Below are 60948 nucleotides of genomic sequence, written 5' to 3'. Positions count from 1 at the left end.
CATTCTTATGTAAACTTGGCTTCAGATGCTAGGTTTGTGGAAGAGACTGTGAGGACAAGTTCAGCTATGGGCAAAAATGCCTCTGTCACCCAGGACTGGCCAATTGCTTCCCAGTGAACTACAATAATGAGTTCACTCATTCTTTGTGAGTACTGTACCTTAGAAAAAATTTCTCAGACTCAGTTAGCTTGTAGGTCAGGTTGATAATCAGTGATGTACGTATTAGTCTCATGCCACTGCCCCTATTATATTCCTTTAACATAAGGAATATTATTGTTGCTGGACTAAAACTTGGATTGGTAAAATGGGGAAACATTGTTGATATGTTATACTACGAGCCACACTGTTTGTGGAGACTTTATCTTCGTTCTACTGGACATTTTTCCACTGCACATGGTAGCACTTAGAAATATCCTGTCATCTGGAGCTCTCTGCCTCATTGACTCACCTTCTCATTTCAAATCTCATCTCAAAATGTTTCTGTCCCTCTTGCCTGTCCTGCTGCTGTTGTTTTTCATTTTAATTCTCTGGTCTTATTTGGAAGTGCAAAATCTTGAAAGATGCTGAGTGCTTGAAGCTTCCACTGAATTAAATGCCCAGACCTCTCATGGTTTAGCCCTATCTCTGTAAAGCATTTTTGGACACAGTTGGCCTGAGTGATGCTGTACTAAAGAAAGTGGCATTATACTGTATTGTATGCAAAATATGTGCACTTTTAAAACAAGCTAGTTTATTTCTTACCAAATAGAAAATGAAGCCATTGTCTGACCAACAGCATTTCAAGGTTTACCGGAACATAAACCTGGTTGGGAATGTTAAGCTGGTTACACATAACTTATATGAATAAAGGTGGTCACTCACTATGGCTTAAAGATTTAGAACAATTGTTGCTCCTGTTACAAGGCAAACGCACAAAGAGCCATTGTGATAAGAGTACAAAATCTCTGTTTATTACCATGGGGCTGACATGCTGAAAGACCCGCTCTGCATGCCAGCACAAAAGCTTTGTTGCTTCAGATTGTTTGTTTATGTAAATTAAAATGGTGCATTTAATTATGCAACTGGAAGACTCTAAGCAACAAGCAAGGTGCTGATTGGATAGTTTTGTAGAAGGGGACTGCTGGCAAATCCTAGACAAATCCTGACATTGTTACTCTGTTTTCTGCTTTGCTATAACGCCTTCAGAAGAAGAGAAACTTGTTGACTATTCAAGCGGGGGAGGGAGAACAGTGAGAAAGGTAATAAGGTGTATAGCTTATTTTTTCTACAGTGGTTGTAGGATACTGGTACTTCAGTGGAAGTGTATGACCCAAAGGAATTAATTGGACACTACAGTAATCATGACAGAAGAAGTCCCAATTACATCTAGCATACTTGAGTACAATGGGAATGTACCACCTGAAAAAACTCAGCTGCAGGTCATTGATATTATTGATGAAATAGCAAAATCTGTTGGGACAGTTCCATGTGAAAATGCAGAAACCAGTCCTGAAGCTCCACTTAAAAAGGAAAATCAAGAGGATAACAAGAATTCAGTAGAGGACAACACAATATGTGGTGCTCTCGATGGGGAGAAGCAATGCGAAGGTAAAGTACAATACTGCTTCTTTTCAATTTGTTTGGGAAGAAAACCCAATCCTTTATTTTACATACAGCATAATGAATAATGGAATGTAATTTACATGTTATCAGAAACTCCACACACATGAATAGACATAAACCATGATAAGAGGTGATTCACAATCAGATATAAATTTGAACTAACAAGGAATGGAAACAACGAGAAAGAGAAATTATTAGCTGTCTACAGTATTGCTACAAGCATGGCAGGATGAAGTAAGAGCTCAAGAGATAAGCAGTTTTTAGTTCCCACTTATCATATACAGGTGACAGTATGTAACTATGAAAACTAGTCATCATCATTATTACTTACTCCCGTCATTAGTCACTTTCTCACTGTTTTGTGTCTTCTAAAGAAAAACAAGACGAAAACAATGCAACTCTAGAGGAAGGATCAGCTGACATCCCTTCCGAGAACACTAGACCTGATGAAGAGAAATCAAGAGAAGGTAATGAGAAATGCTGTCTGATGTGTGGTATTTTGCTGATCATATGAACATAGGGATGGCTTTTGAAGAGAACAATTGCATGGGTATTTATTTTTCCAAATAACAAGCTAGGAAACTTATCTGAATCCTAATTCTGCAATGGGAAGTAAGTCACTCATGATTTATAGCACTGCTGAACCTTAGAAAACATCACTGGTACTGCAAGGTACAACGTGCCTGGATTAGCGTATCTGATTATAATGTTTAGAGAAGGGATTGCTATAGTTACCTTTCTTTTTCATTTATAAGCCCATCTAACTGTAATATCATTCATGTAGTATCTCCAGCTCTTTCCATACCAGCTTGCATGTGAATAGTAACCACCTCCTCAAATGCAGTATAGATCTATTTAGAAAAATATAGAAATATAACTCTGAAATATTTTTCACAGTTTTATCAATGTTAAAGTCAAGTGAGAGAATTACTATATGGAACTTTCAGGGATAGGTGCAGAAAAGCTGTATAAATATATACTACCAAATATGGTAGCCTCAGAATCTGAGGATAATTACACTGGCTTTGATTAAGGAAAGGAACAATATATAAACATTTATCAGTGTCTACATTATATTTCATAGAAGCTCCATAGGTTTTGAGAAAGGAAATCATGATGGAAGCTTTTCCTTCTTAAGGTGACATCTATATTCCAACTGTATTGCCTTACAAGTGTACAATAAAACCTAGTAAGTAATCTTTCACAGACTCCCCTCTCCCCAACGCCTACCCACAAGCACTTTATCTCTAAATTGCAGGCAGCTTTTTAGTACCTAACCAATTTAGCCTAATTAATACTTAGGACCCCACAGGCAAAATGTTGAATAGATCATTTGTTGCAACATCAGAGCATCATTTAAAATAGAGATGTGCCAAATAGGACAAATAGGAGATACCCATCTAAATGTAGTCTGCCACCTTTGAATGGGAGAAGCAAGTATAGAATATGTCTTAAGGGAATATACAAACTACCTGTGATTAATCCAGCTGGCGACTGGATGTCACTGTTGCACTGTAAAAATACAGCGTAGGAAGAGGGTGAGATAGTTGGAAAACTGGTCTAATGGGCCTGTTTTGCCTCCCTCACTATATAGTTTATTCCCAAGGCTTATTAGAATCCTGGTTCCTGATAAGGGCCTGATCCTTCTCCCATTGACCTCATTGGCAAAACACCAGTAGATTTTAATAAGAACAGGATTGGGCCCCATATGAGCCACTTGTAGAATACCTACCCCAGTTGCATTGGCTCTTTTAACAGCTCTTTCTCAAGGCAAGGATACTTTCACCATACTGTTAAATTCCTCTTCTTCCCCCATCCACCCATAACAATCCTCTTACTTCATTTCAGTTTCCAGTGTCCTTCTTAGTCATTCCCCCAAGATCCCTAGCTATTTTCCTGTCAGTCATGGAGACCTCCTTTAGGTCTTTCTTCATTCTTCTGGTGGGTCAGTATTCTCTACTTCCATGATCTCTGCAAAGCAGAAAATCCAACTCTGATTATTTTTATTATGGAAAGTTTATTTTCCTGTTTGTTTTATTACTTTAGAAATATCAGATCTTGACTTCCTCCTTTTTTGGCTAGAGGGACAATTTTGAGTAAGATCTCTGGAGGACCTGGGTGGTGGTGGTATTAATTATTTTTTGTATTACAGTAGTACCTAAAGGTCCCATCTGTGATAAGGCTTCCCTTAAGCTAGATACTGTATAAATGCATGGTGAGTGACAGCCTGCCCTGAAGAGTCTGCAGTCTAGGTAGACAAGACAGACAAAGGGTGGGAAGAGAAAAAGAGGTACAGAAATATGAAGTGACTTGCACAAATTCACACATCAGGTCAGCAATGGAGCTGGAAATCAAAAATAGAATCGAAAGTAGATCTCCTAACTTCCAGTCCAGTTACACTGCCTCCAATGAGGGTTACCTTCCATGAGGCTGAAACTGAGTTGCAGTTCTCTCATCTCAAGTGAGGGGGCAGGGACATTGAGGTGGAAGTGAACGTGCAAGCTTCAACAAGCCATTCCTAATTAGCTGTGAGACCATCTGCTGAGGTGTTAGCTTCCTTTGATATCACCAATCTAGGTCCTCCAAAAATCTTGCCAAAGTCTCTGGCAAAACAAGGGAAGTGGGGGAGGAGGGGCTTTAATAGTATGAGATCATGAGGTGAGGCCATCTTTCAACACTAAATGGCACAAACACAATGATGATATTCACTTTGCAGTTCCCCTTTATTTCAGATTCTCAGTGGGTACATCTACTACCATCCCACTGAAAGACCTAATGGCAAAGACAGTGCATGAATGATACATTTTCCAGTAGCTCCCAACTCTTTGTCAACACAATTCATCTTTAAAGGGCAATGACGATGGGCAAATCATCAGTCCCCATAACTCCTTTCTGAGCTGATTGTCCCCCTTCACCATGCTGGGGGGGGGAGGGGTATTCAACACAGAAATAACTTTAAACTAGCCTCTGTTTTATTCTACCTTCCCTCCTCTGAAATTCTTTCAGAAATTCCTGGTTCACTGATGATATCTCAGAATGTATCATTCTGTGACCTCACTATACTACGGCTTGCACAAATTTTAATGAGATTCCTGGTATTTATGATGCCAGATACTGTTACATCCTTTCCGAACCATAAAGAGGAAGAACAGTGGATACTATTCAAATATCAGCATTTGGTAATAGACACCACACAGTTACCACGTAGCTTCTTATTCTAATTATAAAGGGAAAGTGTGATACTGTGTCTCAGATACCACCCTATGGTAATTGGTAGCAAGTGCCCACTTTTTAACTGTGGCCATTGGAGCAAGAAGATTTCACAGAGGGGGGGAAAAAGGCAATGTTAATTAAAACTTATTTCTTTGCTGAATGCTCCTCAAAGCCAGGTTATTGAGGCTTTCAGCACACAGAAACCAGTGCTTAATTGAGATTTCGTTTTAGCTTTATGTCTCACATTTAATGAATGAATGAAGGGTAGGCTGAATCTTAAGTGAACAGCCCACTGAAACTTGGGACTCATTTTCCTTTCTCTTGAAAATCTTTTATTTCTCCCTTATAGGTGTAAGGATCACAGATTTTAGTAATATCTGTTTTGCATGGGAAAAATAACAAAAACATAAAAATACCATATATTTGGAGCTAAATAAGATGACTTTAAATATCAGGCAAATGTCCCAAAGATGAAATCTATTAGACTGAGGAATATTTTTCTACAGACAGTTCCATTATCTTAGTTCTAGGGACTACTCCTTCTCTGGCAGAATTATATGGTCTAGATGACCTAATATGTCTCCACCTTCTGATTTCTGCTGATTCTTTGAGAGAAAATGCCTCATATTTCAGGGCATACACTGATTTAGAGTGGGGATCAACGTGGGGGTTCCCCAAATGGCAAAGTATAAAAATAGTGTTTCTTGAAGATTTTATTCCCTTGAAACAAGTGTAGGCAATGTTACAATTGCTGTTAGAAACCAGAGTAGATGAACCAATTGTCTGCACTAAACCAGTGAACATATGACAACTCATCATTTTCTAAGGAGAAATTAGCAAATTGTATATTCACTTATATTAATCCAATTCATTTAAAATTCATATTAATTCCAAAAGCTATTCCCGGAACTCCCACTTTTCTTGTCTTTTTAGTCTTTTTTTTCTCTTCTGTTTTTTAAATTTCTTTTTTTAAGCAAATTACATTTGGAAAAAATGCCTGTCTTCTCTCATTGATACCATGAAGAAAACATTATCTAAGTTGTTTTTAGAACATTATCCTGGAAGGGTCTTACTCTTATGAATGGATGAAGGCTAAAGTGCTGATAACCAGTAGTAGAGTATGTGTTAATGGGGCCAGAGCTACCAAAATTTCCTAGAACCCTAGGATGGACTCCTGCTTGATTCCATACTTCTGGGGTCTCACTGTGCTTTCCTATAGCCTCTCATAGGGTAAGAGAAAGCCTACTTGCTGCAAAATGCTGCTAAGTCTTTGTGCTGATTAGTGTGCAGCTTGCTGTGCTTGCCCTTAGATGAGGGAATGAAATAAAAACCAGTCGATGCAGCCCAGGGATCTGCAGTGTGAGCCGACGCCTGAAGATGTAGGATGTTGTCTCCTCCAGATGGCAAAGCCCCCTTTCAAATTGGGGACCCACATCCAGCCTTAAATCACCACAGCTGGCCACAAGGGAAACGGTGTTCACTCCTTTTAAGCTGCATTGTCTGACAGAATCAAGGATTAGAATGCAATGCTGTCTCGTCTGTCAGTAACACGTCCATAACTGAAGAGATAACATATCGTGCATCTACTGAACAATGGTTTGTTATGACTCATGGAATAAAATCTTTGCTGTGCCTCCTTGAGAATGGTGAGAATGATCAAGAACATTACTTTCTGATTCTTTATTGGCTGAAGGTCCCATACCAAAGATTTAAAAGGTATAAACCCTGAGGTGACTCTAACTCATGACTGTGTCATTGTAGACCAACCCACAGGATTAGGGTCATAACTCTTTTCCTAAAACTTTCTCCTCCCCCACTTCCCTAAACTGAGCAGAACAGGAATGCAGAGGAGAATCTGGCCCTTAGGGCTGGATTGTTCTCTCTTACTCACATTGCCTAAAATCTTTCTCTTCAGTGAGTCTCATTTTTGGGGATACTCGCCATATAGTGTACTCAACACAAGTAAGGATATCACAATATGGCCTGTATTGAGGGAGAAATGGTTTTAAAACAAAATCCTATAGGTTTGAATATACAGGACTGAGCATGTGCAGCAGAAAAGTCTGGCGAGCTGTTAGCTGTGCACTTATAAAAACATTGTGGTTTTAAAAAAACACTCACAGCAAAGTTGTTTGGTTACAAGCTCATTTGTTGAAGCAGGAAGAGATTGCAAATGCAATAGGCTTAATAATGTTTGAGCACGATGTTGTTGAGCTTGTAAGTACCGCCAGCCACTTTGTTGTGGGTGAGGGAATTTGTAGCACATTTGTAACTCTTGATCCAGGAGTGGAGTGACACACTTTGCAGGAGAAGCTGGTAGAACCTTCTCTCAGTGGAGGCAAACAACTGTGCAAGGAAGTGATGTCACACTGGTTCCATGTTCAACTATCTTGGAAACCCTGTCCGGATTGCTGCATATAATGTCCAGTGGAACAGACTAAGGGGGTTGTTATCTGAACAATGGAGGATGGGAACACAGCAAGCAGGCGTTAGCTGTGTAGTGAAGCTGTTCCTCTTTGGCTAAATAATTTGGAGTGAGGGGACTAGATACTAAGTTTCCCACCTCCTAGGTGAGTGCTCTACACACCAGGCCATCAAGTCATTCTCACCTGCGTTCTTTGGCCACCTACTCATAAAGTATTTAGTGAAAGTGAGCTAGCCTCAACTGGGGAGACTGAGGCTGCCCCCATCAGAATATCCCATAGCCCAGTGACTGAGGAACTCATGTGAGAGGTGACAAATTCCTGTTCAAATCCTGTTCTCCTCATCAGGCAGAGGGGGGACTTGAATCAGAGTTCTCCCACAAGCCAGGTGAGTAACCTTACCTCTGGGCTAAAAGTTATGAGAGAGGTGGTCCTACTTCAGCCATTTTGTGTGGAGTTAGGCAGCGTCTGAGCATGCCTACTGGATCGGGACCTACAGATGAGCTAGGCGGTAGAGCACGTATCTTCCCTCAGTTTGTGAATCACACTGGAGCTTAGGCGTTCAGATGTCTAGACCTAGACAGCAGTGCACATGCCCAGAGACAGAAATTTAGGCACGTAGGGAATTTGTACAGTTGAAATGTAGGTGCTGAGTGAGTATAGGTGCTTACAGGGTTAGGTAGCAGCTGAGCTGGGTTTTTGTGAATATCAGTAGCCCCGAAATCTGGGATTTAGGAGTCTGAACTGACAGTTAGGCACCCAAGTCTTTTTGTGAATCTAGCCCCAAGAGTTTTGGTTAACTATGCTCAAGATAATTGAGGTTGACTTTGGTGCTAGCTTAGCTGATGAAGCCTGTAGAGCTTGGCAGCTCAAGCCACAAACCAAATAGCTCTGGAATTATCTTTTCTGTAACAATAAACATGCAAAAAAGCAAAACAACTCCCCATCCCATACCTCCAGTCTAAACAAATCCAGCAATCTTCCCTCTGCCCCATACATGTTATGTTAATGCAATATTAATGGCACAAGATTGCCTCATAAGAGCATGGGCTGCATTAGTTCCTTGCACTGTTGGAAGAATATGGCAGGCCAGCATGCCCATCCTAGAGAGAGGGTAGAAAGGCTCCCTGTGCCCTTTCTCACCCAGCACTCCCATGCAGGAGCCTACCCACCATTTGACCCTAACATTGTGACCGTGTTGACATTAAAAGAGAAACTATGGCCCATGACACCCTTTTCAATTTTCTAACTTTTTGACATTTCCTGACTTTTGAGAGCTTGATTTCAGGACCTTTATATTGCATTAAGACTGATTATTTACATTAGCCATAACAAACCTTGGCAAATCATTCACTATATTTAGATATGCTGTCACATCATGTCACAAGCCATTACTTTCCAACATCATGAAGGCGCACAAATTGATATTATTTATCACATCTATAACGCTATAGATGTGCATAGCCCTTTGCAAAACAAGTAAGTTCGTGATCTGTGCCCTAAAGAATTTAGAATTGAAGGGCCCAATTCTGGCTGTGGTCCCATTCATGTCAATTAGTGATGCCTGCGAGCACTAATACCTAGTAATAAGAATTTGCAGAATCTCGCTCTAAACTGAGACTAGAAGGAGACAATAGGACAGGGAGGGGCTGGGGTTTGAAGTGATTGAAGACAATATGAACACAAGGTTACTTGGGAGAGTACTGCATGCAGTTGGGGGGTTTGAACCATGTGGTTCATTTATTTTAACTAGATAGTCGTATGCAGGTGTGTACATACAAACACCACTCCTTGAAGAAGGAAGTTGTTATGATTTGCATCACAGTACAATACAAGAAGGATGTGGAAAAATTGGAAAGAGTCCAGCGGAGGGCAACAAAAATGATTAGGGGACTGGAACACATGACTTATGAGGAGAAGCTGAGGGAACTGGGGATGTTTAGTCTATGGAAGAGAAGAATGAGGGGGGATTTGATAGCTGCTTTCAACTACCTGAAAGGGGGTTCCAAAGAGGATGGATCTAGACTGTTCTCAGTAGTAGCAGATGACAGAACAAGGAGTAATGGTCTCAAGTTGCAGTGGGGGAGATTTAGGTTGGATATTAGGAAAAACTTTTTCACTAGGAGGGTGGTGAAACACTGGAATGCGTTACCTAGGGAGGTGGTAGAATCTCCTTCCTTAGAAGTTTTTAAGATCAGGCTTGACAAAGCCCTGGCTGGGATGATTTAATTGGGGATCGGTCCTGCTTTGAGCAGGGGGTTGGACTAGATGACCTCCTGAGGTCCCTTCCAACCCTGGTATTCTATGATTCTATGGTATAGAGGAGGACACTGGTAAAAACCACAAATTGGTACAAATAGTTATTCTAGGTACAAAACCCACCAATGGGCAGGTTGTTATAAACAAAGAAGGTGTGGTGGCATATCTGAGTGTTCATGGTGATAGAAAATCCAGCCTCAAGATGTAGTTAGCTCCTGACGCATAGTCCTGTTCTGGAAAATGGTTGCTCAGTTTATCCTGCACTTTCATGGTGGTGGGGATCTGCATATGTAAGCTATGGAAATCCAGACTAAAATTCAAATGCAACTTTAACATATTGCAGGATAAGAAATCCCTGTCCCATACTTTATCCGAAACTAATTGGTTTTTGCTACAGGGCCCTGTGAGGAGATTATTCCTGTAAGCACCAAAGAATGTGAAATAACTAGACAGGAAGAAAGGAACACAGAGCAACCTCAGGAAGAAACAGCTACTCATGCTAATGAGGCCGAGGAGTTCCAGACAGCAGGAGCCCAGGAAGAAGCGAGGATGCTTGAATCCAAGGAGCAAAATAAAGCTGATACACAATTAGAAGAAAGAGAGAATGTGGAAGAGGAGGAGGAGGAGGAAGTGCAGTTGATAGAAAGCAAGAAAGAAAATGGTGGGGAGTCTCCTTTAAAGAATCAAGAAAGTAACAGGGAGGAATGCCCTCCTACCAGCCCCAGTTTTAACTTCCAGCCTGAGAAACCTGAGGAGCAGCCAGGCTCAGGGAAAAAAAATGATATCTCCAGACATAGTTATTCTAGATACAATACAATCTCCTACCGCAAGATCAGAAAAGGAAACACTAAACAAAGAATTGATGAATTTGAGTCCATGATGCATTTATAAACTGAGGTGGGGAATTTGCCTCAGAGAGTTCATTTTGTTTTCCAAGACGTATCGCTTCATGTCATATCAAGTCATCATTTTTCCTTTTTGTATGTAATTTCATAATACACGGTGCAAATTTAACCTCCGTATTTCATTTTGAAATCATACAGAAGCATCCATAGGAGAGAAATAAAATCAACCGTTTGCTAAATATAATACAACCTGATTTAAAGTTTATCCATCCCCATCTCCCCTATCCTTTTTTTGTAACAAGATTCAGGCACTAGAAATTTTTGAGCTAATTGGAAATTCTGTAGCTGCATGCAGCAGAAAATGATCCACGCCATTTGCCATTCTGGTAATTAGTTGGCAGCAGAACACTTCCAGTAAAACTAGAGAGTGCAGTAACGATAATAAAAGAGAGAACTGTTTGCAACAGCAATGCTCTCTGTTTTGAAATCTGTTTATGTTGGTGTCTTATGGTGCACTAAAGCCGCCTTGCGCTATCACCAGTCTGTTTCCACTTTGTGCTGATGGAATAGAGGGCTAATTGCATAAGCATGTAAATATAGATTAACAGAAGATAAGCACATAATGTTTCATTTAACAAAGCAATAAATCCACAAAGTTTCCTCTTCTGACCCACACCCTTGTAGTGCTCCTTAATATAGATCTTTAATCTGGAATGCACTGGTGTAATTACAAACAGTTACATTCAGCATCTAATACCATTAGTATCATCTGAGGGCACCTCTTAATTTTTGGGTCTGAATGGCTGGCACCATATATAATTCATTTTGTAAATGTTGGCATTTGCTATTAAAATGTTCATGTTTCAATTAAACTCATTCTTGGGTTGATATATTCTGAATCTTTAGGAAATAGAGAATACTATATTACTTCAGATCTGCACTAAATGGTTTCATTACCGTAATAGATATTTTTGTTTCAGTCCATATATTTTAGTTAATATGATTAAGTTAAATGTAAAATGAATACAAAAAAAGTTAACATAATGTTAAGCTATATGAGAATATCTCTAGTAACTAAAAGCAGCCCCTTTTTGGTAAGTATCTTTTCCCCTTTCCCAAAGCATCACTTTGTAATAAAATTCCTTCCTCAGTAGCCTGTGTCAGCTGTAGTCAGAGTGTCACCAGCTACTGTGGGAGGAGATTTAATTGTTTTCAATTCAGAGTTTACATGAATATTATCTCTCTCTCTCTCTTTCAAAAAAAAAAAAAAAGAGAAAAAAGAAAGCATGCTGGCTAAACATGATGTGAATGGTTAATTTATCCAATAGCAGCTGTGCCAACTAATATCCATACAGCCCATATGTATCTTTTGTGAATCTTCCATCAGTTACTGGTAAATTAGGTAATTGCATAGATACTGTACCATACAAATTGGAGGTCAGCATTTTATACACACACACACACACACATATATATATATATATGGCATATATCACGTGTTTGTGTCTCTCTGTCTACCTGATAAAAACCCACAACACTGAAAATCAGTACTCTTCAAATGCTGCCATTTTGATCCAAGTTTTTCTCACAACATTTCTTATCCGCTTTAAAAATACTCAATATTCTTAAAACGCAGCTTAAATCTCAGATCGTAGTGAGATTTTCAAAACCAGGCACATTTGAAGCATCAGCTGTTTTAAGTTTCCTGAGCACATTTCACTATATGTGTAAACTCTTGAATAACTACAGTATGCATGAGCTGACATTGTTCTAATGTTTTAAAGAAAAATTCACCTTGGGCTGAGAGAAGCTTGGCAAATTTCATCTTAGAAGGAATTTGTTTGGGAAAGTGGTCAGCAACGGAACAAGAGTGAGGGAGGAGGTTAGAAAGGAAGCTGGAACTCAGTGTTAAAGACAGGGGAATCTACCATACCTCCTAGAATAATAGGCTCTTTTAATAACTAGTTTTACATTTTCAGCAGCACCAAATATTGTTTTGAATTTTTCTCCTACATAAAAGACAATTATGTATTGGCTATATGTAACAACAACAACAAAAAAAGACAATTCTTCATTGTACAAACAAAACATAGTCCTCATTGTACTATTCAGCCTTGTTTATTTGCTCTTTGTTTTGTGAAAACCCAGTGGTTAGCTCTTATTAAGTTGTATTGCTGTTTTATTAAAAAAATAAAATGAACCAGACTACATTCCTGGACATTCAAGTGAGAATTACTTATTTTTTTTTAAAGTATTTCATTGCTGGGCCTGACTTTCAGTGGTGCTGAGCACCTGTAACTTTAATTGACTTCTGAAGTTGTGGTTGAAAAGCATTTCTGAAGAATCAGATCCCATCAAGTTCACCATCTGCAATTAACTGGCTTATGAAAGATGCTAGATAAGCACCCCTGGAGAATGAAGCTGATTATCCACTGAACAGGTACAGCATGGACATAAGCAACGTGAGTTTCCCCACATTGCCCCACCAATGTGTCTCAGTCCTGTCCTGGAGGGACTGTCTCTACTGCTAGGAAGGTAATGCCATCTTCAGGTCCATTCAAACTAGAAATTGCTGTTGAAACAATCGTAAAGGTGACAATTAGAGCCAATTGTGCTGGTGATTTTATGACCTAGATACTTCTGGACCAGAAGCTGGAACAAGATCACCAATTCATTTAATGTGACCACCAAACAACCATCAAAATAGTCATTTTGGGATGAGGATGAGCGTGGAGGGTGGAAAACACTGGCTGCATTGTGATTTTGATGATCAGTACTCTAATTGCTTGAGCCTTATTTGAAACCAATCACTTAAGGGCCAGCTTTTCAAAGGCATTTAGGAGGCTAAAGATGCAGATAGGCACACAATAGGATTTTCAAAAGCATCCAATGAGGTTAGGTACCTACCTACTGAAATCAATGGGATTCAGGTGCCTTACCTGCTGAGATGGTTTTGAAAATCCCACTAGACAACTACCTACATCTTTAGAGGCCGAAGTGCCTTTGAAATCCAGCCCCTTGAGCTTAACAATTCCCCACCTTGCCATTCAATCTCCTTGACACTTGCCTTTGAATAAAAGTCATGGAATTTATTCTCTTTCTGTCAAAGGCCAATATGGCTAAAAATATTCTGCACAGAAAAAAATGGACAAATTTTTTTTCTGCACAGAAAAAAATGGACAAATTCACCTCAGAGAAGCAGGCAATTTTCTGCAAGTGTGTGTATGTAAATATACAGGCACACATGTTTCTGGGTGGAATGGAGTGGAATGGGGTGGGGTTAGTTTTTATTACTTGTAGGTCAAATAAGCTTAGTTTTGGGAGGAGTGAGCACATCTAGAGGCTAAGCTGTGACTTTAGGCAGTCTTCAGCAGGTGATGGTGTGTGAAATCCACCATCTCAGGAGTAGAACAAAGGGAAGGGAATACTTATTAGGATGGAAGGATCTATGGACCTGATCCTATTCCCATTGAAGCCAATGACAAAACTCCCATTCACTTAAATGGTGCAGGATCAGGCCCCATGATAGATAACTAATTGGCATAGCTCAGACATATCTCAAAGACTTGGTTCCTTTCCACAGTGGAGGAACCCTGTCATGTGATGCTGGAGCACACTTGAGGGTTTTTTCAAGGGTTTTAGAAAAGCTGATACCGAGGGATATGTTTTTTAAAATTTAACTATTTCAATGGCAACATTTTAATTTGGATTTCAACATCTCCCTGCTGTGTCAGCAACAATTACCAGGAACAACTACTAGATTCAATAGAGGAAGGTCTATTTTCATAAGCTAAACTCAGTGAAATGCAAAATGCAAATAAACAGCATAATTGGTACAAAGTGAATTGGAGATTTAAAAGTGCTTTACATTTTAATAATCTACAGCAGTGATGGGCAACCTGCGGCCCACGGGCCGCATGTGGCCCATCAGGGTAATCTGCTGGCTGGCTGCGAGACAGTATTTACATTGACCGTCCACAGGCACAGCCGCCCGCAGCTTCCAGTGGTTGTGGTTCGCCATTCCCAGCCAATGGGAGCTGTGGGAAGTGGCACGGGCTGTAGGGAACTGCAGCCACTGGGAGCTGCGGGCAGCCGTGCCTGCGGACGGTCAATGTAAACAAACTGTCTTGTGGCCTGCCAGCGGATTACCCTGATGGTCCCAGCAGGTTGACCACCACTGATCTATAGTGTTACCCAACAGTAACCCCGGGAAGGAAACATTTCATGGAATTTAGGAGAGCTAGTGACACAGTAATTATAGAGAAACTCCAGAACAGGATATTCATGTACAGTCCTTTATTTCCATGTTTTTTAACTTTTTTTGTATACAAATCAAACCAGGTTTTCAACTTCAGCCTTTTGGATCCAGACTACTTAGATAAATTGATGTGGTAAAGGCCTGTTATCTTACAGCATATATGGACTGTTAAAACTCCCCATAAATCACATTTTATAAAAGACATTTGTTCACATTTTAAAAACATTTACCCCTTTCTCATCAACATAGTAATGAATGAAGCTATCATTCTTAAAATTTCTTTTAAAATTGAGATATTTACACTGCATAGTGTCCTTGGGTACATATTTAAAATAAAAAAAAAATGCTTTTAGTCAGAAATAGTCTCAATGTTTTGAATAGGTACAAATGGAAACTAAAACAAAAGGGTTATGTTCAGGAAGAGCTGTTATATGTGGAATGATACCTACATAGGACAATTAATCGCTTAAAACATAAAAAGTACTGAGCATCATTTGTAATACAAATTAAACAGTTCAGCTGCAAGTGGACAATGACCAAGGGTCAGATTCTGGCCACTGGTGGATGGCTGATTTGCAGAGCTCACATGCCCAAAGCCGGCCTAAAGTTGATTTAAGAGTATTGTGAGGTTGTGAATGACATCACTGGAAAGTGTTAAAATTGTTTATTTTATTTTTGAAAAGATGAGCATGATAATCATCTGTCCATATCCCAGCCAAGCAAGTCAGAGCCACTCATGGCTACAGAAGAGCTGGTAACATATGGACGCTTGTAGAAGACTTGCCAAAGGGAGTAAGGCTCATTCTAGTTCTCATTCTCACATTTTTCTAATTAGAAGTGATTTTTATTTGCATCTGTGAACTAAGGATGCTGGAAGTGGTAATGGTAATCTGGTCTCTTACATGGGAATGTCAATGGATTAGCAGGGATAAAGGTGTTCTTCATTGTCTCGTGGGCTCTAGAAGGCCCTCTTGGACAAATATAATTGTGAGTGGTTCCATGAAACCAAGAAAAACATATGCAGGCTTCTTTGAATATTTACTGAGTATGCCAGAAAAATGTTCTCAGACAAGGCTGATTGGTATAATCTGAGTGGTTCTTAATATTGTGTAACAGAACAGCAACAGTACTATTACCAGTAGTCCCTAGGGACATGCTAGAGACGTTAAGTAAGAGATACCAACACTGAAGTGAACATTTACACAAATCAGGAATAACAGTACCAGTGACAAGACTGGAAATGTGAAGTGACCATGACATATGACCATTTGGTGCATGTTAAGTGACAAATGATTGAATGTCAGAAAGCAGAGTTTAATGAAATTCATGCTCCTGATAAAACATGACGGCACAAACAACATCTGTGTAATTTTTCTGATAGTGACTGCAGGCTAGTTGTATTACGAAAGGGGAAAAAAATCAGGAAGACAGTTAGGATAGAAGCTAACTGTGATAGTCTGTTAGGTAAATCAATATTTTGGCAGGCTTAGCCTGTCAGATACTGTCAGTGTTGCACCTTGATGTGAAAAGTAAAATTATACAGAGGCCCTTTTGAAAAATCAAAGAGAAAAGACGAGTTATTTTGTAACCGCCTGTAAATATTGGAGATGGCGAAGGCTTGGCTGTCATGAACAACAAGATACGAAGTGAGTTGACAGTTCAGTCCTATATATGTAGAGAAATGTGCTCATATTTGGATAAGCCAATTTTTCAACATACAAAGCAATGGCCAAAGAGTGTAAGAACTACATTTCTATTACGGACCATTCACACTTACACGAGTCTTCAGTTTGTCACAAAACATAACAAAAACATGAAAAAGGCATAATAAAAAGCTCGAGAAGAAAGTCCCATGTGCAAAACATTACAATACCCTGGATGTAGATATCATGTTGCAGCTGAATTTGACCCTATCAAAAAAGTAACTAAATGTTCTTTCACTAACTGATGACAGTTATTCCAGTACGATTCCCCCTTCCCATACAACAGACATAAAAGATCTTTAAAAAAGTTTCACAGTATGAAAAATGTATGAGGATTAATTCATAAGGATATTCAGTATGTTGAGTTTTGTCAACGGCGTGTATTGATTCCAAATAGCTGTAAGAGTGAAGGTGAGTTCTCATTTTTACTGCACTCCATCTAATCCTATCTTCCATGTGAGGTACATGAATAAGTCAAGAACAGGAAGCACTAAATTCTGCAGTCCCTTTTCAGTCAAAACTCTTTTTTTAATATTATGGGCTAGATTCTGGCTGCAAACAGCCAGTGAAGAATTCCCCTGGTTTAAGGAAACTCTCTGCTGCAATAAAGCTGGCAGAGCTGGCTCCTTTGTCAGGCTCCCACCCATAGCACAGAGGGAGTATTGAGGTGGATAAGGAGGCGAGCAGAGCTCTGCTGCACTAAACAAATCCTCCACTGGTGTAGGGTCCCTTAGGGATCCTAGGTCAGAGATGTAAGCTGAATCATTGCAGACTGGCCAGGATCAGGCCAGATTCAGGGGCTCTAACTTGCTCCCTAACAGCTCCCCCAATTCCTCTGTGTTGGGAGGAGTTCAGACGCAGGGGAGAATCTAGCCCTATATGTCCCACTGACTCAACAACTGTAGCACTTTGATCTAAGAGAGTAAACATGCAAACCCATCTTCCAAATCAACTCTTCATGAGAGAAGAGTCAGCACTTACGTGTCTCAGCTTCTAGGTTCATAGGCTTAAAACTTATCTGGAAATTCTGAAATGGAACTGTGGGATATGTAGTCTTAGGGGACAATTCTGCCTTCAATTCTGAGGGGTGGATCTTCACTCAGATCTTCTACCCTCTCTTCATGCACAGAACAACTCCTATCCCTGGACATGTGGAGTTCCTACACGCTGTCTCCCCTTCCTATGAATATTCTAAATCAAATCTGGAGAGTTCTATACACACAAAAAGGGCAGATCAACGCAAAGAGCCACCATTATACCCTTTCTCTGACAGAAACTTTTATCAGAGTGTTCCGTTGGTTGCTTTCCAGTGAAGAGAATGCAAAGCAAAATAACAAATATAAGGCTCAGCTGTGCTCTGGCTTTGGGGGAGTGTCCAAGGGACTCAGGAGGGCACGAGTCCACATGTTCAGCTGGGCACAGGGCCTGCAAGGAGCTACTGCTGCTAGTGATATTAGCCAGTTCAAAGGCTCATAACCCTGCCATGCCTATTGAACTGGTTAGCATAGCCGGTGGTCGTCTGAAGGAGGTAATATGTAGTTATAAGAGGATAAGAGGGGAGTTGAAGGACTGCGGATAGGTACTAGTGTAGGCCAGGCAAAGAGATCCAGCAGGAAGGAGTTGGATGGGAAGGCTATGAGAGGAACTCCAGAGCCCTGCTGGGGGTGCTCTATTAGTAAACCAATCCCACGCTTTCCAAAAGGTTCAAGCTTGGTTTGTAGAAAGCAAACTTTTAGCCAATTCTTATACAACTGCTTTGCCCGTCAAAGTGTAACATCACATGCTCTTTATCATTAATCGATATAATACCAAGGCTAGCTCCTGCCCTCCACTATATGGTTGCACTAGGGCATGAGCAGACACAAGGAGTCACTTCCATCCCCTCTCCCTACTAGCAGCAAGGTAGAAACTATTTAGTGCTGAGGGGAGCAGAAGGAGATAGCACCAGCTATTATGCCATCCGAAATGCTGGGCCTTCAAGTGGGCAAAGTCAGTTAGGAGACGTCTTCCTCCTGCAGTCAGCAAGTGCACATGCTGCATTCTGCCCATCCTGAGAAATCCTTTTCCTGTGCTTCCACCTGGTACACAGCTGTCACCACCACTCTGCTCCCACCAATGCATGGCTCCTCCAGTGAAGCGCAGGGCGTACCCTATCTAATGGGATGCTAAATTGCCCTATCTTTGCATCACAGATCAGCTACAGTTCAGCCAATAAAATGGATTTCAAAAAATATATCGGTGTCTATACTCAACAAACAGGAATGTATTCAGCAAAAGCCTCATCTGCTATTACATACTTTTAACAACTGCCCACATTTTCATTCATCTGGAAGAGCAGAATGAGATGTCTTAGGTACAAAAACATTCAACGCTTCCATGACAGATTATTTTTCTTAGAATAGAAAATAAAGATTCCATTTTTTCCACAGTGGCATGAAAAAGGAACAGGCAATTAACATAGAATCAGAGTTCCTCAGCTTTTGCCCCCTTGTGTTAAAAGTTTAACATTATTTAAGCTTTTCTGGTTTGCTTTGCGTGGAATGCATATACAGTACTATTGCATAACATGTGGCCAACCCAGGAACCTGTAATGCAGGAGCCATGAAATCATGCCCAACAGTGTGTGGCTGCCATCTTGGATTCACTAGTAGCGAGAAGCAAGGTCTGTTTTTTTCAGGTTAAGCAGGCCCTTTCTGAGGATCTTCAGCCCATCACCAACCTGTTCCCACACCCTCTGGTTTATTTTCCCTTTTCATGGCTCTGTGCTGTGCTCAGGCACTTCTTTCTGGCAGAGAAGGGCTGAATGGAGAGTCTCTTTAGAGTCTACTGCATTCATACTGTTCTTGCATTGGCCCAGAGAGTTAGCTGTAGAGATAGATAAGGCACATCCCACCTACCCACTGAACACTGCTTTGCAGCCTAACCACTCCTTGCCCATCCAGGAAGCAGGAGGTCAAACCAAGGTAGCAAATTCAAGGTGCTTGTGTCAAATACAGCACTTATAGGGCCTTGCCTGCTGCCAGGTTAGAAGTGCTTAAAGAGTTATACTTTTTGTGATTAAAGACGGGCTTTTGTCATGGGAAACCAAGCTTCAAAAGTGGCTCCAGGCACCTACCTTTCAGAATCAGTGAATCCAATTTGGTAGGAGCAGGTTCCTGTGATCCTGGGTGGATTTTTAGGTACTGGGTCTAGGGTACTTTCATTTTGTTGGCGTGTGGAGGAATAAATGAGTAAATGTGGATCTTCCAAAGGGCAGCACAACATGCTTCCTGCAGTCACAGGGGTTGAACCCTGGAACTATTTCTGGTAACTTGCATTAATCTCTCTGAAGCTTAAGGTGGGAATGAGGAACTTTAGAAAGTATTTCCATTTACTGAAAAAACTTTCACTCAACCTTCCCCTAGTGCCCCACAGTGCGTGGAAAACGTGCCTGTGTGTTTTAAACCATAACAAACCAGATGTGCTGTTGCTTGATATTTTGATCTCTCAATATGGTGATTTAAAATGATGGATTTAAATTACCATTCAGAAATGAACGTCCAATTTTGTAAGTGCTGTCACAAATCTCACAGACGTCATTCTTGAATTCACACGATTTGAATTTTCTGTTTCTGTTTTGATCGTGTTCTCTTCAGTCAGCATAATAATTTCCAAACTGCCATTTCTGATAAGGATTTGAGGCATCACAGGCATTAACCCTCAGGGTTTTGTGAGACTGATCCACTTCCAAACATGTTGGCTGCTGAAGGTGTTCTAAAACCATGTGATCAATCTAAAGAGAAACAGCACATGACAATAGGTAACATGACTCGTACAGCAATTGTTATTAGAGTTAGGGAAAAAAACTGGAAAAAAAAAGCTTCAGAAATTATACTCAGTTTTCCCCAGTGGAGATTTCTGATCCCCTAGGATGCACCCATTTTTGCATTTCTGCATTATGTAATGATTCATTCATAGGCTTCAAGGGAATTTTGGGTGGGATCCAAAGTTTACACCTGTTGTTGAACTACAACTATATTATATCTTCTGTGCTTCATGGGATTTTAATTCTTTGGAAATTAACGGATTAGTTCGCTTGCTGTCTGAACAGTAATTATCATGCAAAGGAAATAACTCCAGATGGCATTTGCAATATAGGATAACATATGGCAGGAGACTTTGGTTTTCATACTGTGGTATTTCGCAACTGATGAAGTAAAAGCACACTTACTATGATGAAAAGTGTGTTAGGTAATTTGTTAATTAAGTCCAAGAGCTGGAATGCTAAATTGGATTATGAAATCGTGAGGAGTTTGAATGATTAGGGGCCTTATTCTGATCCTTCTGCACTTATGTGTGCATTTTTTAAATCTACTTATACATATTGCCAATATGGCAATACTACAAGTATTCTCAGCGGTAGGGACATTTTTACATTATTGCTTTTCTCTGTATAACATTTGATAGTATAATTTAAGTCATGTATCTTGGTGAAATATTAGCGAAATCACCAACAGACTATTTTATTTGAACAAATAATGGGGCTTTGTATGTGTATGACAAATTCATTGAATGTGCCATTGTTCTGATGCGGATTATGACACCTGATGAGTGGTAAGGACTTCACTGTTTCTGTGGCCAGCATTAACCCATTTCCCGCCTTGTTTTCTGGTTTGCAATAGTCAATTGCTGGAGTGACTAGTTTTTAACCCTTTTTATATAGTAACTCAAACTAATCTTCTTTGTAATCAGCTTCCAAATGATCTTTCAGAAAAACGTATGGAAAGCCAGTGAATGTGAACCTACTGGATTACAATAATGCACCTTTTTCTTGTAGACAGTATGGTGACAATCACATTAGAAAGTTAGAGCTTAGGTTATATTAGGTGCCATCTCCAAACTGTATCCTTTTCAGGAATGACAATTTTTTTTTTTTGGCAGAGATAGCATTTGCCAGAACCCCACAAAATGCTTTAGTCCTGTTAGGCTCCAAATTTAATCATCTTTATGATTGTCCCGCCCTTTTGGAGAATGTCCCCTAGACTCTAAATGTCTCTGACTTCTAACATTACACTCTATCATCCCTAAACAATTCAAAATAAAACTAACAATAGCCATTGTTTTTGTAGGGCTTGGACTAGAACGATGTTGTGTTCCGCTGGTTGACTCTGTGCTAAGAGTTAAGTAGTCCTTGTGATGGTGTGTCTACCCCCACACAAGACTGAAAGGGATTAAGATGGCCAGGCAGGCCAATTAACTTCACAGACTGCACCTGGAGGGGGAGCCAGGGAGCAGGGAATTGATTGAAAGCAGGCTAAGCTGGGTAGGAACAGGTGGGGCCTATAAAACCAGGAAGCTGGTAATTGACAAAGGCTGATGGGAAAGGCTGTAGCCACTCCCTGAGAAGAGGGAGGAGGTTTGGCATTAGTACACCCAGAGAAAGGAGAGGAACCGGGAGAGGTAGGAAGGAGGAACAAAGGCTGTGGGAAAGCAGGCCATAGTGACAGGTATAGGGTGACCAGATGTTCTGATTTCATAGGAACAGTCCCAGTATTTGGGGCTTTTTCTTATATAGGCTCCTATTACCTCCCACCCCATCCCGATTTTTCACACTTGCTGTCTGGTCACCCTAAACCCAGAATAATGGGTAGGCCTGGGTTCTCCTACCAACCACTGGGGATATGGCACAGGCCAAGCAGAGGACAGCAGACTGCCTGGGCATCCTGGAAAAACCTGGTTACATTTACCTTGGAAGGGGGAACCATGGAGTTATCTGGCTGGAGGGCTAAGTCACAAAGAGGAATCTGTGATTCGTAGAGTGAAAGGGGTCTGTAGAATGAGAGGACAATGGGAGAGACACTTCCAGAAGAGGGTGCAACACCTGGCTGGAGCTAATCCCCAGGATGGGCCTGGAGGAGTGCCACCAACAGTGAGTAAACACTATGACAGTCCCCCATTCCCAGAGCAGTGCTGACTCCATTGCGCGCACACACACAGAAGTAAACCAAAAAAGCCATGTTTGTTTTTACTTAGAGATGGACCCTAACCACAGCCCCAGATTTGAACACTGGGCTTGAGAGGAGAAGATTAAGATTAAATCCCCTTTTGTGTGGACTTCTTCAGACCTGCAGGAGGGGAGAACTAAGAGAACTAAGGAGGGGAGAACTCATTAGCTTCATTTACAAGGCTTTTGGTGGAAGATGTTTCCCTCCATTACCCCACATCCCCAGTGTATAATTTACTGTCTAAATTCTGTTTCTGCAAGGAAATGTGCTACTGACTTATTTTTTATTTAAATGTCTCTAGAGTCCTTTCATTTGCTTTTTAAGCTCAATGGTGCAGAAGGTCCCCAGTGATGTTCCAGATGTAAAAAGTAACAACTTTTGAAATTGAACTTTAATCTAATCTAGAAAGTTTTGGTGTCAAAAACTAAGTCTTATTTCTCTCCATCTTTCTGTTTTTGTGTGTGTGTGTTTTGTGTCTGGCTTTTGCTGCAAAGTGGTTGAAGAGTTAGACATTTTGAACTTTGACTATCTGTTGTTAGGATGTCATAAATCAGGAGTTCCTTGTTCAATTAATTTCAGTTTTTGTGGAAAATTTCTACCTTGCCTCAGAACTAACCTTTCTAATTCTGAGATTAACATTTTGTGGATTTTAGGTGGTGGCCAAATTTGGATTAAAATGGAAACTCAATTGCAACCTTAACAATAAAGCAATTTCCACACTGCTCAGCAAAATAAGAATCACTCAGCCTGTCTCCTTCTCAATTTCTGGGTTTATATTTTATGCTAACACAAAAATATATCCGTTTTAAACCTGTGTTACAAATCCAATTACTGTAGTCAATATATAAACTTTTTTTCCTCCAAGACTTTTAAAAATAATAGATACAATAAACCTTAAAATTGAGCAAGTAACTTCATCTCACTGTGCCTCAATTTCCCACCTGTAAATAGAGGTACTAATAATACTTCTTCTCTTCCACCCTCTCTTGTCTATTTAAATTAAAAGCTCTTCAGGACATAGGCTGGCTCTTGTGTATGTATAGTGCCTAATGTAAATAGCCTTCATCATGTCTGGGAGCCCTACATTCCACAGTAATACAAATAATGAATAATAGTCACCCTCACTAATATTCAAAACAAAATAAATAAAATAAAATAAAACATCCACATTTGGGAGATATTAATTGTAACATGTTGGGTGATGTTTTGTTTTTCTTCATACAGTTACAAGTCCCTAGCCTCTGTTTGTCAGAAGCTGGGAATGGACAACAGGGGATGGATCATTTGGTGATTTACCTGTTCTGTTCATTCCCTCTGGGGCACCTGGCATTGGCCACTGTCAGAAGACAGGATACTAGGCTAGATGGACCTTTGGTCTGACCCAGTATGGGCGTTCTTGTGTTCTTCAGTGGGCCCAGAAAGGATAATATTTCACTGGGGGGAGTGGAGAAGAGGGGGGAAAAAGGCATTCAAGTCTTTTTGGCTTGTGAGTTTCTATGGCTGTTTTCGAAGGAGGGGTACTGACAGTGATAACTTTCAACTGTCTTTCTCCTCACAGGGCTGGTACTATATGTTTCCAGTGTCCAGGGCTTTCCTAAAAACTAATCTGATCTACTTCAGTGAACTAAAGGGTATAGTTCAGGCTTGTCACTAGTTCAGTCCTATGCCGGTACAATCATCTGTGCCCAATTGTGTTGAATTGGGTATTGTGGCTTTGTAAAATGAAACATGACTTTCTGTATCCTAGCACCAAATGTATCTAGCTTAAGGCTTGAAGTTCAGCCTGGAACAGTTTCTGACCATCAAAAATTGTCACTGTACCTACTGTGCAATCTGGTCTCATAAATGGCTGACAATTTTTTTATTTTTACAATATATCCTTGCTTTTGTAAGGAGTGATTTTTTTTTTTTTTTGGTTTGAGGAGGGTTTTTTGTTGTTTGGCTAAAAAGAAATGAATGGAAGGAGAGTCAATAATGGAATATCTTATCGAGTATCAATCGGGTAACACAACAGCTACACTTTTGTTTCCTAAATGGAAGGCTCCTCTAAAAGCATGTCATTTCAGAGGGGGAAAAATCATTTCTAATTATTCATGGAATTCTTTAATGCTTAGAGTTATCTACAAGCCTGAATCTTTGACTTTGTTGGACACAGGGGTAGGAAAAAAGAGAACAAAATGTCATTTGAATGATTTTGTGTGTGTGTGCCAGGCTAGTTTCACTATATTACATTTTGCTTGGTGCAATGCTAAGGCAGCACATTGCTATACACCACCCTGAAAGGTAAATGGGGCCATGGGAGTGAAATCACACTGGCAGCTGGTTAGCTTTCAGTGTAACCTGGAGGAAAATAATCCTGAGGATTGAAAACGGCATGAGCAGAGTAATGGTCAGAGTGCCTGAAATAATTTGAAGTAATGCATGCCTTAGGAAAAAGGTGATTTTTGTCAACCTCTTTTTTCCTCATATGTATTGAGAAATTCACAAAGAGACAAACTAAATGTGTGTCTTTGTGTTTCTCTTTTATCTTTATGAATTTGGTATAGTCTCTCAGTGCCAAACACATGAAAATCATACAACACTGGCAATAAGTATTGTTTTCCTTTGTTTAGTTTTATTTCAGGTGTAACTATGGTGGTGGTGGAGGGGAAATCATTACAAATGCTCTACTTACCAGTTCTGGTTGAAAGGCCACCAATGATTTATGCAACCATTTCAGGCTATTGTTTCTGTTATCGCAAGGGTACAGGCCCAGTGTTCTCTTTGCATCTACTGGTGCTACACAGAAGTCCCCATGTTTTATTAGTCTCAGCCAAGTGTAGTTGAACTTCTGGTTCTGTGGAGGAGAAACAATAGCAGACTGATTTCGGTTTGGGTTTTGTGAGCTATTTCCTTTTATTTCTGAATCTTATGCATCTAATCCAACCACATAAAAATCTAAGCTTTGTATAATTGTTCCAGATATGCCAGACTCTGTTTTATTAGTATGAATCCAGAGCAAATTCACAGAATAAAGTTCCGGTCTAAGGCCTGATCGTGCTCTCAGTGACCTCAGTAACCAGCCTACTTCTGACTTTGATTAGAGAACAGTCTGTCTCAAACTGCTGTAGCTGAAATCAGAACATAGCCCAATAACTCAAAGCTTTCTAATGTTTGCATTAACAATGTACTAGTACAGGGATTCTCAAACTATGTTCAGCAAAGCATTTCCTGGTGGCCCACAGAGAGGAAAACTGAGTACAGGGTAGTTGTGAGGGTGGGAGAGGAGAGGATCTCTTTTATAAACTGGACTGTAGAAATGAAGAATTGGGGACAACACCAAAACAAATTCTGAAAAGGGGATTTGTCTGCTACAGCCGACACCAGCTTGCAATGGTGGGGATTCAGGACTGGACTTCTTCGATGGCATAACAGCGCTCAGTGACAAAAGGCCAACCCTGCCCCCCTTAGGACAGTTACTCTTGATCAGTCCTAGCAGATGCCTTGATGTCTATATTGGCTAGTAATCAGTGGGGTATTACCCATCAGGAGGCATTTCCTATAAAAGACAGCAGAGGAAAGTAGCCCCGTTCCTGCAGCAACTGCCATGCACCCTCCCTCCCATGCTGGCTTTGTTATTGTGGTAGAGTACACTAGTGGCCTATTGTATTTAAAGTTTTCTCTCCACTATGGGCATGTATGGAATTTTGCATTTGAGTTGCATTTCAGCCAATTGCAGACTTTTTGGTTTTGGGCGTCTCGGAGCTTTCATGAAATGGTGCAAGCTCCATTGCTTAGCTATTGCCTCTACAAATATAGCCCAGTACTCATTTCTTGTTTTACCAGATGGCATCTTTTGGCAATGTGTCCTGGCAGTAAGGATTACATGAACCTCCAAGATGGAGTTCAAGTCATTGAGGTGGCAGGTAGGGAGATTCTTTAGCATAAGCAATAAAACTGACACTATTTGACATCCAGTATACAAACCCAAATGCATCTTACCTTGTTGCTAATGTTACAAGTCTCAAAGGCCAGAGTGGAGTTTTCCACAGTAATGCATCTAGCCATGGCTATGTTAACAATCTGGGAACAAAATTAAAAATGGAAATTCAGAAAAGGGAATAACATCAAGTGAGGCACAAAAATGCAAGAGACAGAACACCAAAAACAGAACAATTATAATAATACCTAGCTCTTATGTAGTGCTTTTCATTAGCAGATCTCAAAGACCTTTGCAAAAGAGGTCAGTATCATTCTTCCCATTTTACAGTTGGGGTAACTGAGGCACAGAGCGGGAAAATGACTTGCCCAAGGTCACCCAATATATTAATATTTAAGAGTATTACATTCTGAATTGCATAAAAATAACAAGGAGTTCTGATTAGCATAAGAGTCTGTCTCTACATGAAAGTTAATCTGGAATAAGATAGGGTGTGAATTTAAAGCAGATTAACTGTTACTGATTAACTCAATGTGTGGACAAGAGCATCCACACATGGATTTAGCCAGGAATAGCTATTCAGGAATCTTTTAGGGCTTATCTACACAGGGAGTTATTCCAGAAATAAGTGGTTAGCATTATCTCTTTTCCTGGATGCTCCCTATAAGAGAAACATAGAGTAATCTAGGCAAACTAAAGATAATGGGCCATATTCTCTGCTGGTGTCAGTGGTGCCCATAATATCTGCTCAAACTCTTTTGTCTGCCAAGAGATGCTTTACATTAGCCTTTTTCTGGAACACGGGAGGCAGCAAGAGTAAGGTTTTTGTTAGGCACAGCTAACTTTCCTATTGCTGATTCATATGCTGTAACTGTTATTGAAAAGCGATTTATAAATCCCCTCACATTCCTGCAGCACAGTCTAACCAACCCAAATGAGCAGCAGGTTAGGAGAAAAATCCTCTTAAATGGACTTTATGCATACAATTTGATTGCCTGGCCAATCAAATCGGAGATCAGATAACTGGAGATATCTTGGCCACCCAAAGATAACTCAGAGTTAAAAGCTGCTCTGAGCTAGTCATGCAGCTACACTTTAACTAGAAGGTCCAAAACCCTCCTCCCTACCCTCCCCCCTAAAAACATAATAGCTGGCAAAAGCCTACCTGCTGTCATCAGACCTCTGACTGGTGATGGATTTAGGACACAAGTGGCGGGATACATTTCTATTCTATTCAGGCTATTATACTGCACCCTTCACTGCTGCATCTGAGCATCTCCCCGCAGGGGATTAAATTACATGACTAATATCTGTCATGAATTCTCTTCTTTTGTTCTCTTTCCCCAAGGGGAAAACTGTTTGTGGATTTTTATATATATTTAATTTTATTATATATAATGTGATCTGTGTCATGTCACTAAGATAACTCTTCAACCCTCGCAGATAGGGTTGGCTGCCCTTGATCCAGTCAGTGAAAGGGTATATTGGTACTTATGGTAATACAGGAGTCAGCAGCAGTTGTGTACATATCGACACTTTGGAAAGAAGGAATTTCAATTCCAACTTAGCCAAAAGGTTTACGATTATCTTTTTAAACTTTTGCATCAGATTGGGGGGGAAAAAAGAATGAGTGACAAAATATTGTCTATCAGAGAATAGCTAGTTAGAAAGTGCAGATGCAAATGAGAATTTTTTTAAGTGTCTAAATATTTTCTCTTTCCAGATGTTCCTTTGTTTTTGTTGTGGTACAGGTGGCCTCACGTCTCTCAGGTGTCTTGTATCTCTTCATTCTGCCTCTTTTTTGCTCTGTTTTCTCTACAATTGTCATTACACCAGGGAGTCATCATCATGATACCTTGTTAGCATGACCTTCTGGAGAAGTTATGGCTTGCACTAAGCTTTTTTGTACTGTTGTTTGAATGACCAGACGAGTGCATTCTAAGGGCATTTATGCGTTCTGAAGTTTATATTAGAACACTGCTTACACTGGACTGAATTCTGCCAGGTACCAAATGCCCTCAGTTCACATATCAGGAAGTCAATGGAACAATACTGATTTATAGCAGATGAGGAGTTGGCCTAATTGAGATATATTTATTGTACATTAAGATAATCATGGCAATATTTGAAAATTATAGCTGGTTGAGCTAAAAATGTAGCCGCTTTCCTCCCTTTTTAGATTACTGAACCTTTTATGAACTAATCCTGATTTCTGTAAGTAAATCTGCTCTTCATAAAATATTTTCCAAGTAGCTTTGATGAATATTCTTCATCCTATTGGTAGCTTCTGAATGATTATTTCAGAAATCAGTACTTGTTGTTTGTGTTGTGCAGCTGCTCATCTAAGCAACAAGGTATTGTTTCTGTCCGATGACTGGATGTTTTTAAACAGGAAAATAAATAACCAACTTTTGTAGTTTTCAGGTGAATAGTTATTTGTCTTAAAATATATGAAACTTTTGGAATTTATGAACACAATGCTCAGTGATCATTCATAAATCACATGACTTCACAAATCACAGTAATACAAATTTGGCCCTTTTAATTCACAAAACTATTCCCCAATATTTTTACTATTTGATCACTGTATTGGAAAATATGGTTCACATCGCAGCTAAAGTAAAGCAATCTCAGCCCAGCTTCACTGACTCCCTGGGGTAGAAAAATATCTGGGAGTTTATAGCCAGCAGAGCAGCTCTTTACCACCCCGGCCACTGCCCGTGGTCTGGGAGGCATGTCTGAGGTGTGCAGAGTATGGCCATGTCTGCTCCTGGCTGCTGGAATAGCCTAGAAGGTAAATCAAAGCTGTACTGGGGGAGGGGCTGAACTGCCCCACAGCCAGCATTAGTGCCAACAGGCGTAACACTACTTATGTGCCTGCTAAGGGCAGGAGCATCGTACAAGCACAGCTGAGGATCTGACCCATTACTTTCAGGAGTACTGCTCTTGTTAAAACTAGAAAGACTTTCAGAAGCTGACAGAACTACATATGGTAACAAAGTGCCTTACTTTTGTGACCTGGGATCACTGTCACTTGTTCTTAACATTCAGATTTTTTTAATGAAGTAGCATGTCCATGATGCCTCAGGAGGGACTATTTTATGCGCCTGTATTTTTAGAAATGTTTCCAACAGCCCTGAACTTTGGTGAGGAAATATGGACCAAGATCAAAATCTACATTTTGTTATATACACACACACACGTAAACATAAAGAGATGCTGAATATGTGAATTAGCACATTGTAAAAATGAGACTCATATGACATTGTTCACAGAATGGTGTGAATATAACACCAGTGGAAGTTAAAGGGAAGTAAATTCAGAGAATACACGCAACCTGATCCTGCTACATTCCTTACACAACCACAACTTCCACTAAAATCAATGGGAATTTGGGGTAGGTAGGGAACGCAGGACTGAACCCAAAATATTTCTGAAAGTATTCTGTCCACTATACCTTGGTTGCATTTGTAGAAGTACTGGAGACTGGGTTTTAGCTGCACTTTAATATGTGATATGACTGCTTGGGAGGATACTTCTGTTCTTTTTGTTTGAAAATAGAAATGAGTCTGTTTTTATTGTAGAAGAGAAAAAATAGATTTCTAGTGCACTCTAGTGGTGTCAGGCTCTCAGTACAAAACAATCATTGTTCATGTACTATATCGATCCCATGAATAAATTATTGAAGCCCTAAAAATCCTGGAGATTATAGATAATATATCTCTCCGTCTACCATATCTGTCTGTAGTCACAAGATTTCTGAAATATAAACTCCAAAAATGAGGTAAATTGCTCAGATGTTTCACTATTATCTTGACTGCTATGGGGTAATTTATCATGTCAGTTATCACTGAAGAAGCTTGTTAATGTAAAATTTTGTCTTTGGCGGGGGGAAAAGAGAAGTGCAAAAAAGATGGAAACTTCATTATCAGAAATGTCACCCAATAGAAAATGCAAAGAGAAGCACAGAAATACCAACCAAGGGGCCATATCTTCAGATTTGTCGCCTGTCATAGAGCAAAGAGAATTACTACAACATAATGAAATCACTTTGTCCTAAACCATGATCTCCAGTAAAGGTGAAATTCACCATGGCTGTGGGACACCATATGAGGCCCTCTGTACCTCTAGGAGTCACTGAACTTGTGTGTCACAGCCCAATCATAGAAAGTAAGTTTAAATGAAGAGTGGCTGGTTAACACAGATATGTAAACATGCATTTGTGGTGTAATTTGCCCTTGTAAAGTTCGCATACCAGCCCACTGGCTTTAACAAGAGGAGCTTCCAGGTCTGGGTAGATGTTCTCCAGATACCACTTGAAGTTTTTACACTTAAGCTTCTTCCGCAGTTCTATTTGTTGAGTCAAGTCTCCAACATCCAGGTTTTTCTGGATTAAGTGGTAACCATGTCCATAGAACAATTCTTTGTACTCATCTAACCAGACCTCTGCAACACGTGCCAAATTCCGCTCCACTGTTTTTATCCGGTCTTTAGGGAAGGAGTACGGGTTGTCATTCCTGAAAATATGTCCAACTCTGGAGCATGGGATGATCTCAATTTCTCCTCCACACATCCAGACCTGTCAGAGTTTGATTAGATAAAAATATTGGTAAATGGTACCTTCTGGTATACAATAGATCTGATTTTTGAGAAGTGGCTTCAATTTTTGTAGGCACAATTTTGTGGGTGTAACCTGCACTTGTGTGTCGGTACAAATGAAGAGAGCCCAATGGGAAATGGTCTGTGCTGGGTGCACTGTGGAGCAGTATTACCGTAGGGGGAATCCTCTCAATCAGGTACAATCCCTTCAGAGCTCCCCAGGACATGGGCAGGCCACACCCACTCCACCATCCATTAGGGAGAGGACCAGCGTATGCCTATCTCACCAACTTCTAGGCTGGTGTGGAGGAGGCACACAGCCAAAGCCCTGCCTCTTCCTGACCCATTTAGAGAGGTTTGCCTAGCAGAGACTGTAGTTGGTGTATCTGGTCCCTGTTCTGGGATGAAAATGAAGGTTTCTTGGGCCTGCTTTGTCTCTGTATAACATCTGAGTATCTCTACAATTCAAATACTTACATGCCTTAATGATAGTGTTTGCATGAGCAATTAATTGGTGGTATATGATAAACGCTTCTTGGGCTGATAAACCAGGAATTGAACCAGGGACCTCCCAAGATAAAATTGTGAACTGCTACAGCTTGAGCTGAAGAGCTGGCTGACTGTAACAACTTCTTTCCTTTGGGGGTCAGCATATAAGGGGATCTGTAACATGCTCACCATGAGTTATAGATGGAATTATTTTCAGGGAAAAAACTGTGGCCACAAAAATGGAGGTCAGGGAGAGGTCTTGTTAAAAATCAAGTCAAATGTATTATTCACACAGACTAACTTGAAAATACTGATAAACAATCCTCCAAGCATTGCTGAGTTGAACAATAATTCTACAGCTGGCTTATATTAGCAAAAAATCATAAATAAATGACGAGCATAGCTTGTGGTTTATGTTCCAGGCCAAAAAGGAAGTAATTTCCCCAATAATCTTTGGAAAAGGGAGGAGAGCCTCGGGTTTCAAAGTTGTTCCCTTTTGCAACACACTCTACTTTTGACACAGGTGAATGCAAGAGTTACTGTTTAAATCAAGAGGGTTCAAAGTTCATCTTTAACCACTAGTAGAGGCCCTGATTCAGCAAAGCACTGAAGAATATGAATTGGGGTCTAAATGAGATTCAGAGATAATAGCATTTAAAGGCTACGAGGATTCAAATTGATAGAAAGAAACATTCAGTAACATTATTACTACTTAGGAAAGCAGCATACCTTGAATGAAATCTCCATATTTTCACCTCCCCAAACATCCAGTCCAGGATCATATGTTCCAAGTTCAAAAAAATACTTCTTATCAATAGAAAATAATCCACCTGCCATTACGGGACACCTACGAATGAACCACAGACCTTAGATTGGTACTCTGTGGGACAATAAAAATGTACCTGCCACAGCACCTCTACACAGGAATAGCCTGGAAATCATGGACTCACAGCTGTCCTGTGACAGGTGCTAAGTGTAACACCCTATGTTAATTTTCACTTACAGAAATGGAAACTAAAAGACACTAGATAGTTAATGAATAGAGAGCAAACAGATCAGTTTGAAGAAATGGAGAGACCCATTGGATATGAAAATAAGCTAAAGTACACTGCTTAAAATCTGAAGTTAACCAGGTGGCAGTGAGAGCATCATGTGTGTTAACTTGCTGCAGACGGGCAAGCACGCTAACAAAATGGATACTAATGTTTAAAAAGCGTGTGATGGAAAGTAAACATGAGGCAAAGCTTTGATTAGAAGAAAGTACAGTACGCTTTGGCAAAGTGGCTGAACAGAAGCTGAAAATTTTAATGAACCACTAAGGTAATTTTCTGATATCAGTTTTGTTTGTCTGTCTGTCTGTCCAGGTTGGTGCCAGAGGAACTGAAATATCATCTTGGGTTCAAATTATAGATTAAATTTCTAGAGGGTGTTTTTCCTATTAGAGTCTAGAGGCCAACTGCTTTAATCAGTGGTGCAAAGTAGAGTCATGAGATAAGTAGCAAGGTAATACAAAAAGAATGGAGATAAACCGAAAAGGCCACCATACAGATTCTCATCCTGTGTAAACAACATTGTATGGGAGAGACAGTCACTAGAAAGATGGAAGGAATCAGAGACAAAGACCACTTACTCCGTATGGTACCTCCTAAAACAGTCTGGGCTGGATACTCCACATCACCCATTTAGTTCTGAACACAGTGAAGGGGGATGAGGTGTAGCAACCAGTTATGACTCTCTGATCCTGCACTGTCCAGCTCACAAGTCAGAGCTGCTGGGAGCTAATCTAGTCTATTTGCTGGTGTGAGGTCCCTCTGTGTCCTTATGCTAGTGGGGGATTGGGTAGAGTGGAGGTCCATTCTACCATGCCCCTCATCACCAATTAGTCCACTCTGCTGCAACCCTGATTCATCGCCTCCCTCTTCCTACACAAAAGGAAAAGTGAGTGGCACAAAGTGGACTTTGCTGGCTGAGGAATCCCACCCCCTAACTTCAAGTGCTGACAACAAATGCAACATGATTTATGGTGGATAGGTGCAAAGTCAGTCCAGTTCTTTTGATCTTAAGTGCACCTAATTGCAAAAGCTTGTGTGGCTTCTGACATAAAGGGACCATTTGCTGTTGCAGTGTGATTGTTCTAGTACATGACCTTTATCTCTGGCTATGCCAGTGCTGGAATCCCTTGCCTGTTATGTTGAAGCCCTTGAGGCCATGCAGCGTCCAGCAAAATATTTACGACTCCTGGGATTTTGAGCAATGCCTGCTGTGCTCTCTGTGACTCAGATCGGCACACATCAGGTGGCGCAACTTCCTACACAACTTAATTGCACAGATTTTTCTGGATGTTGGCCTTTCTGTGCCCATTTATGTAAAAGGAGAACTTTTGGCCCCAAAAAGACTAGTTGTTTGAAGTTCTGATGAAAGAGCATTTCTGCTCACAAAGTGTTAATTTTATACTCTTACCTTATTATATCTGTTTCCTTGATTTTATCTTTCTCAATGACCTCTGGAGGAATCTGCCTCCAGCCAAAATTCATTGGCCAGGTAAAAATCCCACGCTGAAAGTTATCCACTGTCATGTAACTAAATACAGAAAAAGAAAGCTATAATATCAAGTTTTTAAGCAGACTCATAATCAAAAGGAATAAGTGAAAATGAAATTGTCTATATAATTAAAGCAAAAATCTCAAAGATTTCTTCATGTATTTTCTTTGAGCACTAAACATTCATGACCTACCAAACAGTAAATGCAAACTGTAGTAACTGAGGTAGCTGTATGTATTTTAATATTTGTTCATGTACATTTTTCTTTATTCTTTGAGTGAAATAATTTGTGAAAAGTAATTAGCAGGTTAAGTCGCTTGTCTTCCCATAATTAATATTTTTGATACTTGTGATTTGTAAGTGTTTTTTGTGAAAGCTGCTTGTATTATACAATATGGCATACAATGAAATTACCTCATGTCCTTGTCACTGATTACTTCAATAACTGGGCACGCTACTTTCTTTCTATTTAAACGGACTCTTTCCAGAAGTGGTTCCAACCATCCTACATTACATTCCACATGAGAATCTAAGAATGTCAATACATCACCTAGAGGCAGAACCAAGAGGGGATTATTTCATTTCTGAGAATGAAATACGTTCAGTAAAGTCCACATCCAGCAACTACTGCCCCTAACAATAATACTCTACTCCTATGAACCCACCTAGGAAGAGCCCAAGTAGGGCCCCCAATCTGAACACATTTTGACCTCAATTATGATTTCCAGACACGTTTTGCAAAGAGTGTTTGCCTGCTCACAAAATGCCACATTCTGGCCAGCCCTGTACAGGTGCATAAGCAGGTGGGGAATGTGTGCCAGCGAGGTAGCCAGAATCCAAGGGAAGGACGTGGTCCCTACTCTCTCCTAAAACCCTTGTAGATGCCAATCATCTGAGATGAGTGATAAGGGACAAAGAGGTGGCTGGAATATGCTCCATCTCTTAACTGGCAGACAGAACTGGTCAGGTGCAGAAAGTGGAGCAAACTCCCCCTGCTGCTTTAGTGAGTGCTTCCCAGAAGCCTCTAGGAGGAATTCTTGCTAAGTGAGGTGTCATTTCTCCTGTGGGTTCTAACTGCAACATGTCCCCTCCATGCTTCCTCCAGAGTGGGTATGAGCACTGGGACAGAATCTTGAACTCAAAGTGCACCTCCTAGTGGAGAAGGCAAAACTAGAATATAAGTCTGGAAAGGAGCAATCTTCCCTAACTCAATGCACAATGTAAGGGGGAAAATGCTTCCTGGGCAAAGTGGAAGAAAAGGTAGGACCCATGACCCCGAACACACCTTCCCTTCAAACAGCCTCAGAAAAATGTACACCCCTTTCTGCTTACCATCCAAACAAGTTCCCAGCCAACAAAACAATGAAAGCAAACTTAAGACATACCAGACAAAATTGGCTGTTAGTAGAAAATTCAATATATGACATCATTGGTGCAGGGCAATGCAAACATTTTAATGACAAAAAAATATGGGTCTATGAGCATCAAGAACTGAGGCAAGGGAAAGACAGATATTCTGCAAAAAGGATGTTAGAATTTCTAAAATACAGAGCCTCACAGTAACTCACTATAGCTGAAAGGAGCCAGCTTCTGAGCTGCTCAGTAAAATTGTTGTTTTACATCACAAATCCTTCTCAAATCCTTTATCTTATTACTGTCTAATTTCAAATCATCTGGTTACTTAGAGCTGGTGGAGAGAAAAGTCAAATAAATTTATGCTGCAAATGTTCCTTTATTTTCCAAATATGTGATGGGCTGAGTAGTACAATAAAGCAAGCTGCTCAAATACTGGCAAAATTCTTTGCCAAACAATGACAAAACTTGCCAAATAATATTGAGCTTTCTCTAATATTAGTTCAAGGTGCTATGATATACAGCAGAGTAATAAAGGGTAACATTTTTGTAGTATAAATCTCCTATTCAGACAAGCCCAAAATGGCAAATAAAAATAACTCTCCTCTTACCTTTAGCAATCTCTGCCCCTGCTAGTCTGGCTCGTATTAAACCATGTCTTTCTTTGAGGTGAAGGAGCTGAACCTTTGGAAACTGTGACATGTATTTGTCCAAGCTGTCCTTGAGGTATTCTAAACAGGAGATACATTAGCAAATTCTTAAATGATTGGCTTGTCTTTTTAAAGCCATAACAAAGCAGTGAAAAAAGTTCCCTCTCACTAAGTTTTAAACCATCTATGAAACACACTAGTTTGTTTTCACTTGGAGACATTCCCTTTGACTTAAATGAGCATTAGATTAGGCCCTTTAGCAGCACTGGTTCCTCCCTCACCAAACTATTTGGAAGCCTCTCTGTATGAATCATGTGTTTGTGCTCTGTGGAGGTTTGGAACACTGCTAATTGGAAGGGACAGGGCAAAAATATGTATGCTATGGATGGGATTTTCGAAAGCTCTCAGTATTAGCCAAACTCTGCTCCTATGCAGGTGAATGCAGGTAAAACTCTCATTAATGTCAATGACAGCAGAATTAGGCTATTGCTACTCAGTTTGAAAATCCCAGCCTGTGTGACATTGGTCCCCTGCCAACCTCTGGCATTCCCCATTGAAGCTTATACTTAACATTTCCTTTAGAACTTATAAAACCAGAATTTTCTCCTTTAAAACACCATAATTCCCATTAAAAAACTGGCTCTCAAGTTGGTTTTCATAGAGTGACTGACTTTTTTTGCTGTGCTTTGCAAATTTTCTGTTAAATTCCAACAGCTAATATTAATTGCTACAGTTAAACAATCCATCTGGTCTTAAATTGAGTGAGGAATGCAGCATTGCTTGTCATTATTTCTCATGTGGCACTTTATATTTGTTTGACTTTGTTGTGGGAGTGGGTTTTATTGTACAAAATGCTCAGAATAAAATGTGAGAAAGAAAGATGTATGAGTTAGTAGCAATCCCAGGCGTGTGTGGGTTAAATATATTGGGCCAGATCTTTGCCTGAGTAAAGACAGAGTGAAATCTGAGAGAGAGAGAGAAAGCTTCAGTGAGAGTTTCTACAGTGGAGTTTGACACCTTCCTCTGAAGCATCTAGAGCTGGCCACTGTTGCAGACTAGGTATTGCACTAGATTGACCACTGAACTAATTCACTGTGGCAATTCCTGTTTATATAAGTTTGCCTGAGAAAGAGCCTTAGGATTTGGTTCCTGAATTTTACATGCCCTTTTTTGCTTTTCCAAAGGAAACAATTGTTTACATTTCAAAAGCCAACTCAAAATCTTGGCTTGAGTTTTTTAAACTTTGTGGACACACGAGAAGTTCTGCTTTTTCTGCCACTCCTAGAAATACAATACCACATAAAACAGTTCTCATTACTTTACCGCTGCCCGTGACATTTCTATTGCAAGATGCTCAGTATTTTCATTATGCCACTGGCTGGTTAGTCCATACAAAGGAAAGTGCAAAAGTTAAGGGAAGTTTGCTAGAAAATAGTGTACAAATCTATTTATAAATGCACGTCTATAACATTTATCTACTGAATTAAGTCCTTTCCGTCTCATCCTCCTTATGTCATTTCTCTTTTTAGGTTTTAAACTCTTTGGGACGGGGATCCTGTCTTTGTTTGTACAGCACCTAGCACAATTGGGCCCTGATCTGGATTTGGTACAAGGCTTGCCATGGGGAGCTAACAATCTAAGACTTATCCCATTGTTCAATTATTCAAGGCTGAACTCTGTTGTGGAGCACTGAGAACCAAAGTATTAAAAAGCAGAGACTCAGTGGCATTGCAATTACTATGATTGTGCATGTAACTTGACTGTACGTAAGTGCCTATTTAGATCAGAGGTGGGCAAACTATGGTCACCAGCCGGGAAGGCTAGCCCCCAGCCCCTCCCCTGCTGTCTCCCCTGCCCTGCAGCCTCAGCTTGCCTTGCCGCCAGTGCTCTGGCCGCTGCTCCTTCCGGGTAGTGTGGCTGTGTGGCTGGCTCTGGCCGGGCGGCGGGGCTGCGAGCTCCTGCTGCTTTGAGCAGCATGGTAAGGGGAGGGGGGGATTGGATAAGGGGCAGGGGGTCCTGGGGTACAGTCAGGGGACAGGGAGCAGGCGGTGGAGGTTCTGGGGGGGGTGATCAGGGGACAGGGAGCAGGGGGCGGTTGGATAGGTGCAGGAGTCCCGGGGGGCCTGTCAAGGGGTGGCAGCATGGATGGGGGTCGGGGCAGTCACGGGACAGGGAGCAGGGGGGTTTGATAGGGAATGGGATCCCGGGGTGGTGGTTAGGGACGGGGGACCCCAGGAGGGGGTGGTCAGGGGACATTGGATGTGTCAGGGGTTCTGAAGGGGGCAGGGAGGGGACGGATGGGGGCAGGGGCCAGGCTGTTTGGGGAGGCACAGCCTTCCCTACCCAGCCCTCCATACAGTTTTGCAACCCCGATGTGGCCCTCGGGCCAAAAAGTTTGCCCACCCCTGATTTAGATGCTTTCATACTGCACAATAGCTTAAGAGATGAAGAACAGTACTGTATCTAGCTGAGATTCCAGGGCCACTGAAGTAGGCCAAATGTAATTGAATTTGGCCAGGACACTCTGATTATCACTCCAACTGTCATGAAAGTGTTTTAGTATCTTGGGTCGGGGCGCTTATTTTACATCTCCTGTGAAAGATGGAGCCTCAAGCAACACAGTATTTGCAACACTATGGGGCACTGGTTTCATATTCATTCAGAAGGAAGCATGCCATCTCCTGATTTGTCATATAATCCACTCTACTTCTTGGAAGTCTCTTATCCAAGCAGTACATTGGCCTCATCCTGGCTGGGGGAATCCATTCAAACTATGATTACAGCACAAGGTGGCATAGCTTGGTGATTAAAACACAGGGGCAAGTTGAAGTTAATGAAGAAAATATTTCTTCTCCTATACAGAATTTAAATACAGAGAAGCAATTTGCTCTTTAGCCCTGGGACACATTCATTTCCTGAATTTAAAGGAAGCTTCACCTACCTTTTGTGCTGAAGTCATCCACCAGAATAATCTCTTTAATCAGGTGAGGAGGAGATCGATTGAGGACACTGTGAACGGAGCGTAGAAGAGTGGACCACACTTCATCCACAAAACACATGATAACCGTGGTAGTCGGAAGGTCATCGTGCACCAGTTGTTCTGAACACCTAAAATGTCAACAATACAAATGAACAGCATCCAGCAGGTGATGTTTTTAATGTACAGGAGGCCAGAGGATTTAAACTTCTGTAAGTTTCGGTAAAACTTTGAAAGGCTGCTTGTTTTGTGTTTAGCTTGGAGATTTATAAGGTGGGTCGGTGGGGTGGATTGAAGTATTCTGAATAATAAAGATATAACACCAATAAGGAAATTCCAGTGATACAAAGATGAGTGTTCAGGTGCATTGAATGATTTTTATAAGATATATATAGCTACTTGTAGTGGGGGCAGTCTCAGCAGAGAGGCCAAGGATATCCTCTCTCTCACTGACATGCATGCACACACACTCACAGCCCTACTTCGTACCCACCTACAGAGTGTTATGCCTGTAGTAACACCTCACAGAGGGAAGGAGTACTTGTGGCACCTTAGAGACTAACCAATTTATTTGAGCATAAGCTTTCGTGAGCTACAGCTCACTTCATCGGATGAAGTGAGCTGTAGCTCACGAAAGCTTATGCTCAAATAAATTGGTTAGTCTCTAAGGTGCCACAAGTACTCCTTTTCTTTTTGCAAATACAGACTAACACGGCTGTTACTCTGAAACCTCACAGAGGCCGCATCTACTGCAAAGTAGCCACTGTTCAATTATCTCATTTTCGCTAACAAACATCCTCTAAGGCCCTGATCCCCCAAATAAGCAGATACATAGTTTTGTTCACGGGACTGTTCCTATTGACTGCAATTGACTTCTCTTGTGAGCAAAGTTTCATATGTGCTTACGGGTTTTGCAGGATCAGGGCCTAAGAACAAGAATAATGTACTCATTATTACAGTGTTTGTTCCTAATGTTTTCTCTATTGCTCATGATATTGTGTAGCTCATGCTGCCCTGTTTCTGGCATGTTTTCGTCTTATAGCTCAAGCTGCCTTATTGCTGGCATGCCTTCATTTCTCTCTTGCTGTGTCTCTCCCCAGAGCACAGTCCCCAGCTGCTCATAAAGAAATGCAGTCTACAGCCTGAACTGGTATCACCACTTTTCTGTTTAAGGAACTGCTGCCTGGTCAGAACAAGCAGGGTGGGCGCAGTGTTCTTGCTGTTTCTCCAGAGCGTCAGTTTCTTGGCACTTGCACAATGCTGTACTGAACTGGAAGCGGAGAAAGACTGAGAGAAATTCTGAGGATTCACAGAGCCTCTGAATTCCTTGTTTCAGAGTAGCAGCCGTATTAGTCTGTATTTGCAAAAAGAAAAGGAGTACTAGTGGCACCTTGGGGACTAACCAATTTATTTGAGCATTGAGTAGTGATAATCAAGGTGGGCTATTTCCAGCAGTTGACAAGAACGTCTGAGGAACGGTGGGGGGTAGTGATTATCACTACAAAAGGTTCTCCCCCCTCTCCCCTGCTCTCCTGCTGGTAATAGCTCACCTTAAGTGATCACTCTCGTTACAGTGTGTATGGTAACACCCATTGTGTCATGTTCTCTATGTATATAAATCTCCCCACTGTATTTTCCACTGAATGCATCTGATGAAGTGAGCTGTAGCTCACAAAAGCTTATGCTCAAATAAATTTGTTAGTCTCTAAGGTGCCACAAGTACTCCTTTTTCTTTTTTCTGAATTCCTTAATATTCCAAACTGCATGTAAATCAGCTGTATAGGGAAAAAAAATCCAATGGTACAGGGAAATAATCACTTCCAAAAAGGACTGTTCATAGTACAGTAACAATACACAAAACATGCAGATGCAGAAGAAAACTTACCCAACGTAACTGTTTCGAGTGGACCAAAATGAATTAATCTTGAGGGCGCAAGGGGGTGGGATGATATTACAATATACATAACCTCACATCAATGCAATTAAATCTGTACACACATAACACACACACAACTATCTTTGAGGTTCCATTTCTCAAACAATCTCAGAATCTAAAACCATCAAGCATTTGCTGTCTTTTGTCAAAATATGTAGGCCTTTCCTTTTCACCTGAACTTCCTCCCCCGCCAGCTCAGCCTGTGAATGCTGAATGCTCATCAACAGACTCCATCCAGAGGGTCTGAATGTAGCCTACTCGCCTAGCAAACAGGGAAAGATGAAAATCAGCAGATTTGAGGGAGTGATAAAATTTCTCCGATTTCTATGAATTTGTCATCTTATTCCATTACAGTCAAAATGTGATGGCTGGGTCAAGTCTGGGTCTTCAGTGCTTGAACAAAAGGTCGATGAGCAGCTTTTCTCATCTTCCATTTGCAATTCAACTACTGCTTTGATATGTGCCTTAAGGGGACATTCACTCCCCAAGCTCTGGTATCTTCAAGTGGATCTTGAGGAGTACAGAGCATTTTACTGACAAACTCCTCTTCCCAGAATTATATTATTTTTTGCCTAGAATACCTTAGCATTATTGGGGCTTGCTTGCTCTCTATTGATAAAGTGTAGCCTGACAAAGGTTTGATCTGTTTTCCTCCAGGGTAGGCCTCTTACATGTAGGACGAGCAACTAACCCACCTGCTAATTGAGAATACTACAGGAATAATGCTCTTCTTGGGGAACATAAAACAAAGAGCACCATTTGTTTTTATACTTTCCCTTTAAAAACAAGCGGGCACCAGAGCACTGTATGCCAAAATAATTTTGAAAAGTCATATTTTTTTCTTATATTTGGAAATATAAGCCATCAAATTATACTTTTATTGGCTCAGATACGGCTCACATATCTGCATATCTCAGAGAGAAAGTGAAGTGTGGACCATAAAGAAGTATTTGCAGAGCCTATCTGTATCTCGCTAATTGCAAGTGCAGTTTTGATTTCTTTTCTAGCACTGGCTTTACAAAAAATCCAGATCAGCCCCTCTAGCATTCCTTTAAGTATATCTTTCCTCCCCCTTTTATAGCACGAGAATGATTTTGTAATAGATTTACAGGGGCTTCATCTTAGGACACCAGTCATCACTGGATCAGCCAGAAGGAAATATTGATATTTGTTATGTTTTAGTTGGAAACCATCAACACATTGGCCCATGGCAATGACGCAGCTTGCTGCAGTGTAGGAGGTTTTGGATTGGAAGTGAGTTCAGGACTCTCAAACTGGAAAACACTTACTGAATGTACTACAGGAGAGGCATTTATCACAGGGCGAGAAGAGAGAATTTTCAATCCTTCCCTGCTCTTAAAAAAACTTTGTGACATGTATGATTTTGTTGGTGACCTCAGCGGAGGCAGAAGGTAGACGCTGAGAGTGAAAGCTTTCACTATAAAGAGAGGGATTTAAGGGGCAAAAAAGTAGCCCTACAATGAAGACACAAGCAAGACTCAATGGACTGAGGATGGTGGTAATAGGAGAGTAACATATAAAAAGGAATATTAAATCCATGTTTAAACTACTCAATTTTATTATCTCTAGTCCAGATCTCTGGGCCTTCTTCTCACCTCTGAGGGAGCACAAAGCATCTAGAAAGTAGTGGGGGATTCCTCTAGCAAAGATGAATCTGTGGATGATGCAACAGCTCCTAAGGACTTAAAGTAGCTGTTAGGCGCAATCTTAAATTAAGGAATGGCATCAGTGTTTCTTGCCTCAAGGAAAAGGGATAAGTTCCCTGCCCAGGGACCGCTGGGTCCATTGTTCCTTCTATTGATACACATTTAAAGAAGCTTAATTTCAAAATTTCCGTCAGCTACTGTATGCATACATGACAACTAAATGAAAGGAGCCAAATAATGTTGCTTAAAGGTGGGACTTTCAAAAGTGCTCAGCGTTGGCCTGACTCTGCTTTCCTTGAAGTCAGCTCACTATTGACTTAGATAGCAACAGAGAGAAGCCAACTGTGAACACTTTTGAACAACTCACCTTAAATGACATTGTAAATCAACATGGCTCCAAGGTCTGACACCCTAGTAATAAGTCTCTGCATTTCCATGAGGGTGACCTGCATCTGCCCCCTAGCTCGGGGTAACATTTTCTAAAGTGTCTAAGTGAGTTAGAAGCCTAAGGCCTGGTCTACACTACGGGATTAGGTCGAATTTAGCCGTGTTAGGTCAATTTAAAAATGACTGCATCCACACAACCAAGCCCGTTCCATAAACCTAAAGGGCTCCTAAAATCAACTGCTATACTCCTCCCCGATGAGGATACAGCGCTAAAATTGACCTTGCTGGATCGAATTTGGGGTAGTGCAGATGCAAATCGACGGTATTGGCCTCCAGGAGCTATCCCAGAGTGCTCCATTGTGACTGCTCTGGACAGCACTTTCAACTCCGATGCACTAGCTAGGTATACAGGAAAAGCCCTGGGAACTTTTGAATTTAATTTCCTGTTTGGTCAGTGTGGCGAACTCAGCAGCACTCAACAGCACAGGTGACGATACAGTCCCCCCGAATCATAGAGCGTAGAATGTTTCTACGCTCCCCCTATCATCTCTGTCCCTGAGGTTATCGCAGATTAGAAGGCGAAAAAAAAGCACTCGCAATGACATGTTTTCCAAGCTCATGCAGTCCTCCCGCACTGATAGGGCACAGCTTAATGCATGGAGGCATTCAATGGCAGAGGCCGGAAACGAATTAAGTGAGCGCAATGAGTGGGGGCAGGACACGATGCTGAGGCTAATGGGGGAGCAAACAGACATGATGAAGTGTCTGTTGCGGGAGCAAATGGACATGATGAAGCATCTGTTGGAGCTGCAGGAAAGCCAACAAGAGCACAGACCCCCGCTGCATCCACTGTATAACCGCCTACCCTCCTCCTCATGTTCCATAGCCTCCTCACCCAGACACCCAAGAACGCGGAGGGAGAGGCCACTCCACTCCAGAGGATGGCCCAAGCAACAGAAGGCTGTTGTTCAAACAGTTTGATTTTTAGTGTGGCTACAAAAAGCAATGCAGCCTTGTCCTTCCCTCCTCCCCCACCCCACCCGGGCTACCTTGTCTGTTATCTCATTTTTTTAATTAATAAAGAAAGAATGCATGGTTTCAAAACAATAGTTACTTTATTTTGAAGGGGGCAGGGTGGTTGGCTTACAGGGAATTAAAATCAACAAAGGGGGCGGGTTTGCATCAAAGAGAAACACACACAACTGTCACACCGAAGCCTGGTCAATCATGAAACTGGTTTTCAAAGCCTCTCTGATGTGCAGCGTGCCTTGCTGTGCTCTTCTAAGCGCCCTCGTGTGTGGCTGCTCAAAATCGGACGCTAGGCAATTTGCCTTAACCTTCCACCCCGCCATAAATGTCTTCCCCTTACTCTCACAGATCTTTTTGAGCACACAGCAAGCAGCAATAACAATGGGAATGTTGGTTGCGCTAAGGTCTGACCTAGTCAGCAAACAGCGCCAGTGAGTTTTTAAACGTCCAAAGGCACATTCTACCACCATTCTGCACTTGCTCAGCCTATAGTTGAAATGCTCCTTACTACTGTCCAGGCTTCATGAGCCATGGGAACAAGGGGTAGGCTGGGGTAGATGCGACCGTGCAGTGCTGCCGGCTGGGAGAGCAGCCTGAGGCAGAAGCCTCCAGCTCGCATGATATTCCAGGCAGGACTGAATCTCCATGAGATGAAACTTAAAGAAGAGAATGACCTGGAGTCTCTGGCTCCCCTTCGGTGCTCTAAGAGGAGAATAGCCATGTCTGTTGAGGCACCCCTGATTGACCTCACTGAGGTCTGCCAGGAGCACCCAGGAGACGTATGATGGCTATCGGTCCTACTGCACCATTTGCTGCGAAGGCAAGGAGGTGCTGCTGTGTAGCAATGCAGTACTGCGTCTGCCAGCAGTGCCCAGGAGCTGTACGGTGACGGTGAGCTGAGCGGGTTCCATGCTTGCCATGGTATGGTGTCTGCACGGGTAACCCAGGAAAAAAGGCACGAAACGATTGTCTGCCGTTGCTTTCATGGAGGGAGGAAGGGAGGGGGGCCTGATAACATGTACCCAAAACCACCCGTGACAATGTTTTTGCCCCATCAGGCATTGGGAGCTTAACCCAGTATTCCAATGGGCAGCAGAGACTGTAGGAACTGTGGGATAGCTACCCACAGTGCACTGCTCTGTAAGTCGATGCTAGCCACGGTAGTGAGGACACACTCCACCAACTTAATGCGCTTAGCGTGGACATACGCAATCGACTGTATAAAATCGGTTTCTAAAAATCGACTTCTATAAAATTGACCTAATTTTGTAGTGTAGACATACCCTAAGACGCCCTGAAAATTAGTAGGCTCTAGCAGCCTTGGGCACTTGGGCACTTCTGAAAATGTTACCTCAGTTCTCTTGATTCATGAGTTTGAGAGTACAATGGAGTCAGAGCATGCAATCCACACTGACAAAAAGTGTGTCTAGTGACACCTCCAGATGATTAAAGACTGTTGGTACCCTAAAATGTCGTCTTTTGCTGCTAGAATGGTGGCTGAGATGCATGGCTTTGCTAGCATGTATACCTGGTTGCCAAGATGCAGAGTGGAATGTAGGAAATGATGCTCTTCTACCAAGCGAGGTTGTTTTGGGTTGGGCATGCTCAGGATCAAATCCAGGTTAATGACAAAGCCCACGTAAATAGCTGTGCACAGAGGGACTACAATGGTAGTTAGGGGAAGGGGATTGGAATCCTACCCACCAAGTTCAGAGAAGATGGAGACCAGTTATGCAGTCTTTCCATGACGTCTGTGTACAGTAGCATCCATTGTCTGCTAGCCAACTCCCACAAATGGGTTTTGTCCAGTACTTCATTTGCAAATCCACTGGCCATCCCACTGTGTGTATTCCAGATCTCTCTTTCCATGGATTCTTGGGATCTTTCCCATTCCTGTGCTGGTCCCTCTATACTTGGGGCCTCCAGTGTACTTCTGCACCTGGGTGGATTTGGTCCTCAGTGAGTTTTTATTTTTATTGTGTTAAGGGCTAGAAAAACAAAAGTCACTGACGGAACAAGTTCCTAAAGCCTACCTGGTTACTGGGGTTCAGTTCATTAGCTTAGTACTGAGGAATGGCTTAAAAGGGAAGCTGAGGTGTAAATGGGAAAGATTAGGAGATCTCAGAGAAAAAAATTTATCAAACAGGTTCTCTAATACATTCATTGCACTGGGAGCTGGTTGAAAACTGGGCATGCAGTATTGCTTCCTTGTCAATGGACAGTGAGCAAAGAATTTGGATTGGTTCTGGCTGATGTGGATTGAAAAAAAGGCATCCACTTAAGTGGTTATGGATTTGTAATTAGCAACTGGCCTATCCCAGTTGGTACACACTTTTGGGCTTGGTTGCATCTTCTTTTTCCACCCAAATTATTATCCCAACATCAGACACCACTGGTTAAAAAGCATTGCAGAGTATGTTGATGGGAAATTTTAACTTAGGAACCACATACTCCATGAGTTAAACAAAGAGGAAATCTTTGCTCTCTAGAAATGGAAAAAGCTACCAGCAAAATATTCCAGCCAACTTTCCATATAGCCAAGTATGGTTTTTGTTATCTTTTCAGATACCATACTAAGCTGTAATATCAGATGGGCAGTTTGCCTAGGTGCTATGTTGCCTACAACACTCCCATGTTTGGCCATGGTGTTTTCTGTGATAACAAGGTAGATGCCCATTTTCTAGCCTTACCGGGAGCTCTGACTCATCACCTAAGTATCTTACAGTTCTATAAAATACCTGTTACATGCACTGATACTATTGGAAGGAGAATATCCTGATTTTGGTCTCTGTGGGACTTTTGTTTCCTTCAGGTGACACTTCACAATTATTTCAAGACAAAACTTTGTTCTATGAAACATGAGTGTTGCCTCTTTGCTCTTTATGTTTGCCTCATATCACTTGCAGTTTCCCTGCCTTGCTGTGCTTCATAGAATACAGAGTGAAAAACAATCATAGTTTTTTCCAATGTCTCATCACTTCAAAGGTACGTTACACTTTGTAGCAATTTACCTTTGATCATGGAGCCAACTTCAGAAGTGATGTGTAAAGTGCTGTAAGTAGCACTCGGGAGGAGTAGTGAATCCCGCTATAAATGCATGCAACTGCTACTGAAATCAGTGAGTACATGAAGTTGCAGCAGGCTAGAGCTCAGGGAGTCTAAATGTAATGCAGTTTTACTTCTGGGGGAATTCTGCACCTAAAATTTTACACCAAAAAGTTAAAAATTCTGTGCACAATATTTTAAAATTCTGCAAAATTCTTCATATTTTATTTGTCAAAATAACACAATATAATCATGCCAGTTTCAATTATTTTGGTAATTTATTTCAGAATACCTTTTAGCAAGTATATCTGTAACAATACAGAAAACAAAAAAGATTCAGGAAATGCTTTTTGACAAATAGATTCCTTACTAGGCATATTAATACGGGACTTTGTATTGTAGTTTAAATGAATTATTACTCAGAAACATATTTCCTGCACCCCTCAGAAGCAGTGCAAAGGTTTAGGGGAGTTGGGGTAATGAAGGAGCTGAGGGAGAGGGAAGTAATTGCTGGGAAGGAGCCTGGGAGTGAACCTGGGGTCTTGGGAATCTTGGGAGTGGGGCAGAGAAGTATAGCACAGGTTTTTTGGGGGTTTTTTTGGGGGGCGGGAGGGATTGTTAGGGAGTTGGGGAGCCTCCCTCATGTAGACCCTGTCTGACCCCTACCCTCTCCCAATCAGTCAGGCACATCTGTCCTGTCCCCGTGTATCCCTGCACCCCCATTCAGCCAGGCATATATGCACATTTCCCCTGTGGCCGTGTACCCCACTTCCCTCTGTCCCTATGTATCCCTGTACCCTCACTCAGCCAAGCATAGCTGTCCCTGTCCCCATGTGGCCTTGTATCCCCACACACATTCATCCCCAGGCTCAATATTGTCACCCCACTAGCTCCTGTGCCCCTGCCCCAGTCCGTCCCCCTGCTAGCCCTTCTGAACCCCAGTATGTGTGACCCCTCCAGCAGCCCTGTGGGCAGGGAATTGTGAGGAAAGCAGCCTTTGCCCCCTCCCTCTCTACAGCGGGCTGCTCCAGCCTATGAGCCAGCAGTCCTCTCTTCTGGTGCCCATCAGCCCCAGTGGGCAGAAGGTATAATTGCAGCTTCCCTTCGCCTCACCGTCAGAATCAATTATTCCGCAGAGGGAATCTGCAAAGAATGTTAATTCTCCACTTGTGCAGTGGCACAGAATTCCCCCAGGAGAATAAAATGTAATGTACAATAACCAAGAGATTAGGAGAGAAGGTTGCAGTGAGAAAAGCAGCTAATAGGGAGATGTAAAAAAGTATGCAGCAGATTAAATTCAGTCCCCAACTTTAACTTGCACCTTCTTCCAGGTCCTCTATGTGTACATTACAATTCACTAAGTCAGAGTCCCTTAGAATCAATTAGACTCTATCAAACCTACTGACCAGCAAAGTAACTTACACATCACCTCTGTATTTGGACCATGGACTTTTGCATCTGGAGCACAAAAATGAAATTTACAGGAGCATCTGCAAATTTCAAGGAAATGTTCGGTTTCACTGCCAACAATTTTAAAAACAAAAATCTACATTTTCGCCCTGTGTAGGCATTTAAACCTGAAATGCACAAACTTCTGTCTTTCAGAATTGCCCTTGGCTATAACCAAGAAAGTGAGCGCCAAGGGGTCCTTCACTAGACTAAGAGTGCCACTCAGTGGTCATTTAGATTAATCCTAGGCAAGGGTGCATTACCTAGTGGATATCTCAAACAATATGTCAAGTAGAGTATGCACACTGCTATTTAATAATCCTACTAGTTTAGCACTTACATATTAGTTTTCATCTTCAAAGCATAGTAGACATATCAGCCAACTAATCCTTACAAGGCACTTGTAACAGCTGAGTATAAAATATTACCTCCATCATATATGTTGGGAAACTGAGGAAAATAAAAAGATCAGACAGGGAGGCAATATCAGAACAAGGATGAGCCCTCATGAGCTACCAGTTATCAGTCCTGTGCTTAGACCAATTATGTGACAGAATTCACTTGGGAATCAAACATCCATATGACAGATGTATTTGATTTTGCTTATGATGCCCTTAAATGCTGGATATTACACTAGATAAACTGGGTAAAATGTTCCAATGTGCTCAAGTCCTATTTTTAAAAGTGACTTAAGCACAGTGAAAGTCAACAGGATTTATGTTTCTATGTGCCTAAGTCTCTTTTAAAAATAGGTAGAGGCTCCTAACTCCCTTAGGTGCCTCTGAAAATTTTATCTACAGTGTGATTGGTCTATTAGCTGAAAATATAGAGATATTTTATTGATACTTTTCATGGGACTAATAGTGCACTGCAGTTTTGAAAGAGCACTTGACTATTTGAAGTTATGGGACGTTTATATAAAAGCTAAAAGCATTCCAGAAAGCACACCATGATCAAATCCTTTTGATCAATACATAGTTCAAACTTGTCTAAGATAATTTATGCAGGGGGAAACAGATCTTACCCAGCAGGCCTTGTATCCTCAATGGCTCGGTCTACAGGGATCAAATCACTCAGATAGACATTGAAGTTTCCTTCCTTCCATCTACTTTTTGCTTCTTCTTGCTTATCATCAGGGACTGCAGCAGGATGCCCAAATTGACCGGGAGCTTTGGGATCTCTTGGGGAAAGTGTTACATCAATTGTTAAGACTTTGTGCATCCCAGTGTCCCTTGTAAAATGGACTGTATAGCTGCTTCGATTTATTTTCCTTAATTGCTCCTTATCAGCTAACCTGACATAAACTTTTGTTAGCTCTGGACCTTCAGTCAAAATTGCTTTCTTAGTTAGACCATTAAGCTCAGCAGTCTTGGTTACAGAGTTCACGTTAGGGGCATCCTCACTTTTGTTGCTAATAACTTGCTGTTCTTTTCTCGTTTTCAATCTCACTGTAAAATTTCTTTTAGAATCAGCTACAAGATTCTGGGTTGTTGGGATGTTGATTTTTAACCCCTCTTTACTAATAAAGACAAACTGATTTTCAGAGAAAGTTAGTTTCTTTTCATGAGCAGCTTTTGTTTTGTCTTCTTTTGGCAGCTTTCCCAGTCCTGTTAGCTTTGTGGACAATCCCTTTTTCTCAGCACTGTTTGCAGCAGCCAGTTTGCTGACAGGTACATCCAAACTCTTGTTTGCTTTGTGTTCGGTGCCATCTATTGCTTTCACCCCAATCCTGTTTTGCTTTATAGGAATGATTTGCCCAGGAATTGGCAAATCTGGTACTGGCGGTTTGTTCTGAGGTGCCTTGGGATTTGCCTCCGTTTGCAATTCCTGTTTTAATCGAGCCAAAGGGATTTTCTCTGTAATCCCAATTTTTAAATTGCCCTCAATACCCTTTGATGCCTTAGTTACAGGTTGGTTCTTTTTCGCTGCAACTTTGTTTCTTACAGTAGCTGTGCTGTGTGTTAATTTGACTACTGATCTCCCTGTTGCTGTAGCTAATGGGGTCTGCTGAAGCCTTTTGGGAACAGTTTGCTTTGTTCTCAGCAAGTCTGTGGAGTTTACAGCTTTTACATGCTTTTTTCTCTCTTTCTTTTCCATGGGAACAGAGGGATAGGGGCTCAGCAGTTTCAGTGAGAATGTCCCAAATGGAACAATCATTTTCTCATAGGCCATACTTCTTTTTTCTGTTGGTTTTGGTGTTCTCTTTTCATTCTGTTTGTCTATTTCATTTTCAGCCTCTACCATTTTCTCTTCTATATTTCTATATTTCTCCTTACTAAATCTCCCCCTTTCAAAGCCTTTCGGGGGAGGTTTTGGTTCCCTTCTGGAGCCTTCAGGGGTCTTCTCTAGGTTTCGCCAAACTTTGAACCTTTCCCTTTCCCTCCTGATCATCTCATCTTTCAGAACCTTGGTGTTGATCTCACTGAATGAAAGCTTGAGAGCTGCCATGTCAAAGATCAACCAAATGACAGAAGCAACAAATATAAACGCGAGAGCTCTCCCACTACCTCGGAAAAGCTTCCGGATCTTGTTCATCTTTAAAAGTTTGTTTGTCTTCTTTATTGCGCTTGCCCCCCTGGGCCTCTTACCTTAGCGAGCCGGCAGTTCCCGCTCCCTGGAACACGTCTGACTAGTGATCCAGGGGAAACCTCAGATCCTGCTGCCTGTCAGTCTTTGCCTGCGTGGCATTTTACAGCAGAGCATCTGCGACTCCTCAGCTTTTCATGATTAATCCAGCAGCATTTCATTTAATCTACAGTAAACACAGGCGTTAGGTCACTGAAGAAACGACAAATACAAGTTCCACGTTATATTCCCATTGCTTTTCTTGTTTAACTATTATACATGTTGCCCCAAGAGAAGGGAAAGGTTGCAGATCAGATGTTTTTTCTCTCCACCCAGCTCTCATTCCTCCTGCTGTAACTCAACACCTCCTCACATAAGGAAACTACTTCAGTCCATTACCCAGAAAACTTTTTGTGCAGCTCTTACCTTCCGAGTTCTTCTGTATATTAACCATTTATACAGCAACCTATCCAGAGGCAATACTTTAGTTCCAGTTTCGTAACACTTTCTTAGAGTATTAAAAGTTAACCCTTCATTAACTCTTCTTGTCTAAGGTAATGTTAATACCGCACTGGCTGACCTTCAGTAAATAATAAATTAAAAGGACATTTTATCTCCAGTGTAACTCTAAATCAATGGATAAATATAGCTCAGTGTCTCATTTAGATAATGTAGCAAAAATTCAGCATCTGACCACTGTCTATCTTCATTAGGAATAGATAACAAAAGGATAACAATTAGAAGTACAGCTGCAGTGTGTTAGTGAGTATTTGTATTTCTCCTGCTTCACTACAGAAGGCAGATATACTTGAAGTAAATGGATTAGCTTAAAACTTGGAAACTACTGTTCATATACTTGAATTGTGGGGTGTAGCAAGCTGCAGGGTGAAGAAAGCTGCTCTATATAGGGTCAAAGGAAGTGAAGGGCAAAAAAAATGGACATACACTTTCAGAAGAATGAGCCAAATTTTCCCTGTCCCTGCACAAAGATGCAAACGGGGAAAACAAAGACAAAGGCTCTACAGCTTTCATACCACTGAAAACCCATCACAGTATGGGGGAAAAGCTAGTGGTCGCTGAGGGGGCTGGGCATGTGTCCACTAACTTCAGACTGGTCAAGGATCCATAGATCTCAGGACATCTATGCATTGTGCCTTCCTCTCCATGCTGTGTCCAATGCTGTCACTGTACCGTAGCATAGCTCACACCACAGCCAGGCTGCCAGTAGCTTCCACCCTAGGACTGTACTCTCCCAGGCCCTTCAGCCAGACTAGGGGTGAGGGTAAAGTAGGAGGTGCAGTGCTGTGGTTTACACCAGCATTAACTTTCCGTTCTGAACAGCATAAATATTGGTGAATTCACTGCCACGTTCCCAAGGAAGCAAGTCATGCAAAGAAGCTGCTCTGTAGGTCTACTCACCCTGGAGACTATCCCATAATATCCCAGGAACTCCCCACTCCACAGCGCTGTCCATTAACACCCGTATAGCACCATAAATGTACATTACACTTTACGGTGCAGAAGATGGATTCACTGCCCCAAAGAGCCTATGATCAAAGGCTCAATTCAGGAAAGTATCCGTGTAGATGAGGAAAATCACTGCTGCACATGCCGAATCAGAATCTAAACTAAAAAGAGAACAAAGGAGGAGATGACAACACCGGGAGAGGCAACTGTTCACCTTTTGTTGCTAGATTTGGCTAGATTTCACATATTTAGCACACATTTGCTCTTCTTTGCAGTACATATTAGAGGAGTGCATTTGGCTGTTTGTTCCTATTTCACAATACCAACATCAGTTACAGTGAGGCAACCTCACTGAACTCAATAAGGCTTAATGAGGTGGACTGAAAGCAGAATTTGTCCCTTGGAGTCTGCGCCATGACAGGGTCTTGATTTGGTACGGTATAGTTCTATAAGGAAAAAGCCGAAAGGAGCGGAGGAGCATTTAAAGTTCTTTAACTGTAGACATGGGAACATATGATTTAAAAATGGCTTTTTGAAACTTTTGCATAAACAAGGAATCCTAAATAAACAAGGAATCCTAAATAAACAAACCCTACCAAATTCACGGTCCATTTTGGTCTATTTCACGGTCATATGATTTAAATAATGGTAAATTCCATTATTTCAGTTATTTAAATCTGAAATGTCAGCGTGTTGTAATTGTAGGGATCCTGACCCACAAAGGAGCTGCGGGGGGTGGTGTTCCACAGGGTTATTGTGGGGGGAGGGTTGCACTTACTCCTACCCTTACTGCTGCGCTGCTGCTGATGGCGGTGCTGCTTTCAGAGCTGGGCAGCTGGAGAGCGGCGGCTGCTGGACAGGAGTCCAGCTCTGAAGGCAGAGCTGCCACCAGCAGCCGCATAGAAGTAAGGGTGGCCTGGTCTGGTATTGTCACCCTTACTTCTGCACTGCCTTCAGAACTGGGCAACCAGAGAGCGGCAGCTGTTGCCCAGGCGCCCAGCTCTGAAGGCAGTGGCCCCCCAGCAGCAGTGCAGAAATAAGGATGGCAATACTGTGACCCACCCCTAAAATAATCTTGCGACCCCTCTGCAACTCCCTTTTGGGTCAGAACCCCCAGTCTGAGAAACACTGGTCTCCCCTGTGAAATCTGTATTGTATCGGGTAAAAGCACACAAAAGACCAGATTCCACAGTCCGTGACGTGTTTTTCATGGCCGCGAATTTGGTAGGGCCCTTTAACACAGCACGTGAAGGAAAAAAGCTGAGCAAAAGCACCTGAGCACAAACATATCCACATACTAGAACGCAGATCCCATTGGTGGAACTGCCAAAAAAAAAAGGCAGGAGGGACCAATGGATCGAAACGCTGGGGGAGGGGAGGGAGCTGGCTTCACGGTTGCACTCACTTCTACTTGTGAATTCTCACATCCTCCACTGATACCATAAAGTATGTGTGTGAGCAGGACTTGGCCTGTGCGTGTATGTGCCCGGCGCTGCGCCCCCACCCTCAGCTCTGTGTCACTCTCCATGTGCTGTGTCCCCTAGTGCTCTATGTCCTGTTCCCCCATGTGCTGTGTCACCCCCTCCCCCACTCACATGGTCTGGAACCCCGGTCTCCTCCACAGCATTCTGTGTCCTCTAGCTCTGTCTCACCCTGCTACGTCTTCCCCACTCCACTTCGCATCCAGTCTCCCCAGTAGGGTATGTCTGACCCTCGCCCACTAGTAACTTTCTCCCTACCCTGCCATACCTGCTAATATTTGCCCTCCGCCTCCTTCCATGGGCTCCAGGCCTGTGAGGAGGGGATGCGCCTGTTCCAGGTTCCTGCTCCTGCTGCAAGAAACAAGGAGGCTGGTCCCGTACCTCTGGTTCCCTCTGCTGTCTGGATGTGGCACTACGTTACCTTTCAGGTGGTAGGAGGAGCTCTCATCTCTGTTCATCATCTTTTAGGGGGCCCGGGGAGGAAGAGAGGGAGCTTGCTTAGCTGCTGCTATGCACAGCAACACTTTTGGGGCCGGAATGGCAATGTCTCCCAGCCAGCAATGGTTCAAACTTGGGGCAAACAAAATATATTGTTGATTCCTTCTGTCTGACAGCTGGGGAGAGAGGGAAATGTCCCCTTTGGCCTCTGAGGTGTTGGCACTTATGATAGACATTCACTAGTGACTAGGGTTACTACCTGGCTGGTATTTGACTGGCCTGGCTGGGTTTTTTTATGGACTTGCCAGTTGCGAGGAAAATAATTTAATCTTTTTTACGTGGGTCTAAAGATTTGCATTATTATCACAATACACTGGGATATCTACTGTTCAAACTTTCTGTATGCAGCTAAAGATGCTGAAGTGTTCCCACTTCTGCAGTTTAAGTGATAACAGATCAAAACTGTTGAAAATACAGCAGCTGTCTGCCCACCAACACACAAGCACACCGCGTGTGAGAGGGGTTGAGTCATGCGAGAGTGAGGAGATGGGTGATGTTATCAATCTTATCTATCTGTGTTTTCTCTCTAGATACTATAAGTGGCTGTTGCGGGAGGGTTACAGAGTTGCCTTGTGGTTGGGGTTATGTCAGGCTTGCTTTCAGAGGGTGCCTTTTTTTTTGCATTTCAATCACAGGCACCGACTTTCCAAAGTGCTAGGGGGTGCTCGACCCCTGGCTCTGTCCCAGGCCCCACCCCCACAACCTCCCTTCCCCCAAGGCCCCACCCCCACCCTGCCTCTTCCCACACCTGCTCCACCCCACCCCATCTCTTCCCACCCAGTTCCACTCCCTTCCCCGAGCACGCTGGTTCCTTGCTCCTCCCCCTCCCTTCCAGCCTCCTGCATGCCGCAAAACAGCTGATTGTGGCGGGCAGTAGGCACGGGTAGGGAGTGGGAGGCGCTGATCCATGGGGCCAGCCAGTGGGCAGGAGGCTCTGGGGAAGCTCATAGGGAGGCTGCTGGTGGGTGCTCAGCACCCACCATTTTTTCCGGAGCACCCAAGGAGTCGGCACCTACGATGTCAATCATGATAACCCTACTAATGACTCTAACCAGTCAAGCTAAAAACTCTTAACAGGAGGCCTGACTCCCAGAAACTGCAAACTGACTTCTGCCAAGTGCAGGCAGGTGCACCAATAATCTGACAGGAGGGAGAAGGAAATCCTGTAATTATGGCTTTACTGTGTGGTGACCATGTGCCACTGTATTCCTTGTACTTGTTTTCATTTTCAGATTGTTATTAGTTCTGTCAATGCCAATCTGAAAATCTTATCAGCCCAACCATTGATTGCAGGAATCATCTCTGATTTCCTTCTTGGTATGATTCGGTTAGTCACCAATATAAAATAAATTATACTGTTTTTACATTCATTAACATGCAGGAGCTAAATGCAAGGAAGGGGTTGCCAGGAATTAGCAGAAAGGGATACACTTTTTTTCTTTTTCCCATTTGCTTTAAGGTGCAAGTCAATGTTGCAGTAAATTGAATCATTAATATTTGGTCCCAATATTTTTGTGTAATAGTTGCTATCGGCCATCGTATATTAAAAGGTGGTGGATGACCAAGTTGCTCCTATCTTTGGTCATGATTTTTTTTAAAAAAAATGGATCTACCAATGGATCTACTCACTGCTACTTGCTTTTCCAGACTTAACCCTGTCCTCCCAATAAGGACCTACAGAGGCTTCAGCTGCTACCTACTACAGTACACTTGTTATACTAGTGGCAGCAGAGGAGTGGTGCAGCTTCTGGATTTGGAGTGGTGTAATCCTTGTGTGCAATCTTGATTTGATCCTGAACAAAGCCTGCTTACTCAGACTTTGGGGGGGAGGGCATGTAGAATATGGCCCCTTGACAACAAGCAATGGAGCAACAGAATGGCTTTCTAGTCCCCTCTAAAGTTCCTCTGTAAAAAGCTAATCATACCACCTTGCAAAATTCTCATGAAAATTTACCAGCCAACACAAAAAAGCTACTTAACATTTAGGAAGTTAAGGATACAGTTATTAAAGTGAAAGAGTGAACATCTTGCAGTGGCTAATCTTTGTAGATTTTTCAAATACTGGTATGAAGAAATAATTTAAAAGCAATACATTTCTGGAAACCCAACAAGATTCAGTAGCAACAGAGAAGGAAATGAAAAAGAAACACACCACTGTGGGGCCAGCCAAAAACAGTAAAAATGCATGTGGAAAGTAACAGAAACCAGAAAAACCAAGATGGAATCAAATCAATTTCTTTTTGAGGGTTAATAATCCCAAATGTCTGTGTTTACCTTTCGAAGACTAGAATGAGCTTCCAAGATGCTGCAGTTCTGATATTTTTCCAACCCTTTCCTTTTAAAGGGAAAACTTCTCAGATCTGCCTGGCCTAGCTTGATTTCAATGGGACTACCTCATATGGGTAAAGCTGTGCACATTCTTAAGTGTTTTCAGGACTGGACCCTATAGTTAAAATGGAAGCAAGGTTAAGAGTATGTATCAGTTATTAAAAGGTATAAAAAACCCATCAAAGATCATTGTAGTTAGCAAAAAACAACCTTTAGAAACAGGAAGTAATATACAAATATTTTCCACATGGAAATGCACAGTTAAGATCAACCAAACAGGCTTAACTCAGTCCTTATAGTGGCACTAGTGCTCATCTTCCATTTTTTGTTTCTTTCACACCTACTTTGTATTATTTTTGGAATAGGACTTCAAAAAGATTTCAGAAGTGCATAGATTATGGCTGTGCACATCTTAAATATGGAATATCCGCTGCATACATTGAGTGACCATACTGCCACTTTTCTGTTTTCCTTTCATCAACATTTTTTCATAAGAATGTTTTTAGAAATTTATTGTGCAATTCGGAGAAGGCACTATGCTTGGGTAGAGCTCGCAGCTGGAATATAAAAACATGTATCACAGACACAGATGAACAAACAGGTTTTTCACACGTGGATAAACTTCCATATGCTCCCCATCCCACTCTTCCCACACATGAGCACACATGCAAATTTGATTTCATTCCAAACCTGGTCTTTTCCCCTCTTTTCCCCCCTCCAAAAAAATTGTTCTGAGTCAAATTTGTGAAAATTCATGATTTTGCTCAAAGGGCTAATATTCGCCATTTCCTCTGTGAAAAAGCTGTCTTCCTACTTACAGAAGTTGGACGTCACTGTGGGGTGCAGATATTGCAAAGGTCAGGGGGTGAAGTCCGTTTACAAGGTCACATTTTTGTTGGGTGAGTCATATCCACATGATCAGCAGCATTCGGACTCAAAGTGTGAAATTTGGAGAGGGAGACGGCTCACACGGGCATGTTATTCCTTGGAAGTAAAGTAAAAAGAGAAAACATTGGCAAGAAAAATCACATTTAAGCAGTGAAACTGGCATTAACAGCTGCAGCGCTGTACACTGCTGTTTATTTGCCTTCTCTCAGGGACATGGAAATAAAAAGAAAAAGGACATTTCCCTTCAGTGTTGCTGTTATAAATAGAAAAATCCAGCAAGTGAAGGGAGGGCCCTTGGGCACAGGGAGTGTGAGAAATGCTGGCGGGAAAATGTGAGATTGGCCTCTTTGCATCTTGTTTTGCAGATAAATAATATAGACAATCTTATCTTTCAGGACCGTCCATCCACTTCTCTTTTGAGACTTACTCTGATAAGTGCTAAATGATCCCACTAAAATTAATGGGAGTTGCAGGTGCTCAGCACCTTTCTGACTTGGGCACTGCATGAGCTTTACATTAATATTCCAAAGTCATAGGTACTGTGGCTCTGCCACAGTTAAAATTTGGGACAATAACCGAGACATTTGAAAAGTGATACACAACATAAAGATATAAAAAACAAATTACCTCAGAATTACAGTGCAAACTGCAGATCTAGGTCCTGCTTCTGTCATCAGCTCCACTACAGGGGACCCATGCATCTCTGCCAAGCTCCACAAAGCTGGAGGGATGCTAGTGGATCTGATTGCACAGTTGGGGCCTTAGATGGTAGCTATGATTTTGCTACTGTTTTGGGACAGAATTGTCTGAAGTGCTGGAGACCCTCAGTTCCCAGCACCTCTTGGGGCATTCAGCACCTGGCAAGACTAGGCCCTTAATTACCTATAATTTAAGAGGAAATGCTTACCATTGTAATCTAGAACAATAAGTGTGTTTTCCAATAATCTGGCACTTCACCTGCCCATTCCAGTACAGCAATGAATGACTCATTCACTGCGAATGGTGGTATACCCTCTGCATTTTTTTAAACTTTGCCTTCACATTATGTATCATGACAAATGCACTGCTGGTGTTGGTGTGGTCAAACGTTCACACTCTAAACTGGTTTCAGAGGAGCAGCCGTGTTAGTCTGTATTGGCAAAAAGAAAAGGAGGACTTGTGGCACCTTAGAGACTAACCAATTTATTTGAGCATAAGCTTTCGTGAGCGACAGCTCACTTCATTGGATGCATTCAGTGGAAAATACAGTGAGGAGATTTATATACACACACAACATAAAAAAATGGGTGTTATCATACACACTGTAACCAGAGTGATCACTTAAGATGAGCTATTACAACAGGATGGGGGGGGGGAGTGGGAGAAAACCTTTTGTAGAGATAATCAAGGTGGGCCATTTCCAGCAGTTAACAGGAATGTCCGAGGAGCAGTGGAGGGTGGGTGGGGGGGAAATAAACATGGGGAAATAGTTTTACTTTGTGTAATCACACATCCACTCCCAGTCTCTATTCAAGCCTAAGTTAATTGTATCCAGTTTGCAAATTAATTCCAATTCAGCAGTCTCTCGTTGGAGTCTGTTTTTGAAGTCTTTTTGTTGTAATATTGCGACCTTTAGGTCAGAAATCGAATGACCAGAGAGATTGAAGTGTTCTCCGACTGATATATGAATGTTATAATTCTTGACATCTGATTTGTGTCCATTTATTCTTTTACATAGAGACTGTCCAGTTTGGCCAATGTACATGGCAGAAGGGCATTGCTGGCACATGATGGCATATATCACATTGGTAGATGTGCAGGTGAACGAGCCTCTGATAGTGTGGCTGATGTGATTAGGCCCTATGATGGTGTCCCCTGAATAGATATGTGGACACAGGTGGCAACAGGCTTTGTTGCAAGGATAGGTTTCTGGGTTAGTGGTTCTGTTGTGTGCTGTGTGGTTACTGGTGAGTATTTGCTTCAGATTGGGGGGCTGTCTGTAGGCAAGGACTGGCCTGCCTCCCAAGATTTGTGAGAGTGATGGGTCGTCGTTCAAGATAGGTTGTAGATCCTTGATGATGCATTGGAGAGGTTTTAGTTGGGGGCTGAAGGTGATGGCTAGTGGCATTCTGTTATTATCTTTGTTAGGTCTGTCCTGTAGTAGGTGACTTCTGAGTACTCTTCTGGCTCTGTCAATTTGTTTCTTCACTTCAGCAGGTGGGTATTGTAGTCGTAAGAAGGCTTAATAGAGATCTTGTAGGTGTTTGTCTCTGTCTAAGGGGTTGGAGCAAATGCGGTTGTATCATAGAGCTTGGCTGTAGACGATGGATTGTGTGGTGTGGTCTGGGTGAAAGCTGGAGACATGTAGGTAGGAATAGTGCTCAGTAGGTTTCTGGTATAGGGTGGTGTTAATGTGACCATTGCTTATTAGCACCGTAGTGTCCAGGAAGTGGATCTCTTGTGTGGACTGATCCAGGCTGAGGTTGATGTTGAGATGGAAATCGTTGAAATCATGGTGGAATTCCTCAAGGGCTTCTTTTCCATGGGTCCAGATGATGAAGATGTCATCAATGTAGAGCAGGGGCATTAGGGGACGAGAGCTGAGGAAGCTAAGTCAGCCATAAAAATGTTGGCATACTGTGGGGCCATGCGGGTACCCATAGCAGTGCCGCTGATTTGAAGGTATACATTGTCCCCAAATGTAAAATAGTTATGGGTGAGGACAAAGTCACAAAGTTCAGCCACCAGGTTTGCCGTGACATTATCGGGGATACTCTTCCTGATGGCTTGTAGTCCATCTTTGTGTCTGATTTTCCTGCTTGGGAATACAAATGTTCCAGGTATTTGAACAGCATTCCTTGATGTGAGTCAGCTGCCATTCTAGGGACAAATAGAGTAATTCAGTCCAGGTACATTAGTGGTGCATTAAAATAGTGTTAAGGATCAGATTTAAACCCATGCAGGCAAGGAAATTTGGAGTTAAAGACACAGTGATTTTTCTGTCAGAAGGACCTCACGAGGGGAGGTGACCTTACAGCAACTCCCATGGTATCTAAGGTATTGCATCTCAGTAAGGTAAGGCAAAATCAAGTCCCATAATTCAGGGTCAAGGTGATTGCCTATAGGTCAAGAAGAAATTACCCTACTGTAATGCAACTGGCTTGATTAATTATCTTTTTCTCTGAAGTACCAGGTCTCAACCATTGGTGGAGGCAGCATCCTGGCCTACAGGAATGACTGACATACATTGCCTAATCCCATTATTCTACAGGGTAAACAAGATCACCTGTTGGCTTGAATTCTCTCTCACAGAGGATTACAATATTCCATGGTACAACTACATGAGCCAAGGAATGGATGTTGATGTTAATCAAGGTCTTTAATCTGTTCCAATTTATATTGAAAAGCCAAATG

At 41.7% G+C, this 60948-nt stretch overlaps 2 protein-coding genes across 2 annotated transcripts; one reads left to right on the top strand and one right to left on the bottom strand.

Annotated features, from left to right (window-relative positions):
* The first annotated feature begins 1009 nt into the window (after positions 1-1009).
* On the top strand, positions 1010-12567 carry ERMN (ermin). The gene is made up of 3 exons (XM_075117847.1): positions 1010-1587; positions 1977-2069; positions 9895-12567. The coding sequence occupies exons 1-3, from the start codon at positions 1341-1343 to the stop codon at positions 10386-10388; spliced, it is 834 nt and encodes a 277-aa protein (XP_074973948.1). The 5' UTR covers positions 1010-1340; the 3' UTR covers positions 10389-12567.
* A 2056-nt stretch (positions 12568-14623) lies between these two features.
* Positions 14624-52503, bottom strand: GALNT5 (polypeptide N-acetylgalactosaminyltransferase 5). Its single transcript, XM_075117846.1, has 11 exons — positions 52313-52503; positions 49353-51080; positions 38780-38946; positions 35800-35919; positions 34250-34385; positions 33755-33874; positions 32024-32141; positions 30462-30785; positions 26269-26349; positions 24962-25123; positions 14624-20075 (listed from the first exon to the last, which is right to left on the bottom strand). The coding sequence occupies exons 2-11, from the start codon at positions 50861-50863 to the stop codon at positions 19935-19937; spliced, it is 2880 nt and encodes a 959-aa protein (XP_074973947.1). The 5' UTR covers positions 50864-51080; positions 52313-52503; the 3' UTR covers positions 14624-19934.
* Between the last annotated feature and the right edge of the window lie 8445 nt (positions 52504-60948).

The sequence above is a fragment of the Caretta caretta genome, chromosome 11 (genome assembly GCF_965140235.1).
Source record: "Caretta caretta isolate rCarCar2 chromosome 11, rCarCar1.hap1, whole genome shotgun sequence".
NCBI lineage: Eukaryota > Metazoa > Chordata > Testudines > Cheloniidae > Caretta > Caretta caretta.
This window is presented reverse-complemented; position numbering and strand designations above follow the sequence as displayed.

Excerpts from the sequence above, each read along its gene's own strand:
- GALNT5 (XM_075117846.1), bottom strand. The coding sequence starts at position 50,863 with ATGAACAAGATCCGGAAGCTTTTCCGAGGTAGTGGGAGAGCTCTCGCG. Across the intron at positions 33,875-34,249 it reads ATCAGTGACAAGGACATGAG|TTACATGACAGTGGATAACT; the intron begins GTAATTTCATTG and ends TTCTGTATTTAG. Across the intron at positions 20,076-24,961 it reads TGGCCTTTCAACCAGAACTG|ATTGATCACATGGTTTTAGA; the intron begins GTAAGTAGAGCA and ends GTTTCTCTTTAG.
- ERMN (XM_075117847.1), top strand. The coding sequence starts at position 1,341 with ATGACAGAAGAAGTCCCAATTACATCTAGCATACTTGAGTACAATGGG. Across the intron at positions 1,588-1,976 it reads TGGGGAGAAGCAATGCGAAG|AAAAACAAGACGAAAACAAT; the intron begins GTAAAGTACAAT and ends TGTCTTCTAAAG. Across the intron at positions 2,070-9,894 it reads TGAAGAGAAATCAAGAGAAG|GGCCCTGTGAGGAGATTATT; the intron begins GTAATGAGAAAT and ends TTTTTGCTACAG.